At 39.9% G+C, this 70,251-nt stretch overlaps 6 protein-coding genes across 8 annotated transcripts in view; 2 read left to right on the top strand and 4 right to left on the bottom strand.

The window, feature by feature from the left end:
* Positions 1-18,374: 18,374 nt before the first annotated feature.
* Positions 18,375-22,105, bottom strand: LOC309715948 (E3 SUMO-protein ligase ZBED1-like). Its single transcript, XM_082549467.1, has 3 exons — positions 20,083-22,105; positions 19,275-19,894; positions 18,375-19,187 (listed from the first exon to the last, which is right to left on the bottom strand). Exons 1-3 carry the CDS (start codon positions 20,552-20,554, stop codon positions 18,792-18,794), a joined length of 1,488 nt encoding a protein of 495 aa, XP_082405593.1. The 5' UTR covers positions 20,555-22,105; the 3' UTR covers positions 18,375-18,791.
* Positions 22,106-27,994: 5,889 nt separating this feature from the next.
* asl (argininosuccinate lyase) lies at positions 27,995-34,529 on the top strand. Its single transcript, XM_082547939.1, has 16 exons — positions 27,995-28,196; positions 28,422-28,616; positions 29,028-29,111; positions 29,865-29,921; positions 30,014-30,111; positions 30,210-30,287; positions 30,381-30,458; positions 30,536-30,588; positions 30,709-30,771; positions 30,886-31,000; positions 31,713-31,797; positions 32,541-32,600; positions 32,693-32,776; positions 33,282-33,362; positions 33,890-33,996; positions 34,160-34,529. Exons 1-16 carry the CDS (start codon positions 28,182-28,184, stop codon positions 34,302-34,304), a joined length of 1,398 nt encoding a protein of 465 aa, XP_082404065.1. The 5' UTR covers positions 27,995-28,181; the 3' UTR covers positions 34,305-34,529.
* Positions 34,530-34,631: 102 nt separating this feature from the next.
* On the bottom strand, positions 34,632-45,150 carry ca4c (carbonic anhydrase IV c). The gene is made up of 8 exons (XM_082547940.1): positions 44,970-45,150; positions 42,219-42,266; positions 38,858-39,022; positions 38,568-38,713; positions 38,140-38,232; positions 37,988-38,058; positions 37,483-37,642; positions 34,632-37,145 (listed from the first exon to the last, which is right to left on the bottom strand). Exons 1-8 carry the CDS (start codon positions 45,022-45,024, stop codon positions 36,957-36,959), a joined length of 927 nt encoding a protein of 308 aa, XP_082404066.1. The 5' UTR covers positions 45,025-45,150; the 3' UTR covers positions 34,632-36,956.
* An 817-nt stretch (positions 45,151-45,967) lies between these two features.
* aldh3a2b (aldehyde dehydrogenase 3 family, member A2b) lies at positions 45,968-57,648 on the bottom strand. 2 transcript variants are annotated; one of them, XM_082549469.1, is made up of 11 exons: positions 57,511-57,648; positions 56,029-56,190; positions 55,308-55,539; positions 52,743-52,828; positions 52,140-52,348; positions 50,650-50,767; positions 50,289-50,430; positions 49,860-50,026; positions 49,658-49,757; positions 49,285-49,523; positions 45,968-46,795 (listed from the first exon to the last, which is right to left on the bottom strand). In XM_082549469.1, exons 2-11 carry the CDS (start codon positions 56,188-56,190, stop codon positions 46,781-46,783), a joined length of 1,470 nt encoding a protein of 489 aa, XP_082405595.1. In that variant the 5' UTR covers positions 57,511-57,648; the 3' UTR covers positions 45,968-46,780. The 2 variants fall into 2 exon arrangements, with proteins under 2 accessions (XP_082405595.1, XP_082405594.1); XM_082549468.1 differs by having other exon boundaries at positions 56,029-56,224.
* Positions 57,649-63,388: 5,740 nt separating this feature from the next.
* Positions 63,389-64,894, top strand: LOC309715091 (uncharacterized protein). Its single transcript, XM_082547920.1, has 4 exons — positions 63,389-63,483; positions 63,565-63,706; positions 63,864-64,039; positions 64,128-64,894. The coding sequence occupies exons 1-4, from the start codon at positions 63,433-63,435 to the stop codon at positions 64,659-64,661; spliced, it is 903 nt and encodes a 300-aa protein (XP_082404046.1). The 5' UTR covers positions 63,389-63,432; the 3' UTR covers positions 64,662-64,894.
* A 1,672-nt stretch (positions 64,895-66,566) lies between these two features.
* vtnb (vitronectin b) overlaps positions 66,567-70,251 on the bottom strand; it is a 6,364-nt gene continuing 2,679 nt past the window's right edge. The window contains exons 4-8 of one of the 2 annotated variants that reach the window (XM_082549633.1): positions 70,085-70,224; positions 68,673-68,829; positions 67,352-67,510; positions 66,955-67,266; positions 66,567-66,848 (exon numbers count right to left, since the gene is read on the bottom strand). In XM_082549633.1, the coding sequence (XP_082405759.1) occupies positions 66,709-66,848; positions 66,955-67,266; positions 67,352-67,510; positions 68,673-68,829; positions 70,085-70,224 (908 nt within the window). In that variant the 3' untranslated portion in view covers positions 66,567-66,708. Of the gene's footprint in view, positions 66,849-66,954; positions 67,270-67,351; positions 67,511-68,672; positions 68,830-70,084; positions 70,225-70,251 lie in introns of both variants that reach the window. The other variant, XM_082549632.1, reaches the window with a different exon arrangement.

Consider the following 70,251-nt stretch of genomic DNA (forward strand, 5'->3'; position numbering starts at 1 on the left):
TTTTCTCAGGAACAAAAGTTGCATCTGCTTATGCATACCTGAAAATAACCAATTATTGACCATGGGCCCGACGCCAGGCCCATTTTACAAGCGCTCTTTAAATGACTTTAACTCCGTCATCATTTACGCTAGAGAGAAAATGCAAATGGTTTTGAAAAGAAGAGAAACTGTGCTTTACGAGAATATTTGCTGTATTAATAACTCCCACAAAGATGTGTGTTAGCTCTCCTGCATGCAGTAATTAAAAGCTTGGCCACAGCTGATTGCGTTGGAGACTTTATTAACAGAAAATTCCACCACAGTTGATACCCTTCTTGATAGGTGGATACAAGCACTAACCCCACGGTGTAAAGGTGCTCTGGATGCCTGTTTTTGTCATGTACTTGGATTGCACTTTGTAAGGCCTCTACCCTAAGACCTGTCCAACTTGGGTGTCCCACCTGAAGGCTAAGCTTCTGCTGATCTAGCTCTTAGGGTCACTGAGGCACCCAACCCCCTGACCATGTCAAGGTGGCAGTCTCTCATGAGGAAAAAAGAAAAATGAGTTGCTGTTTGCCTTTCAAAAAACTCTTAACAAATTCATCCATACCCAAGTTATTTGTTATGGACTTCTCATGGGCCAAGATCGCCAAATTTCTCTTTCTTTTTTGTAACATGGTGCGACGACAAGATGTTAGGACCTATCACACATCATTAACTTTCCCTTTGTGAGCTGCTGGAAGCTGGGGTGGAAAGTGAACAAGCTTTACTAAAATCACTGTGATTACATGAGTAAATTGAAACGGCAAAACTTTTGACTGCAGAGTTGAGATGGATGGATGGATTTAACTAATTCAGGAAAATCCATTGCACATGTCAAACTGGTATGGCTGAATGCCTTATTACTCCCATAAACTAGAGGTGTTTGCAAATGTGAAGTTTATATTAACTCAAAGATTCTGTTTTTCTGGCAGCGCAGAGGCAGTGGCAAAGCCAGGAGTTAAACAGAATATGGAACCAGACCACCACAGAACCACACTAATTTCATCTTTTAACACAGATTTACAGGCTATTCAGAGCCAAGCTACCCCAGAGGAGAAGACCTGATGCATTGACTCATGGGAGGACCTTGTGTCAAAAGGAGGGATGGTACAACAAATACAGCTTACACAAAAAAAGGGATTCCAGATTTACTTGAAAAGTTTTTGCATTTTTTCTATGATTTGTGTAACTAACAATGAAAAGCATACATGGTTGCAGTCTGCACAAGTGTGCAGTTTTAGATGTTTCTTAAGCCCTATGTGTTTTGTGTGTGCCTGTGTTTTGTTCAATTTTGTATGTATTTGTAGTAAAACTAATTATTTAAAAATATCCTTTTCATATCATGAAGGATGCAAGCTGTGCGTGTGAAGTGCAGAGAACAACAAAAGTACATCAGTTTTGAGGGCCAGCTGACCTACAGATCATTTTTGGAATGCGGTGAGTAAAAAACGTCAACATTTCCTGCGTGTTTCATAATGTGAATCAGTCAAGCTTTGGGGATGATGTTATAATAGCTGCTATACCAACTGTTTAGGTTTATTTTGCTCAATTTATTTAATTTCACTTTCTTTGCCTTGTTCTGGTGTTTATTTCAAATGTATAATGCAATTTTATTATGTTCACAGTTGCCAAGTTCAACATCCCGAACATATGGCTTCTCTAAGATACTTGATCCAATTGTGAAAGATATGAAAATCCTGGAGGGGATGGAATCAGGGGCGATTCTAGGATCAGAGCTTTGGGGGTGCTGAGCACCCAGAGAGCTGCCCAGCCAGGCAAGATACACTTTACTCGTCACAATGAGACTTCTTCCCTGTCTCTTTCGGTCCCTGCATCCTCCCTGTCCTCATCGTCTGTTGTCTTCTTCTCTGTTATCAGTCATGATAATTTTACCATCTCTGTGCAAGTCTGCAAATTTCTTTATTAAATCATAAGATTCTTAAATTCATCAAGTCTCTCTGTTCCTGGGTCCTCGTCACAAAACATGACATCACTGTTTTGTACATTTTAACAATTTAATCCCACATTTGTGAAAGAAAAGCAAAACACGTTTTTGAAAAGTCTGTAACAAAACCATCAAATCTGATAAAGGTTATTTAAATGCTGCTAAAGAAGAATGGATTGGAAAAAAAAATACATATCCTAACCTTAATTACTGGGGGAGAATAATGAATGATGCTCATAGTGAGTAAGAAGTAAACTGAGTGCATGTTTTGGACAGAGATTCACTTTTAATGTGTATGTATAATATAATACAGATACATAAAAAACACTCCCAAAACAGAATAAATTATTACAAATAAATTATTACATAATATTAAAAAAAAAGAATATAAAAATGGAGGCAACTTTGCTTGTGGTAGAATGTATACAATGCATGAAAAAATCTTTACTGCAGATACTAATTTTGTGTTGTAAGATTTATGAGTTTCATGCTTTCATAGTGGTACTTGGGAGAGCTTGACATTTTTATCAGGTGGTCCACACTGTAAAAAGTTTGAGAAACACTGATGAGTTAAGTGTATGTGTGCTTTTGGAAAACATTTAAAGCTGCAGTACAGAATCTTTGAAACAAACTTAAAACATTTTTAGAATATAAACAGCACTCTGCTTCTCTTTACAGCTCCTCACTCCACCAGGGCTGTTTTGCACTTTCTGATAGTGTGCAAATGTGATGTATGTACTGCGGCAGTCATACAGACAACTGGACGGTCCAAAAGTTGGCCTACCTATTACTGGCTGAGGTTTTGGTGGCTAAACAACATAAAAATATATAATTAATTTTCATCTCCCCAATCCATTATAATGTTATATGAGTAAAATCAGTTTTTTTTTCTCTGTCAGTTTAACAGTTTCTGTTGTGAAACATAAACATATGAACATAAACATATGAACATAAAGTGTGAATTAGTTTTTTCCTTCTGACTGTAGGAAGGATACACATTGTGAGATCCTTTGAGTGTGCAATTGTGTTGATGTTATGTTCAGTAGTTAGAAAAGAAATCTCCACGTGTTTTTATGTGATTCTTAATTCTTCATTGATGAATCAAAGGATGGAATTGTAATGGCACATTTCTTTATTCTTTGTATTGATCACATATTTTAACCATATCACTTTATTATAGCAAGATCCCTCCTGTAACCAGTTGTATACATGCATGTAGAATATTATCACAAGTGGGCCCCATGTTAATTGCACCTTCACAGAGAGCCCATTGTAAAGTTGAAGACATCCAGGCACCCTGCTCAAGGGAGGTGACTGGTGGTCATGAGAGGGGGTCAAGGATGAGCTGGACAGAATGTATAGGGACATAATGTGCTGTCGAATGGTCTTTGTTTGAGAGTGTCTGTGTGAGTATATAAGATGAGCAACCCCACCCAAATTTCAGAGATCACCCTAGCGTTTGGCTGGGATGTTTCTCTCCACATTGCAATGTGTTTATTAAACCGAATTCAAAAGCTGCTCACGGGGGTGTTTGCAGGTTATTTAAAATGTCCACAACAGCAGACAGAACACACAGCTTGGTGAGGGTACAATGCAACACTGTGATGTAGCATAACTTAAGGAGCAAGGAAGGTGATAAGTAAATAGCATTAGCAGACGATTGCCGTTCTTTTAAGCATACTTTATTGCTGGCATCTCCATTTTACCATAAAACAATCAATCAGGCATGCAAAAATCCCACTTGCTTTATACAGGACTTTGCCCACACCTGACCTCGTTAGTCCCTACCATTGAAACAAATAGGTCAGACCAAACAATACAATTCTAAACAAAGAACAGGAATAAAGTCATGCATGAAACTGACAAACTTATTTACTCAACTAAATGGTTTGTAAAGTAAAACACTGCATACAAAATAACTCAAAAGGCTACTTTAAAGAAAACAAACAATACTATACAAAATGAAAACCCCCCCATTTGGTTACACCCAGTAATGCAATAATTGACCTCATGACCCTATATAAACAGGAAGTTGTGGGCGGCCCGTCCCATGCACCTGTCTCACATATAGGACCTGAATACACAACATGGACACCATGGTAAGTATAACCAAAGAAACATAATTTACCAGACATGTGCCTGTAAACAGAAGAAAATTGACCTGATGGTTAGTAGTGTTTGCTTTAAAACACATGCATGGATGTAAAGGATGTAACTACTACTACCACAAACAAAACCCGGGATAGTGTGTGTTAAGAGAAGTTACACCAGCAATGTCTAAATCAAAGCATTATGGCTGACTGTAAAATAACAGAACACAAAATAACAATATATGCAAGTGACAAATGGCAAATGAATTCTGTCCTAGCCACTTTGTCACAAACACTGACAGAGAGAAACACAGGGCTTAAATACACTGAGGGAAACTGAGGGCATGAGACATAGGAGGGAAACATTAGACCTAACGAAACAAGGGAAGCAAAACTATGAAAGTCTGTCTCATGTCAGTGTCTAAAGTAAAACAGGAAACACGCGACAGGCACAGAAACTATGACATCACAGACATGGGAACAGCAGGAAAACAGAGACATGGAACCAGGCCAGACACACAGACTAAACACAGAACAGAGAGGGCTCAAAATACAGAAACCAAAACAATAATAATCAACACAACAAAACAAGAGAATCAGAATATAACCCACAATACAGAATCAAACCAAAACATAAGAAACTCAAAAACCGTGACAGTATGTTTTTCCCCAGCAACGTGAGTTTAATTCGACACCTCAATGCTATTGAATTTCGCTCCATGCCAAAAGCACAGCGCCAAACATGTGGAGTCAGTTTTCCTCTTCATATTTTTGCCATACAGATCCAGATCGTTTCAGTCCCCTCTGTGCAGTCTAACATGGAAATTTCTCTTGGAGAGGTTGAGTTTTTTTATATTATACTGCTTTTTGAAATGCATACATTAACTTCATGCATGTGAGAAACTTAATAATCAAATGGTTTAATCGACATCAGAAGGTTCCTTGCCCTGTTTTTTTTTTAAATTCAATCCAGAGTTCCTAGAGAGCCATGCGACCACGTGTGGAGAAAGGTAACTGACATTTTGGATGTTTATGTAATTTAGATGTATATGTTACTTCCAGGGCAGCATGGTGGCTAGCACTGTTGCCGCACAGCAAGAAGGTCCCGAGTTCAATTCCACCATCAGGCCGGGGTCTTTCTGTGTGGAGTTTGCATGTTCTCCCCGTGTTTGCGTGGGTTCTCTCCGGGTACTCCGGCTTCCTCCCACCGTCCAAAGACATGCAGCTTGTGGGGATAGGTTAATTGGATAATCCAAATTGCCACTAGGTGTGAATGTGCGAGTGAATGTGAGTGTGAATGGTTGTCTGTCCCTATGTGTTAGCCCTGTGACAGACTGGCGACCTGTCCAGGGTGTACCCCGCCTTTCACCCTATGACAGCTGGGATAGGCTCCAGCGCCCCCTGCGACCCTGAAAAGGAGAAGCGGAAGCGAATGGATGGATGGATGTTACTTCCAATGCTTTTTATGATTTCTATTAGTATTAACGTATGCCTTTTGGTGAAGAATAGAAGATTGTGGCATAGCTGTGTCATGAGCCAAGACCGTGAAAATGAGCTGATCAAAGGGTAAATACTGTACCATTTAAATGCATCAGCTTCATCATACAAACATATTGTTGCCTCGAGGCCACTGTAACCACTTTTGTATGGGCTCAAATTGTGGTCATAAATATTTTGTACTTGTAAATCAAATGTGAAGTAGTGAACTGAGGTTTATAACCTTGTAAACCAAAATATGTGAAAATTGTATGTTTGTGCCAGGGGCGATTCTAGGATTAGAGCTTTGGGGGTGCTGAGCACCCAGAGAGCTGCCCAGTCAGGCAAGAAACTTTACACATCACGATGAGACCTCTTCCCTGTCTCTGTCAGACATTTAAGGATGCAGGCATCTCTGTTATCAGTCATCATAATTTTACCATCTCTGTGCAAGTCTGCAAATTTCTTTATTAAATCATAAGATTCCTAAATTCATCAAGTCTCTCTGTGCCTCGTCTCAAAACATGACATCACTGTTTTGCACATTTTAACACAATTTAATCCCCACATTTGCGAAAGAAAAACAAAACACTGAAAAGTCTGTAACAAAACCATCAAATCTGATAAAGTTTATTTAAATGCTGCAAAAGAAGAATGGATTGGAATAAAAAAAATTTAAATACATATCCTAACCTTAATTACTGGGGAGGAATAATGAATGATGCTCATAGTGAGTAAAAAGTAAACTGAGTGCATGTTTTGGACAGAGATTCACTTTTAATGTGTATGTATAATGTATAATATAATACAGATACATAAAAAACACTCCCAAAACAGAATAAATTATTACAAAATTATAATAAAATACAAAATATTAAAAAATTAAACTAAAAATGGAGGCAGCTTTGCCTGTGGTAGAATGTATAAAATGTATGAAAAAATCTTTACTGCAGACACTAATTTTACTAATTTAATAATTCTAATTTTGTGTTGTAAGATTTATCAGTTTCATGCTTTCATAGTGGTACTTAGGAGAGCTTAACATTTTTTAATCAGGTGGTACACACTGTAAAAAGTTTGAGAAACTCTGATAAGTGTATGTGTGCTTTTGGAAAACATTTAAAGCTGCAGTACAGAATCTTTTGAAACAAGCTTAAAACAGGGAACCAGGGGCCTGTTCTTCGTACCTCGCTAAGTAGGTTAGCTGGATTTGATTGTTGACGATTTCGCGTGATCTTGGATCGTTCGATTCCCCGAAGCTCATCCGGGACTTGCTGCCATAGCAACAGAGCCGTAAGCGTAAACCTGCTCGGGAGCAGGTTTACTTTATGTAAACAGGATTAGATCGCGGCCTCTCAGGTATGTCCGCTTCATTTATACGAAAGCAACAGCGATATTCCACCACTGTTTCACCATAAATAAAAAACATCAATGTAACTAAAGATAATGCAGCACTTGATCCTTTTATTGATGTCACACAGATACATACAGGTCATTTCCTAAAAAAGGGAAATGTACTATTAACATTCTATTACATGTATGTGATTATTACAGATGTAATTCATATTTCAGAGTAGTAATTGCAAATTACTTTGTGTAATCAAGATGAGAGACCACGGCTATAAAAGCGAAGGTGGATTTGGGAAGCCTGTCGCAGCCATGTCCTGTCCGTATACGCGACCAACCCATTGCGGAAGGTGCAAGATTGATAAGGAGAGTCCTCCGAATTCAGCGTATATTGCGGGATAGACAGGATCCTTTAGCTCAGCGCGACAGTGTGCTCATTGAGAGATATCGATATTCCCGTGAGGGTATTATTCACTTAACCAACTTGTTGATGAGGGGGTGCAGGACCACCACCTGTCTTTTTTTTTGCTCTGCCCTTTTCTTGGTTGCTGTTATAAACAAACAAACAGATTATTTCAGGGTCTCTTTCCAAGAGACGAAAAGCAATATAAGTGATAAATATTACCATTCTGTAGAATATTCTTATATTTCACTTTTACTTGTTCCCATGTTCTAGTGGGTCCTGTTGTGGCTCTAATGTGTAAGGGGATATAATATAACATATTATAATATAATATAATGTACTATAATACTGGATAATATAGTGTAATATAATAAATCTACCCTACCACCTACTGGTGTTGGCCAGAGGGGCCGATGGCGCGATATGGCAGCCTCGCTTCTGTCAGTCTGTCCCAGGGCAGCTGTGGCTACAACCGTAGCTGCCTCCACCAGTGTGTGAATGTGAGAGTGACTGAATAGTGGCATTGTAAAGCGCTTTGGGTGCCTTGAAAAGCGCTATATAAATCCACTCCATTATTGTTGTTATTATTAAATTGCTTACGAGTTTAATTTGTCAGCAACTTTCTGCCAGCCCTCTCTCCTTGCTTTTGCAGCCTTTGCAGTATGGAACGCCAGGACTGCCATAATGAATTAATTAAATACACCATTAAATAATTAATTAAATGTGGCAATAATTAATTAAAATTGGAATTAATTAATTAAATAAATAGTTATGACACATGTAATTAATTAATTATTGACACATTTAATTAATTATTTATGTATTTCACATTTTAATTAATTATTGACACATTTAATTAATTAATTATTGACACATTTAATTAATTATTTATGTATTTCACATTTTAATTAATTATTGACACATTTAATTAATTATTGACACATTTAATTAATTATTTAATGATATATTTATTTATTTCATTTTGGCAGTCCTGACGCCTGGCTCTCGTCATGAAATAATTTTATCTGTCAGCCTCACCCATCAAACTCAGGGGGCGGGGTTAACGCTGCCCATGCAGCTTCTCTAACATTTGATTGGTTGCCGTGCAAAGTAAGTCAAAACAGGTCGATCCTAGATAATCGATTGCTTGTGTAGACTTGGGGCAGCCAGTTATCCCAGAATGCAGATCAAATCACAGGCCGTTTTTCTGTCACCAGCTACACTTTTAACAGTGTTTTAGCCGCGAATGTCGCGCCGTATGTCTGGTCAGGTTGTCAACATAGAACATGTTTGCAAAAGTGCTCAGATGTTTTCAGAGATTTCACTAGCTCTGCTAACAGTTAGCATGCAGAGCGCACCGAGGGGGTACATTAACCGGTTTGTTTACATATTCCACTCTCCGTGTTCCACATGTTGCATTCGCAGATTCTCATTTTCACCGAACGATCGTCTCTTTCCGCCTGGTCTTGTGTCTCTGTGCTTCTGTAACATAAAGAACGAGCTGACATTTTTCTCACGAAACCAGCGATCAGCTCAACAGACCCTCAGTTTACCTGCATGCATCCTCCTCCTCATCTGTCAGCTGTTTAACACCTGCTGCTAATTCAAGAAACACGCCTAGTTACCTGGTGATAGTCACAGTTTAACTGCACAAGATAAGTAAATATAGTATTTTCCCCGAGCGCAGAGCTGCTGGAGCTTGTTTCCTTACAGAGCACTTTATAGGCGAACAGCTTCATCAGCGGCTGATGTCCAATCACCAGCACACAGCTTTCAAACCTCAGCTGAGTTTTAGCTCTCAGTGGTTAAATGCTGGACTTCATTCACTCAGGTTCTGTCTGTCGGGTCACGTTTACTTCGCTGTTTTATTTACAACTGAGCAAATCGGTTTGGCTGAGGTTAAAGTTACGTTTCATAACTGCATAGTTTCACAGACGTTTAATGAACCACTGGCACATGTGTTAGACTGAACTATCATCTAAATATCATCTGTTTTTTAATAGTTATTCAACTGTATTCTAAGCACCAGCTGTCTGTTAGAATGTGATTTTTTTTCTCTCTCTGTTGGCAGAGGTATAAAAATGCGCAGGAAAATCTGACGTGCATGGCGAACTTCACCGACGATATTTAGGGAGGAATAAACACACATCAAACATAAATGAACCATTTGCCTGTCTCCATAATTGAGAGCATTTTCTCTTCTTATGTCAACACTCTCTCTCTCTCTCTCTCTCTCTTTTTTTTTTTTTTTTTTTTTTTTTTTTGCTTTTTCGGTCAGGTTATGTTTACCTGTCAAAGGCTTGTTACAAACTATGAAACACATTGTGCAGACTTCTGGATGTTAGAAGAAAACGAATACTGCTCATGAATGAGACTAAAGGCAGGAAGGTGTCCTTTAAAACTAAACATGTTAATAGGACCTCCCTGTTTATATCATAGTTTATGATATAGCACGTGTATTTCAGTAATAGCCTGCTGAGGCCACTATACGTGCTGGCCTCATATCAAATGTGAAGGCAGACTGAGTCTATGTTTGACGTTTGTTTATATCTAATCTTCCTTTTCAAACATTTAAACAGCAGCGAGTCTGCAGCTGAGGGAATACAAATTCAAATTGTCGGAACAGGTTTGCTCGTTTCTTGGATTCATTTGGTGATTTATTAAATGTATAACTGTGTGGTGGGGCGTGGTCTGCGGTGCCGTGCAGGGAGGGCGGACGCACCTGCACGGCATCCTTAATCACGCCCGCCTAGTTAAAAACACGGGGACTGAGGGGTTTGGGGGTGTTGTGGTGTGGTGAGATGTAAATAAAGATGACTCTGAACGTTGCTCCGTGGTCCCGCCGTGTCTTATTCACGCCACATTGGTGTCGAAACCCAGGAGGCAGCACGGCGGGTCCATATCGGAGCCAGGGAATGGAGGAGCTGGCCCAGAGGGTGGCCGAAATGGCGGCCGCCCAGCGGGAGCAGGCGGCGGAGGTGCGTCGCCAGCAGGAAGAGCTGCAGGACCAGTCCGAGCGGCACCTGGAAAGGATTGGGGAGCTGGCGGCGCTGCTCTGGGCCTGGGCGCCACCCCCACAGGTGTGTCCCGAGGACAGTGAAGCGGTGGAGGAGCCGCGTGAGGCACCTCAGCAGCCGGAGGTGGCAGACGAGGCGCGCGGGGATCTGCGCCTGCCGGAGGAGGGGGAACAGCCAGGTGAAGGGCTGCTCCTGCCGGGAGTGGTGGATGAGCCGCTCCAACCGGAGGCGGCAGACGAGGTGCGCGAGGGTCTGCGCCGGTTGGAGAAAGAGGAGCTGCACGAGGGGCTGCTCGAGCCGGGAGTGGCGGCGGAGGGAGCAGTAGTGACGGAGGAGTCGCGCTATGGGCTGCTCCAGCAGGGAGCGACAGCGGTGACGGAGGGGCCGCGCAAGGAGCTGGAGGTCCCAGTGCCAGGGGAGCTTGCTCGAGTGGAACTGGCGAGCGAGGCGGGCGCCACGCTTGAGATCGCCGTGCTCGCCAGACCGGCCTCACCACCACCAGAGGCCTGTACACGCCACACCTCTGCCCAGCCACCTGTGAGCTGGGGCTCACGCTTGTGCCGGCCGCGCCGGGTGCACCTGTCACGTGTCCGACTTCCGAACCAGCTTTGCCTGCGCCGCTGGATTCGCGGGCGGCCGCCTGAACTCGCACCTCCCCGTCGCTTGGCCGGGGCCTGGGGGTGCCAGCTGTCCGGGCTGATTCCCTCTCCCACTGGCGGTGGGGGAGTAGGTTCGGCCGGATGGCTCCCCGGCCTCAATCGGGCGATGGGGGTATGTGGTCTGCGGTGCCGTGCAGGGAGGGCGGACGCACCTGCACGGCATCCTTAATCACGCCCGCCTAGTTAAAAACACGGGGACTGAGGGGTTTGGGGGTGTTGTGGTGTGGTGAGTGTAAATAAAGATGACTCTGAACGTTGCTCCGTGGTCCCGCCGTGTCTTATTCACGCCACAAACTGTTATTCTAATCTGCTGCTGAGTCTCTTACACTTTTCTTTATGCTGTATATTTTCACGTCTCTGGAATAGTTGGCAGTTAGATAGTCAGCTGGGAAACTTTGTGTTAACTCATGGAGCTGAGGATATCGTGGATATGCTGACCTCGCTGCGTGGTGTACAGAGCGAGGTCAGCATGATTAATATTCACAATAAAAATATTAGCCGAACATCATGAAGTCCGTATGTGTTTCATAGTGTCGAACAACCTTTGTACAGTTAAAGCCAGCAGTTACTACATGACGGAAACACCAACGTTATCTCTTTTATGTGTTTATACACAGGTCACGCTGATTACTGAACAAAAACCCAAAGATCAGATGTTAAACAGATTTATTTGCTCTCTCTCCTCCTTAAACATGTTTTTAATGTTAGTTATAATTCAGAATTGGCGACTGAAACACGTAGGACACATAAGAACATCAGGAAATAAAACACCGATAAATATAACCTCAGTAAAAGAAGTCAGCGGGGGTTACTACAGCTGTGTACCGGGGCCTGCGCTTTGTCGGTGGGATTGCTTGCGAGGCGAGCGGGTCTATCCCACGCTTTGCCGTGAGACTGGGACGACATCTCCGAAATCATCGAAACACTTTTGCAAAGAGGCTGTATCTTGACAAACCGACCAGACACATGAAGATTAAACCACTACAATCTCGGCTAAAAAAATATTAAAACGGTATTTAGTAACACACAAACAGGGTTTTTCAAAGCTCAGTTCTGTTAGCTTCCACATGCCGGTTGTTGTGTGCTAGAAACAATGGCCACCAGGCCAAAGCAATGGTTTTGACTCGATCAGCGTTAACCCCGCCCCCTGAGTTTGATGGGTGAGGCTGACAGATAAAATTATTTCATGATGAGAGCCAGGCGTCAGGACTGCCAAAATGAAATAAATAAATATATCATTAAATAATTAATTAAATGTGTCAATAATTAATTAAATGTGTCAATAATTAATTAAAATGTGAAATACATAAATAATTAATTAAATATGTCAATAATTAATTAATTAAATGTGTCAATAATTAATTAAAACGTGAAATACATAAATAATTAATTAAATGTGTCAATAATTAATTAATTACATATATATAACTATTTATTTAATTAATTAATTCCAATTTTAATTAATTATTGCCACATTTAATTAATTATTTAATGGTGTATTTAATTAATTCATTATGGCAGTCCTGGCATTCCATATTGCAGTGTTCCCTTGCGTTTTAATTAAACTCTGAAACTCCTGAAATCCCTCACTCAAGAGTTCTTGCTCTGCTGCCGAAAAATACCGAGCCGAGCGCGCTCCTTCGACATTTTCGCCGACCAATCAGAGGGTTGCCGATCAATGTTTCTACTATCGATGCGTAGCCCCTTTTACGACACCCAGTGATCTCACATTACTTCATCCAGCTGTACTAATCGTCAACAGCAGGTGTGTTCGGAGAACCGGATTAGCGAGCTCACGGTTAGCGCGATGATTTGGTCTTGGATGTGTCATTTGATCTTGGATGTAGTAAGCGACGTACGAAGAACGGGCCCCAGCGCTCTGTTTGGCACTTTCTGCAAATGTGATGTATGTACTGCGGCAGTCATACAGACAACTGGATGGTCCAAAAGTTGCCCTACCTACTACTGGCTGAGGTTTTAGAAGAGTTGTGGCTGAACTACATAAAAATATCATTAATTTTAATCTCCCCAATCAATGATAATGTCATGTTGGAATGTTGTTAAAGAGGGTCAAAAATGTTTCAACCCAGTTTGTTTAGCAGATTCTGTATAGCAGCTTTAATATAGGGAGAACACAACTTCCTGATTGTGTGAGTAAAATCAGGTTTTTTCTCTTTGTCAGTTTAACAGTTTCTGTTTTGCCTGTCACTGTTCCCTGTTTTCTTACCTGGTTCTTACTTTCTCCTCACGTTCCCCTCTTTCCTCTCTCCCTCTTTGGACTGATAATCATACACAAATAGATTGTATTCAATTAAATGAAAAATTACATTAATATAAAAAAAATACTATTAAGATCACTAACAAAAAGTCCTCTCTCAGTGTACTTTCAACCAAAAGGCAAATAACCAAACCACATGTATATCTAATAAAAGATAAATATTGAAACACTGATCCAACATTATTCCTGATTCACGGCTCATTTGATTTTACACTTTTACCTGAATGTGGCTCCTTTTTTTTTTTTGAAAAAACAAACAAAAAAAACAACCCCCCCCCCCCCCCCCAAAAAAAAAAAAAACCCACACACACACAACACGTCCTTATATCCATTATGTACCTGGCTGTCTCTCTCTACACAAACACACACCAGGAGTTATAAGGTTAATGGGCATTCAGTCAGTTAGCTAGTTAGTATCCATTTATAACAGGACAGTGGTAACAACAGTAGGCTACGGACAATTTTCAGTTTTAGATTTTAAATAGGCTGTATAAATTTCAATGGGAGCAACAGGACGGTCATATGTCGCTGATTTTACTACAGAGCAGGACGGATTGTAAGGTAGCAAACATTGTCGGAAAACAAGTTTTCAACACTGCAGGTTACCTGGTGTAATGTTTTTCAGCTAAAAAGAAACATGGTCTGACTCCTAACTATATAAAGAGTAACTGAAGGTTAAATGCAGCTAATATGTCCTGTTTTAAGCCAGGCACTTACACCTGCTTTACTGAACTAAAGGTCCTGGAAAGGTAATATAGGTTGAAGCTGGATGATCTCTATGTAAATATCCCATAGGGGTCATACAAGCTAGGTCCCTTAACCTGCGGTAGCTGTTGAAAGGATAAAGTTGTGGTATACCAGTGGACAGAAATACCATTATTACTTTAGGATTAGTTTAACACAAAGTCAGGGCTGACCAGGGACCATTGCTGTGAGTCACAGTGCGCAGCATAAAGGTCCTTTCACATCAGACACAGCATGTGCTGCTAATGCTAACTAAAAGCCAAGGATCCAGAACTTGTTGCGCTGGCTGCTGACTATGGGCTCAAAATGTGGTCATAAATATTTTGTACTTGTAAATCAGTTTTGTATTTGTAAAAAGAATTTGTGTGTGGACTTAGCCAAAAAATACGTGTGAAACTCTGCACTCAAGTTACAAGCACGAATTTTGACCCTATTTTTCTTTCTTTCATCTAATTGGTCAATGTCATTTCAATCACAAATTTAACAAGAACAGATGGGTTTGGCTATTGGAAGGGTGCTTTATGGAGCTTCAGGTCCTGAGGGAATAAATGGCTTTTTACATGCCAGCCCAGCGTTTTCCTTCATCACCACGAAGGAAAACAGTGTGTGGTGGTCCGAGTTTGGTGATTTTTGTGTCACAGGGTTATGTGCTTAATACAGGGACTTCCAGAGCCTTTTCAACAATGCTGTGGCATTGTTGTGGAAATGACACAGTCTTCACTAGTGGGGATAGTTACAAAGCTTTCTTCGTTATGAATTAGCAATACATGTTTTTATTGAACATTTGAAGATAAAAACCCAGAAACTCTTGTAGAGGACATAAAGATAGAAACGACAAGGAGCAGGTGCATCTAGTACAGGTAGAGCTGCCGCAAAAACCCGCAGAGCTCAGCAGCCAGCGCAACAAATTCTGGATCCTTGGCTTTTAGTTAGCATTAGCAGCACATCCTGCGTCCGATGTGAAAGGACTCTTATGCTGCGCACTGTGACTCACAGCAATGGTCTCGGGTCAGCCATGACTTTGTGTTAAACTAATCCTAAAGTAATAATGGTATTTCTAACCACTGATATACCACAACTTTACCCTTTCAAAAGCTACTTAAAGTTAGGGGACCTAGCTGCTATCAGATATTTATATAGAGATCCTCCAGCTTCAAACTGTATTATCCTTCAAGGACCTGGGCCCTATTTCAGGAAGCCGGTTTAGTGCAAACTCTGAGTAAGTATACCCTGAGTTAACGAAAACTCTGGGTTTTCGGTTTCACAAAGCGAGTTTAGATTAATCCTGAGTGAGTTACTATGACGACACACTCCGTAAAGCTAACCTGCCCCCTAGCAGGTTTACTTCAACTAACCCTGACGTTCTCCGCCTCTGTGTCGGAAACCTGACTGTAGGAAGTGTCAGACATGGCGTGCCCCTTCCTTGAAGAGCCAGTAGATGTTGAAGCCCAAATTCTCCGCAGAGCTCTCCGCCGGGAGAGAGTGATCAGAGCGCGTTTGGACATTTTATCATTTCCTGATGATTTTCTGTGTGAACGTCACCGTTTGTCAGCACAATCTATAATTTATTTGAATAACATCCTCAGGCCTAATATTGCTCATGTGACACATCGCGGACATTCTCTCAGTTCTGTACATATTATTTGTATTGCACTTTGTTTTTTTGCAAACGGGAGCTTTCTGTATAATATTGGTGACGCTGAGCACGTTTCCAAGGCTACCGTCTGTCGGGCAGTCAGGAATGTTACAGTTGCACTGAAACATCTCCTGTACTCGTTTGTGGTGTTCCCATTATCACAAATGTGGAAGCCAACTGCTCAGCCTCTGTGAGTGGTGGTGGTGGAGGACCCCCACCTGTTTTTCGGGCCTCCGCTTTTTTTCTGTTGGCTATAACGGGTCACATTTGAGCATACAGAGTAAGCAAATATGTACTTGTAATGTGCTCAGATAATTTTAATAAGTGCTTACAGAAAGAAAATTAATGTAGCCTCTAACTGCAATTGATTTACATAGGACAAACAGACCAAGCACTATGGCTCATAATACAATTACACCTTACCTGTTTGGACTATATTTTTATATTTCATTTTTACTTGCTGCCAGGAACGTTTGGGGCCTGTTGGGTTGCACCTGCGCTCACATCATGTCACAAAATAAAATGTATAAAATAAAAAATAATAAAATAACGTGTTAAATGGGTGGAAATCCCTAGATCAATGTTTAAATTAACACTCACGCATTGACTCTGTCGGCTATGTTTTGCCATGCATGCTCCCTTTCTTTTGCAGCTGAGGCTGTGTTACTTTTTTTCTGCAAAATTTGCATGTTATCGGCATATGCTGCCATCAGAATTTCGGCCTCAAGCGCTGTAAGATACATTGACCGCGCCTTCTTTCCCTCCGTCTCCATGGTGACTCGCTTAATCTGTGCTCCACTAATCAGGGCTTTATGTATCCTCGTGCGCGCGCTTAACTTGGGGTTAAAGCAACTCCGCGTTGATTGAACTAATTGTTATCAGCCTTTCTGAAACCGAATATTCCGAGTTGGACAGTTCGGGGTTACTCAACCCTGAGTATCGTTTTTCACTCTGAGTTTTCTAGAGTTTTCATCTAGGCCGCGATCTAATCTAATCAAGTTTACATAAAGTAAACCTGCTCCCGAGCAGGTTTACGCTTACGGCTCTGTTGCTATGACAGCAAGTCCCGGATGAGCTTCGGGGAACCGAACGATCCAAGATCACGCGAAATCGTCAACAATCTAATCCAGCTAACTTACTTAGCGAGGTACGAAGAACAGGCCCCTGGTCTCATTTCGACTGTGTTAGTCTGTTGTGAAAACGTCTCACTCCCACCAGTCTGAGATTCACTCTGCAGCACATAAACGTCATCAAGACTGCCAAGGTGACTTGCTGGTGGATCGGACTTGTCGAGGAATGTGATCTTGAAAGTTTCACCATCGTGATCGTCGACTAAAATGCACACCTGTTTCTACTTCAGTGCTTATGTTATAGAGCACACAGTTCTTAGTGAATACTGTACTGACCTTTAATTACAGTTAAAAACAAATTAAAACAATAATGTGGACTTGCATGATTGCCAAGCAAAAAACAAGGAAACACCAAAAGCTAGCAGCTAAATTGTTAAAACAACAAGTAGGAGTAACAAGTGCACACCAAACACACTCGATGGGAGACGAGGCACTCTGCCTAGGACCCTTCTCTCCAGGACCCTTCTCTCCATCTGGCATAAAGGATTGTACCTAAAACAGGAAAAGAAAACAAACCCAAACAAAACCCAAAACGCACTCAGGCAAAAATCACAGTAGCCCCAATGAGGGCGATTATCGCAATAACAAACAGAAAATCACGCACACCAACGTACGTACGCACGCGTGTACACGCACGAGCCGGCCAAGGATAAGCAGCAGAAAATCGAACAAACGTAAAGCACTGCTGTTAATTTCGACATAAATGAAGACAAAACTAAACACCAGTGACGTTTGTAGGGTTAATGAAGTTGGACAAGCTGGTAAATAATGTGCTACGTGGTGGCTAGAAACAGAGCTGCAATCGCATGGCAGGAAAAAGATGCTGTAAACGGACCAAACCATAGTCAGGAGAGCAGATGGGAGAGCATCAATCCATAAAACGAGTTTAGTCAGTTTAACATACTGCTACATGGGATGGGCTATAGTTGCTTTAAAACGTGCTGCCGATGAATTGTGCTTTAAAAAAAAAAAAAAAAAAAAGAAAAACAGCAACAATATTAAAAAAAACAAACAAAAATGAGAGGCCGACAGTGATCACCGTTCTTTAAGAAGAAAAAGCCTCAAGAAAAAGGCACTTGGGGCACCCATCAGGAAAAGGGCGGGTGCTCAATTTTTATTCGAGGTTAGTAGAATCTATAGTTTTTCACTGGTAGTTAATGCTTAGATGCTCACACTGATTAGAAACCTGCTGACATATCAGTATATGTGTAGGGACAGCTGTATACACGATCACGGGCGCCTGATATTAGTCACAAATTTGACAAGCTGAACGCATTGTGTACTGTACAGGAGACACGGCACAAGACTGATTGACTATGGGCTCAAAATGTGGTCATAAGTATTTTGTACTTGTAAATCATTTTTGTATGTGTAAAATTTGTGCGTGCGCAAAAAAGATTTGTATGTGTAAAAAAAGATTTGTGTGTGGACTTAGCCAAAAAAGACCCTGCAAGTTACAAGTACGAATTTTGACTAGGGCTGCACGATATTAGGAAAACCTGCGATGTGCGATAACTGTGATCAATACTGCGATAACGATATGACTTGCGATAAAATAAATAGCAAAAAAAAAACAAATACATAATTTCCGTTTTACTGCACAGTTTTATTTAATGAAAGCTGCTGTATTAGCAGTGTAACAACAAAGTGCAGTCAAACATTGAACCATTGCCCCCATAAAAAAATTTCTGAGGCTTGAATTCTGAAAGACATCCTTCCCGGTCTCTATAATTAGTTTTAAATAAACATAACTTAAATTATACTGCAAATTATCTCTATTCAGTTGTTCATCATTTTACCACTCACCAAGTAGTTATGATGCAAGTCAAAACTGGAGTGGAAACTTTACTAGATTAAACTATAGGTAAGAACTTGTCTGCTGTGGGAACACACCAAAGAACAATTGTCTACCTTTGTGGTCGTACTGGCCAAGACTAATATTATCAACAATTAAGAACAATGTAGGTAGTGTATTTTTGTAATTTTTTGAAAAAAAAAAAAAAGGTTTCTCTATCTTGCATTCATCCTTCCTGAGTGAATGTTTTTTATGGCAAGTTCTTGTTAAGGAAAACCAACATGTTTACTCTCCAAGGTTTTAAACATGTGCGCTGACATGTTACTATGTTTCCTGATGTACTAAAAAGTCTCTCTGAAGGTGAGCTACTTGCAGGTATGCAGAGATACTTCCTTGCAAGCTTGCTTAGCTGTGGGAATGTCATTTTGTGGAGTTTCCACCATGCCAAGGGGTCTTCCTCACTGTCTATGGCCGTGGATAGCAAGTAGCTGTTAAGCTCAGCTTCAACAGCTTGTGAGAGATGCATAAAAGAGGAGGTAGGGATTGGAGCTGCCTTGAAGAAACTGCCCAGGGACTTTTTTGCCTTCTTCAGGGGACGACTGGGTGGATCATCTGTCTGGGCCTCTGGTTCAGCGGAGCTTCTCTCCTGGAACAGAAAGCAGATTATAAGAAAAGTAAACATTTTGGACTAAATATGAATTGAAAGGTTTTATATATAAGCATGCATGAATACCTTCTGTGCCACTGCTTCCATTTCTGACATCACTCTGGTCTTGATGTCTGAGACTCGATCAGTGCTGGTGTAGCTGACTTTAAATCTGGGATCCATGAAGCACGCCATGTCCATAAGTTCCTGGGTAGCTGGATTTTCATATTTAGTAATCAGGTACTCGAGGATTTTCTTCTTAATTGATTTTGTCAAATCACTGTCTTCTTCCTTCTCTGCAAGCACCGACGTCTTCATCAGATGAAGGACTGGTTTTACATATGAAACACTAACGTAGCTCTCACCAGACAGGGCATCTGTAAAGTCTTGCAGGGGGTGTAATGCCTGGTTGACAGACTCCAGTACCTCAAGATCCTGCCAAGTAGGAATCAAGTGTCTTGATTTCTTGTCTGCTGAGATGACATCAGAAATGGCCCGCTGCTGCTCCAGGACTCTCTCAATCATCTTCTGCCTGGAACCCCACCTGGTTGGGCATTCTGTGATCAGTGTGTGCTCTGGGAGGTTGAGCTTCTGCTGTGCTTTTTTCAGAGCCATCTTTGCTTTCCAGCTGTGGCAAAAATGTCCAACTAACTTTTTGCAAAGTCCAATGGCTCGGGCAATGCGGGCATCATCTTTGATAGAATTTTCTGGAGAAATAAGAGGAAACAAAAAAACTGTCATGTTTAAAACCTTTTTTTTAAAAAAAAAAAAAAACTAATTGAAATTTATAACTAAAGTTGTCTAAAAAGGTAACATTATCCTTATCAATATCAATTTGATAATAATGTATAGCACATTTTCATTGCTAAAAAGATCTGCCTTGAATAAAACTTACCGATTGCAAGGTGCAGCCTGTGTCCAAAACACTGAAGTCTGACCCAGTTGTTTAGCTCCGTGGCTCTCACAACATTGGCACCGTTGTCTGTGGTGATGCACACTTGTCGATCTTCTTTAAGATCCCAGCTGGCTAACACCTCACGTAATACATGGGCTATATTTTCACTAGTGTGGGAGTCTGGAAAATACACAGTCTCTAGACACCGTGTTTTCAGTTCAAAGTCTTCGGTGAGGAAGTGCACTGTGAAACTCATATATGGTTCCGTTGTACGACTTGACCATAGGTCTGTAGTGCTTGCGTAGTTTTCAGCTTGGCTCAGTTCAAACATGACGGTCTTGCGGCATGTTTCATACATTTGTGGAATGGCGACATGTGAAAAGTAGTTTCGTGAGGGGATGCGGTATCTCTGGTCCACTTTATGTATCAGACTGGTGAAGCCCTCTCTGCTAACTGTATTTATAGGCATCATGTCTTTAGCCAAAAAATGTGTAATGGCCTCTGTTATTTCTTTGTACCGCTTCGACGTTTTCTCATAAGGAATTCCACTTGAAAAACTCTGATACAGAGACGGCTGTTGGACTGCTGCGCTCTTTGTCTTAACATTAGCAACCTTTGTTTGGCTAGCCCTATCTTTCTGGAACTCTTCAAACAGTTCTCTGTGGTTGTATTGAAGATGATGGTGGAGATTAGTCGTGTTTCCTCTGGTGGTTGCCACGAGTGTTCGGCAAGTTTTGCAGAGTACCTGTGTTTGGAGAACGTCGTCTTTATCAAATCCAAAGTACCTCCAAATAAGTGAGGTACTATTTTTTTTTTAGCCACGAGTTCAGTAGCATTCTCGTCACGCGTCTCGCTCTCAGCCATTACAACTCTGACTCGTTGCTGCAGCGTTGTTCGCGCCCGACCTGCGTAGGAGGCGGGCCTCTAATCCATTTGATTGGTTAATGCCGTGAAGGGCTCTATTCGACTGGTCAAATGTGTAAATGGATTTCTTTGATTGGTAAATTCTTTACAGCACGTGTGTAAACATTTTAAGGTACCCAATTATCGCAGTTTACGCCGTCTTTTGCGATGGGCCCATCGCGCAGGCTGATATCGCGATGACAATAAATTTTCGATTTATCGTGCAGCCCTAATTTTGACCCTATTTTTCTTCCTTTCATCTGATTGGTCAATGTCATGTCAATCACAAATGTAACAATCCAATCAGAGAACAGATGGGTTTGGCTGTCGGAGGGGCACTTTTTTGAACTGCAGGTCCTTGAAGGATAATACAGTTTGAAGCTGGAGGATCTCTATATAAATATCTGATAGCAGCTAGGTCCCCTAACTTTCAGTAGCTGTTGAAAGGATAAAGTTGTGGTATATCAGTGGTTAGAAATACCATTATTACTTTAGGATTAGTTTAACACAAAGTCATGGCTGACCCGGGACCATTGCTGTGAGTCACAGTGCGCAGCATAAGAGTCCTTTCACATCGGACGCAGGATGTGCTGCTAATGCTAACTGCTAACTAAAAGCAAAGGATCCAGAATTTGTTACGCTGGCTACTGGGCTCTGTGGGTTTTTGCAGCAGCTCTACCTGTACTAGATGCACCTGCTCCTTGTCATTTCTATCTCTGACTTTATGTCCTCTACAAGAATTTTTTTTTTTTTTGCTAGTTCTTCAAATGTTCAATAAAAACATGTATGCTAATTCATAACTAAGAAAGCTTTGTAATGAAGACTGTCACTTCCAAAACACTGCCCTGCCCCCGTGGAAGTCCCTGTATTAAACACGTAGACCTGTGACACAAAAATCTCCAAACTCGGACGACCACAGACTGTTTTCCTTCGTGGTGATGAAGGAAAATGCTGGGTTGGCATGTAAAAGGGCATTTATTCCCTTCAAAGACCTGCAGTTCAAAAAAAGCGCCCCTCCGACAGCCAAACCCATCTGTTCTCTGATTGGATTGTTACATTTGTGATTGACATGACATTGACCAATCAGATGAAAGGAAGAAAAAAATAGGGTCAAAATTCGTACTTGTAACTTGCAGGGTCTTTTTTGGCTCAGTCCACACACAAATCTCCCCCCCCCCCCCCCCCACACAAATTCTTTTTACACATACAAATCCTGATTTACAACTACAAGACTGATTTACAAGTACAAAATATTTATGACCACATTTAGAGCCCACAATTGACAATCAAGACGCAGAACGCGCACACAATGCGCTGTAAAACAAACAGAAAAATATATACAAAATTGCACAAAAAAAATAAATCCGCGAAACAGCGTGGCCCCGAAAGGTGAACCGCGTTATAGCGAGGAACCACTGCACACCAAATTAATGTTTTTTAGGCTAATGCTTTCTCAAGGTGGAAAACGATCACGCTAACAATATCAACTGGTGTCAAGTAGGGCTGCCACAAACGATTATTTTGATAGTCGACTAGTCACCGATTATTTTTGCGATTAGTCGACTAATCAGATCATCATCCATTGGACGCAAAACTACAGCTTATTGCACCAGCAGCATCTGCTCTTATATAACTATCATCAGCTTACAGCTTTAAGTGTTTAAGGTCTGTGCTAACTAAAAATAAAGACAAGATGATAGTTTATTAAATTTTAATGAAATTTGCAGATTGTTTCGGTGAAGTTTAATAAACTCCTTGCTATCTAAAATATAACAGGACACTGGAGTATATTCTGGAGCATCTCACACTTCTGATAATCAGTTGTCTGCTTGACGTTTATTCAGCTGTGTAAAAACTATAACTTTAATCTCAGACAAACTGATTTACTCAGGAACAAATAAAATACTAAAAAAAAAAAAAAGCCAAACAATAACATTTTAAGTTATCTAAGTGACTCATATATATTTAACCTGAGTAGCAAAAGACGGCGGTGGGTTTGAAAATGATTTGCGGGGAGTCCGGTGTTCTCACGGCGCTAGTGAGCCTAGCCCCCGGCTCGCTAACGAGCTAGTGGGTAACAGATGTCTCCGAAAACGTCGGAGCGCTTTTGAAAATATGTGGTGTCCTGATAAACTGAGCAGATATTTGAGGTTTACACAGCTACATTCTCGCCTGAAAATATGTTAAACGTTTATTTTGTGACCCAGAAAGAATAATAAGAGTAACATTAAAACTAACCAGCTGCCGCCATTGTTGGAAATTGCGCTGGGCCGCGCTATGAATTCTGGGACACAGCTGCTTCTTCTTCTTCTTCGGGGTTTAACGGTAGCTGACATCCTTGTACATGCAATGCTGCCATCTTCTGTTTCAGTCCGTTATTACACTCTTAAATCCTGCCACTTATTCCTGCGTCTTTTGTGATCTTACAAAGCTTCAAACGACGCGTCGACTATTAAATCAGTCGTCGACGATTTTGATAGTCGACGTAATCGTGACTAGTCGACAAATCGTGGCAGCCCTAGTGTCAAGCCAGCCTTCAATTCGAGACTTGCAGTCAAGCCAGCCTCCAGTTTGTTTTACGTTCCCTGTGTATTCAAAGTATTACGGGAATGGATGTGGAAACCGGATTTCAAAATAAAAGCCAACTTCGAGTGAATTAACAGATATGTTAAGAAAATAATAACATATAATTTAGGCTTCTTTTTTTTTTTTTTTTTTTACAAACTCTAATGTTAGATCTATATGACACAGCCTTGTACCCTAATTGTGCCCTGTCACTATCAAGGCCATCTTATTTTGGATTTCAAAGTAAAAGCCCTGTGAATCTTCATTTTTGAACTACTCTTTCAATGACTTCATAATGCTCTTAAAAGCAAAAGTCGTATTTCCAAATACTATTTGAACTTTGTATCAACACTTTCCAACCGCAGTCTTTTTCACAGTAATACCATATCAATATCAAGTCAGTCTGATTTTGCCTTCCAAAATAAAGGCCTGTTGAAAATGCCCATAACTTACCTAACTTTCAGTGATTTCACAATGCTCTAAAAATGAAAATTGCTCTTTCCACAGGATAATTTCACTTTAGATCAACAGTATACATGACATGGTAACATCGTGAGGTTGTATGCTGTTGATCTAAAGTGAAATTATTCTGTGGAAACAGAAAATTTCCTTTTTAGAGCATTGTGAAATCACTGAAAGTTAGGTAAGTTATGGGCATTTTCAAAAGGCCTTTATTTTGGAAGGCAAAATCAGAATAACTTGAAATTGACATAGTACCATGGTGTGGTTTTACACTTTTGATCTAACATGGATTCATCCTGTGGAAACAGCAATTTTCATTTTTAAAGCGTTTTGAAATCGTTAAAAGAGTAGGTCGTATATGGGCAATTTGAAAAGGCTTTTATTTTGGAAGGCAACATCAGAATGACTTGAAATTGACATAGTACCATGGTGTGGTTTTACACTTTTGATCTAACATGGATTCATCCTGTGGAAACAGCAATTTTCATTTTTAAAGCGTTTTGAAATCGTTCAAAGAGTAGGTCGTATATGGGCAATTTGAAAAGGCTTTTATTTTGGAAAGCAAAATCAGAATGACTTGAAATTGACATGGTAACATCGTGAGGTTGTATACTGTTGATCTAAGGTGAAATTATCCTGTGGAAAGAGCAATTTTCATTTTTAGAGCATTGTGAAATCACTGAAAGTTAGGTAAGTTATGGGCATTTTCAACAGGCCTTTATTTTGGAAGGCAAAATCAGAATGACTTGAAATTGACATGGTAACATCGTGAGGTTGTATACTGTTGATCTAAAGTGGAATTATGCTGTGGAAACAGCAATTTTCCATTTTAGAGCATTTTGAATTCGCTACAAGAGTATGTCATATATGGGCAATTTGAAAAGGCTTTTTTTTATTTTGAAAAGCAAAATCAGAATGTCTTGCTATTGATATGGTATCACTGTGGGGCTGTATACTGTTGATCTAAAGTGGAATTACCCTGTGGAAACAGGAATTTTACTTTTTAGAGCATTTTGAAATCACTGAAAGGTAGGTCAATTATGGACAATTTGAAAAGTATTTTATTTTGGAAGGCATAATCAGAATGACTTGATATTGATATGGTATCGCTGTGGGTCTGTATACTGTTGATCTAAAGTGGAATTACCCTGTGGAAACAAGAATTTTTCATTTTAGAGCATTTTGAATCGTTAGAAGATTAAGTCAAATATCGGCAATTTCAAAGGGCCATTACTATGAAAGGCAAAATCAGACTGACTTGATATTGATATGGTATTACTGTGAAAAAGACTGTGGTTGGAAAGTGTTGATACAAAGTTCAAATAGTATTTGGAAATACGACTTTTGCTTTTAAGAGCATTATGAAGTCATTGAAAGAGTAGTTCAAAAATGAAGATTCACAGGGCTTTTACTTTGAAATCCAAAATAAGATGGCCTTGATAGTGACAGGGCACAATTAGGGTACAAGGCTGTGTCATATAGATCTAACATTAGAGTTTGTAAAAAAAAAAAAAAAAAAAAAAAGAAGCCTAAATTATATGTTATTATTTTCTTAACATATCTGTTAATTCACTCGAAGTTGGCTTTTATTTTGAAATCCGGTTTCCACATCCATTCCCGTAATACTTTGAATACACAGGGAACGTAAAACAAACTGGAGGCTTATGGGCTCAAAATGTGGTCATAAATATTTTGTACTTGTAAAAAAGATTTGTGTGTGCGTAAAAAAGATTTGTGTGTGCTGTAAAAAAGATTTGTATGTGGACTTAGAAAAAAAACCCTGCAAGTTACAAGTACGGATTTTTGACCCTATTTTTCTTCCCTTCATCTGATTGGTCAATGTCATGTCAATCACAAATGTAACAATCCAATCAGAGAACAGATGGGTTTGGCTGTCGGAGGGGCGCTGTTTTGAACTGCAGGTCCTTGAAGGGTGATACAGTTTGAAGCTGGAGGATCGCTATATAAATATCCGATAGCAGCTAGGTCCCCTAACTTTCAGTAGCTGTTGAAAGGATAAAGTTGTGGTATATCAGTGGCTAGAAATACCATTATTACTTTAGAATTAGTTTAACACAAAGTCAGGGCTGACCCAGGACCATTGCTGTGAGTCACAGTGCGCAGCATAAAAGTCCTTTCACATCGGATGCAGGATACGCTGCTAATGCTAACTGCTAACTAAAAGCAAAGGATCCAGAATTTGTTACGCTGGCTGCTGGGCTCTGTGGGTTTTTGCAGCAGCTCTACCTGTACTAGATGCACCTGCTCCTTGTCTTTTCTATCTCTGACTTGATGTCCTCTAGAAGAGTTTGTTTTTTTTGCTAGTTCTTCAAATGTTCAATAAAAACATGTATGCTAATTCATAACGAAGAAAGCTTTGTAATGAAGACTGTCATTTCCAAAACACTGCCCACCCCCACCCCGCGGTCCGCAGCGCTGTTGAAAAGGCTGTGGAAGTCCCTGTATTAAACACGTAGACCTGTGACACAAAAATCACCAAACTCGGACGACCACAGACTGTTTTCCTTCGTGGTGATGAAGGAAAACGCTGGGTTGGCATGTAAAAGGGCATTTACTCCCTTCAAAGACCTGCAGTTCAAAAAAAAGCTCCCCTCGACAGCCAAACCCATCTGTTCTCTGATTGGATTGTTACATTTGTGATTGACATGACATTGACCAATCAGATGAAGGGAAGAAAAATAGGGTCAAAAATCCGTACTTGTAACTTGCAGGGTTTTTTTTTTCTAAGTCCACACACAAATCTTTTTTACGCACACACAAATCTTTTTTACGCACACACAAATCTTTTTTACGCACACACAAATTCTTTTTACACATACAAATCTTTTTTACACACACACAAAATCTTTTTTACGCACACACAAAATCTTTTTTACGCACACACAAATCTTTTTTACACATACAAATCTTTTTTACAAGTACAGAATATTTATGACCACATTTTGAGCCCATAGAGGCTGGCTTGACTGCAAGTCTCGAATTGGGGGCTGGCTTGACACCAGTCAATATCAGCGGTAGATCGGCACTAAATGCCCAAAAGTTATAAAAACCTAATCCCGGCGACCCGAGCACCTATTATGAAGCCAAAGCTTTTGTCGAGAAAAGGGAGTTTAACTTTTAACTTACCTCTAAAGCGCGGCGTCCAACTGTACACTCCGGTGTATTAAATTGAACTGCTCTCTGCTGTCACAAACACGCCTAGTCATGTTGAAACTTGGCGCCTTTTCGCCTGTCTCCTGTTCCACAGGCAAGAAAAACACAGAATGCCATCTAGTGTACTGGAGTGTCCAACACATAACAAACAGAAGGACAGGACAACTGAACGGAATCCCTTTGTTGTCATTGTACACAGCACAATACACAATACAAACACATTTAAATAAACAAAATAACACACAGATAAAAAAAAAAAATCCCTATGAAAGATCTGAAAACAACACAAAGGAATCAAAGTCGCAAAAGCAATGCAGATAAATGTTAAATATATGGTTGTGTTTGCTATCAGCAGTCAGTGCAACTTAAATAGTTTCCAGTAGACATGTTCAAAATATGTGTACTTGTCTCCTTAAGAAGTATTCGTCTTCATTAAAAAGTTTTTGGTTTTAATTTTCTTACAAATCCAACATGCATCTTTGTTCAGTGCTGATAGAATGATAATTAATCCATCATCACTGTAAACATTTCTGTGTTAATTGTTGGTTTAGTTTAGCAAAATATATAACTTTGGAGGTCTTTCCAAAGAGTTAAATGTTCAACCATGAAAAACATAAGATATACTCCCTCGCAAAAGTGTTGTAAAAAGTAAAAAAAATGTCATCAACATTTAGGATTTAATTAATATATCTTACAGACAATTTCCAAGATACCATGTTTGAAATCAAGAGTACAACATTTTAATAATAATAATAAAAAAAGACGTTTCCTGACGGAACGACGTCAACTCTGCTGACTGCACACCTGTTACGTTGCAACGGAGCCCTAAACGTAGCAAGACGCCGGGACGTCTCCTCTGACGTTTTTTAAAGCGACACCAACCGCTTCAGTGGCAGCAGCCTCGTTCTCGCCGCACGTCTGAGTGCTTCAGCGTTAATTCAGCTAAACTACAAAACCAACATTACATCGCTACAGACGCCTACCGTCAGTTAAACATGGCCAGTACAGAGGTAAGCGTGCAAACGACGTACGGCCATTGGCGCGTTTGTTGTTTTAACACCCAGCTGGACACTTAACAACAAAAGCAAGCTGTCAAACTGGGGTCTCTTCTCCATTGAGGGCACATTAGCTAACAATAAACTAACCAAAGCCATGGAGTTTTACCTTGTAAAGTTCATGTTTTGACCTATTTGAATTTTTCTTTACTTTTTTCATGTTACCCTTTTCCTTCTCAGGGAAGTAAACTCTGGGGAGGTCGATTTGTTGGAGACACCGATCCTATTATGGAGAAGTTCAATGCCTCAATCGCTTATGACCAGAGGATGTGGGATGCAGACATCCGTGGGAGCAAGGCTTATGTTAAAGCTCTGGAGAGGGCAAAGCTTGTCAGCACGGACGAAATGGAGCAGATCTTACACGGGATGGCTCAGGTGAAGTCACAACATAAACCGCAACTAAGAAAGATAGTTCAGGGGCAACCACAGGCTGGCAGTAGCAGAAAATCACTTGCATGGTTATGTGAATCACTGCCTTCCCTTTGGCTGGTTAATAGATGACAGCTGAAAATGTGCCATGGTGCAGGATTCCTCTGAGTGTGAGCTGCACAATGGTGTCATCATGTGACATCTGTCAGCTGCTAAACAGCCTTAGTTCTTCTTTCATGCAGCTCATTTTTTAGGGTGCCCTCTCTGTCCTGAGGTTCTGCTTTATTGGTGCGATTGTCAATATGTAACCAGGACTGACATTTGCTATACTCATGCACAGTTACTGAAAACTTCCTATGTATTAATATATTTTATTTACGGATTATATTTTAAAACAGTCCCTATTTGTTTCTGCAGATTTCTGATGAGTGGTCTAGAGGTGTTTTTGTCATCAAACCCGGAGATGAAGATATTCATACCGCCAATGAGCGCAGACTAAAGGTGAGTTATGGCTTGTAGAATTTCTTTTTCCTTTCGTTTTCATGGCAACACTCAGCTCAATATGCTTTATATCATAAGGCAAAGACCCTACAACATTAAAAAGAAAAGTGCAGTGAACAGAGTTCGACTTATGAGGTAGTGCTTGGTGACAGTGGCAGAGACCTCCAACAGGACCAGACTCGGGGAGGCACAGCCATATGAGGTGACTGGTTGGGGTTAGAGGAGAAAGAAGAAAGGGAAATGGAGCATAGTGGAAGTAGAGAAGTATTTTTAAAAATATACAGGTTATGTTTTGCACAGTGTTCTAATTGTTGAATTGATCCTACCAAGAAGTGCTGCATGGTGCAGCAGAAGCTTGATAGAGCTTATTCCACATCAGTATTTTCCAGAAAACAATGAAAATTACATTTATAAACTCTACTGTTGATTTTAGTAGAACACTAAATGCGTGTGCTATCACTGCTGAAAACAATTAAAAAAATGTATACACATATATTGGGTTCAGATACTATTTATCGCTCCTGATGGCTGTTGCGATTTCTATTTGATGAGCGTAAGATTCTGTAAAATCGCTTTGGTCTTACCCTGATGTGTGGAGGATATAGAAGAAAAAAACTGCCAACGATAAAATGTAATTTGAGTGTTTTATTGTTTCAGTTTTGGGCTATAAAACACTGATCTCCTCCTCCGTTGAGGGCTTGGTGATCGCTGTGGTGACAGATGTCATAGTCGTGTGGCTACATGTTTTCTCAGGAGCTGATTGGTGCACCTGCAGGGAAGCTGCACACAGGCAGGAGCAGGAATGACCAGGTCTGTGTTTGTGATATTAAAACTGTAATGATTTAACTGTTATAGAATAGAAAAGATTAAAATATTACCCTCTGTGTGTTTTGATTGATCAGGTGGTGACTGACATGAGGTTGTGGCTGCGAAGCGCAATCTCAACCCTTACGGACAACGCGCTTCAGTTGATAACTACCATGGTGGAGCGGGCGGCAGCGTGAGACAAACACACGCTGGCATACGTAAACATGTGCTCTGCTGTAACCTTGCAGTTTTTAAAAAATGATATTTTCCATCACTTTTTCTGAAACTCAGAGAAATTGAAGTCCTTTTTCCTGGTTACACCCACATGCAGAGGGCACAGCCAATCAGATGGAGCCACTGGATTCTGAGGTGATCTTCCTGTACTGACATATTTGCAATTTTCCCGCCTTTCATATAAGACAGTGTGATGTTCACGTCAGTCTCGTGCATCTCTGTCTCCAGCCACGCTGTTGCCCTCAGCAGAGATGTGGAGCGGCTTCAGGAGCTCAAGAAAAGAGTTAACGTTTTACCTCTCGGCAGGTACGCCCTGAACGCGCTCGTGTGTGACTTTCATTTTGGTCTCACAGATATGATAAAATGAATCCTGTTGTTTTCAGTGGCGCCATCGCTGGGACTCCATTCGACATCGACAGAGAGCTCCTGCAGAGAGGTCAGGCCAATTGGCTTTTTGTTACCAATGTCTTCTTGTCATTTAACTGTTGTTTTTTTATAAAATATGAATTCAAAAATGAGCAGAAATTACAACATTTGCTGTCCTCTGGATCTGCAGAGCTGGGGTTTGATAGCATCAGTCTAAACAGCATGGATGCCACAGGCCAAAGAGACTTTGTTGGTATGTACTGTAAACTGTACACACCAGGAAGCTTTCAGACTAAAATGGATCCAAGCAGTGAAAAACATGAACTCTACTCTGAGTCCTTTCATGTTCACTTGTCTGTTTATTTAGCTGAGTTCTTGTTCTGGGCTTCGTTGTGTTTGACCCATCTCAGTAAGATGGCCGAGGACCTGATACTGTACAGCACAAAAGAGTTCTCCTTCATCACGCTCTCTGATGCCTACAGGTCGGTTCATGCTTTTATTTTGCAGTTCTTTAGCAGTATGTAAAGATCTGTGATTTACATATTGGAAAAAAATTACTGGCACATAAGAGGAGAGCTGTTCAGCAGTTTATTTACTTCATGAAAGTTTCTTATTACCTATTTTACAGGTAGTTTCAAGGCAAATTAAATCAATAATCAGTGTAAAACTAATAATTCAATTAAACAATCTAAATCAACAACAAATAAAGAAACTGCAATAATGCTAATCTATACATCCAATCACAGTTAGACAGAGATCGGAATGCTGCAGCAAGCAAAGGAAAAGGAACTTCAAGACATGTTGAGGAGGTCATTTAGCCATTTGAATCAGCTGTGTTGGATCAAGGGCACATATAAAACCTCCAGGACACCGGTCCTCGAGGCCTGGAGTTCGACACCTGTGCTGTAGAGGTTTGACAGTTCACTGGATTTCTGTGAGCATAATCTTGGTATTTAATCTATAATAAAACGGAGCCTAAAAGTCTACATCTCATCATTCAACATTTACAGCAACCAAAGTGCAAAGGCTGCAGTCACGAAGCTGTGTTATAAGTTAATAAAGTGAAATGTTATGTTTGAATCATTATTTTCTCTGTAGTTGTGTCCATTTAGCACTGATCTCTCTGCTATGACCTACTCTATTTTATGCTGCATTTTCATTGCCCTTCATGTATATTTGTGTGTCTGTGTGTAGCACCGGCAGCAGTCTGATGCCCCAGAAAAAAAATGCTGACAGTTTGGAGCTGATCAGGAGTAAAGCAGGTCGTGCCTTTGGCAGGGTAAGCCTGAAGGGTTGGCTTTAATGCTGTCTTTCTACGCATGTCAGTAGCTCACACTTGCAATTTTATTTTGCCAGATAACTTAAAAAAAAAAAGAAGTATAATATAGAAACACCAATGATGCTACAATAACTCTTTTCAATATCTTGGTATAGCTGTAATGTGCTGTGTGAGATCACTTCCATTAGTTCAAGTGTAGACCCTAAATCCTGTTTCTTCCTGTTGTAAATAGTTGATTCTTTGCTTTCATATTTTAACTTTTTAAAAAAGGGTCAATATGTTTAAAAGTGGAACTAACTGTAGATTTTCCTCTCTGGAGAACAGCTTGTTTTTCCTCTGCAGTACCAGCGCCCTCGTGTGTCCTAAAGCAGTCACTAGTTTTCCGTCACTAGAATCACAGTTGGCTGGTTTCAGTATGACAGTACAGTGCCAAACTGGAGAAAAACACATGTTAATAAATAGTCTATTTTCTAATAATTTAATATTTTATTATAGTGATACAATAGATCCTTCATAATTCATCATCAACACAGCTCTGTATGATGAAACCTGGGAACAGAAGGCAGAGGCGCATCAGTGTGGAGGGTGATAATAGTTTTATTGTAGTTGTCTGCCTTGCAGCTACAACAGTATCACCTTTCATGAGCATTCAGATGTGCTGTGCTCTCATAGTCTTTACTGCTTTCATTCTTTACTCGCTGCAGTTTTCTCACAAAACTCTTCCTGTGATTTTTGTATTTCAGTGTGCGGGCTTCATGATGACGCTGAAGAGCCTACCGAGCACGTACAACAAGGACCTACAGGTATGAAAGTCTGTCTTCACGTGGTTTCACTTGGAAGGAAGTCAAATTTCTCCTAATATCCAGCTCTCTTTATCACCATGCTCACCCTTCAGGAGGATAAGGAGGCCATGTTTGACTGCTATGATAACGTTCAGGCTGTGCTGCAGGTGACCACCGGAGTCATGTCAACTCTGAAGGTCAGACAATCAGTTCACTGCTGTTTCCTTTGAAAAATAAACCGAATACATTTCTTGGTTTGTAGATGGTAATTGATTTCCATAAAGACTATGTTAAAAAGTTAATATGGAAACAGTAACTCCTGTGTGGTTAATGAGATGCTTCATTTAAAGCTGAATCATTTCCACACTTCAGTGACATCGTGGCAGTTTGAGCCGCAGTGTTTGTATGCAGAGGTGGATTATGAGAATTGCATCACTGTCAGTCATCTTGCAGCATTAAACATTTTATTACAAGCACTGCTGAGGATTTGACAGAGCTGATTCTCTGTGGAGACTAGCAAACGACATTAACGTAGAAAGATTTTGTAGGGTTTTAAGTTCTGGCTCCATAAACTCAAGGCTGGAAGTTGAGACAGTTTTCCAAACAAGAAGAGGAATTTCAGTTTTTCTTCAGTTTTTTTTCAGTGTACAAATAATCTTGCAAAGGTTCAGGGTGTCCTTTAATTTTTGCTTATTTTTTTAGATCAATCAGACTGTGATGGAAGCTGCTCTCAGTCCTGACATGCTGGCTACTGATCTGGCCTACTACCTTGTGAGGAAGGGGGTGAGTAGATCATATATCCTTAAAATATTATATTATGTAGATGTTAACTATTATGTTATAGATATTCAGGATATGAAATTAATCTATATTATTATTTTTTTTTGAAATTACAATTTTGTCTTGCAGATATTTTTAGAACATAACAAATTACTGAGTATCAGTTTTGTAGTTTAGTTGTGTACAATATTCGAGGAAGTAATTACAAAGAAATGATTTCAAATGATGTCTACAGTTTGTACAGGAATTCAAACACTCTTCATAGCCTTTATTAGGATACAAGTTTATTAGTCCTAGTAACTAGTCCTAGGTAAACTAGTGTCTCTGGGTAGTGGTTTATCTAACAAGTGAAAGCTACCCTGTTTGATCCTGGAAGGAGACATAAATTTGTCAGCAAGGGTCTGTTTTGTCATTCTTTTTCTTTTTTTTTTATATGAGTTTATTCACATTAATTTTTCACTGCAAAATACTTTCCTGCATTTCTGCATGTTGTGTGTTACAGTGTAGCTGTGTGTTATTGTGTGTTGCAGGTACCATTCAGAGAGGCCCATGGTCTCTCTGGCAAAGCTGTGTTTACAGCTGAATCCAAAAACATTGCCCTGAATCAGCTCACTGTGGAAGATCTCACTGCTATAAGGTGGCTGTCTTCTTCTCACACACACAGACTTTTAAACTAAAAGCCTAAAACCTTCCAAATGAATCATTTTCTCTTCTTTTGATTTCTATCATGTTTTTCATACCATAATTTTAAACTCCTCTTTCTTATCTTTGTCTTTTCATTGTCTGCTCTGTACCTTCAGCCCTCTGTTTGGAAGTGACGTGTCCTCAGTGTGGGACTACAGGAGCAGTGTGGAGCAGTACAGCGCCCCTGGAGGCACAGCTAAGAGTAGCGTCGCTGCACAGGTGGAGCATCTGAGGAACTGGCTGAAGAAACACGCACAGTGACCTCTCGGTGTCACTCGGTGTAACCTTTAGAATCAGATTTGCAGAGCGAGGTTGAAGTGAAATCTTTGAGAACCACATTGCCTCCCAAACATTTCACTCTTCTCTCTTTAATATGGAGTGCCATTTCCATCCTGTGCAAACATGTGATGTTTGTCATTGATTGTGTACAAACTGGAAACTGACCAGTTTTAAATACCTGAAAAGAAAATAAATAGTGCCATGGCAGGTTGATTAATAAGTCTGATTTCCACCACAAAAACATCTGATGTGATTTACTTTACTCTCTAGCCATCCTAAAGACACACACAGCCTATTTTACTGCACAGACAAGAACGTGTATTTATTTATGTCACATAAGTGGATCCAACATTACTTTATGGCAGGTTTATGCAGGATTCACACCTGCGCTGACAATTGAGAGAAACTCTGAGGTGCCTGTTTATTTAAATGCTCCAGTGTGGCCGTTTACCAGTGAAGTCATGTAATGCAAGCATGGTTTCCTGTTGTATATGAACAAAGTTACCAACAGTCGGCTATGATAAACACAACTGACCGGGGCAGAATGAACTGCAAGGCAGATTTATTTCCATGGTGCTTAAAACAGTCAGTTTCATTCATTTTAAACTGATCTAATTGAATCTGTAGAAATCCAAATTGGTGAATACTCAATATAAAATCAGTCTCACTCACAGTAAGGGTTCAGATAAATCCACTGACGTCAGCTGTTAGTTTACTGATTGAAGTTTTGGGTTTGGATTTTGCACATCATAAGAAGTCAAGAACAAGTTATTACTCTGGCAGAGGATTAATATTAATGTATACTTCATTGATCCCCGTGGGGAAATTACTGTCTCTGCATTTGACCCATTCACTCAGGGAAGCAGAGGGCAGGCGCACCGGGGATCAGTGTGTAGGGAGAGTGCCTCGCTAAGTGGTACCTCAGGGTAGCTGTTCAGTGTATTCGAACCCCCGACCTTCCTATCATGGGGCGACCACTCTACATACTGCTCATTGGATTGCTGGAGGATTACTGGAGTTTAGATCTTAATTAAAACATGCACAGGTACATTTATGAGATGCCTTAATTACCAAATGCTTTGTTAAACTCTCTAAACAACAAAGATACAAATATATACATGAAAAGCAACGACAAAAATAGTAGAATAAAGGTTATTATTTAAAGAATCTCTCATGTTTTGAAAAAGGAAGAAAAATATGTTAAACCTCTAATTCTATATATCGGTTTATTACTTTTGTCCACAAAAACATCTAGGAGAAAATAAGCGTTAATATAAAGCAGTAAAACATGAATATTAAAAACTGACCTCCCCCCTAAAGCCCCAAGTGCTGCAGGGTACTAAAGCTCACACACATACTATGTTGGTTTTCGGTTTCCTAGGTCAGAAATACTGACATAATTGAAGTCAGTAATACTTTCAAATTCAAATCTACTGCCATGTTAGCGGCTTCAGCTGAAGTCGGCATGTGCTAATTAAATTTGATCATCATACAAATTTCTGTTTGAGATGAAGATGGTGCTGCTTTATGGTTTCAACGTTTTAAATTGGTCTGGTCTGAATCAGTTGATCGGTTTGTTTTTCTTTCTTTCAGCTTCTTTCCACAAAGAGAAAAATCCCAAAGAATCATCATGCATCCCTTCAAATCACCAGAAAACGTTCATGTAGCTCAGATATGTCTATGGTGGGGAGGAAGAAAGTAAATATAGGAAGGTCTTCTTAAATAGCACATATATGTTTGCATTTATGAAACACGCCCAGTTAGCTGTTTTAACTAGTATTACTGTGGAAGCTGCCATTCTTTGCATGCTCCACCATAGCTGCGACATCAGGCTACAGGAGCCGAGTGCACTCACATTTTAGTCAAAACTTGCCTGGATCATTTTCACACCACTACCGAATTAGTTTGGTGACTGAGACCAGTTCCTCTAAAGGCTGTTGTTATCATTCTGCTCAGTACAATATGTGAATCTGTACAGATTTAAGGACAAACAATCCAGTATCTTCAGAATCAGAACACTTTAATAATCTCTAAGGAAATAAGTTTGACACTGCTGATGGTGGTGCTAGGAGAAAACTATCTAATAGGGTTGTACGAGACACTGCCTGGCAGTCATGTACCTAAATGTGGGCATTGCTGCTGATGTGATCAACTTTAATTGATGGTAATTTGTCAGGAAAAATGGATCATCTTAAAAAATGATTAAGTATGAATACATTACCAATAGTTAATGCAAAACAACTGCCCCTTTTAAGGGTAGCAGTGGCATTTTTAATAAAAACATTTCTTTGCATCTCTAATTTTTGCATACCCTCTGATCTGCAGAGGAAGGCTGAGCTGTATGTATCTAGCTCTATGTACTTATCTTCTGCTTAACTCAAAAAGGGACCATTACTTACTAACGATACATCATGCTTTATCATGTGACTAAGATTCATCAAGAAAATGTTTACTGAAGTTATAACCCAAGGAAGGGGTTATAAAGGGCAAATACTTTTTCACAGAACTGTATATATACAATCAGACTTTGAGAAGTCACTCCCTGCTGGCCATAAGAAAAAATGCAGATTTAAGACTTTGTGCGTTGGCTTCGCTGTTCAGACTTGAAGACTATGCCCATTTCTTGCTGCGCATTCAGTGTGCCAGACCCAGCGTAACAGTCACAAATGATAAAAACAGACACCAAAAATGTGTCGCAGTTGTCTGAGCTGTACCCGACTTTGAGGAGTACACAATCCTGCCATCCAGCGGCTGCGTAGGTCGGAAAATGTCAGTCATGGGATGCCCTGTCCAAAAGCGACACTGCTTAACTATCGCATCCAGCTGTGAAGTGGAGAGGGAAAAAATGTGTTTGAGGAGATGAAGAGTTGTTTAAAGAAGGAAAGTTGTTGTAGGTCTTGACCTCTTAAATGCAAAGTGTTTCTGAAAAGTTTTTTTCTTCCCCCAGGAGTTTTCTACTTTTGTAGTTTTACTAGTTTTATTTTGCAATTTAATATCACATCTCCATAACTTCTTCAAATATGCTGTTTTTGTTTACATTGTGAAAGAGTAAAGAAATGTCCGTTTGGAGGTTCACAGGTTTATGGATGAAATGCAACCAAAAGCACTAGTTTCTCTACTGTGAGCCTTTTATCTCTTTCACTTATTTATTCTTGCTTACCTGTCGACTACTGATGGCCAGCTTCCTGTGAAACACTGTCCAGGCAACTGCCTGCTCACATCCCGGCGTTGTCATGGAGCCCACGTAGCGGTAGTAACCTTGTAGGTCCTTTGCAGCTGGGATAATGTCACCGAGTCTAAAGTTTGGGATCACTGTGGTGCTGCCTTCATGTGACAAAGAAAGAAGCAAAGTCAGGACTGAATAAAGCTTATTGTGCCCTGATGTGGGAAACAATTATTTGATCCCAATCCGGATCAACTCCTCACTTTATTTTAATGGAGAGAAACAGATTATCCACCAAAAATCCTGAAAAAAATTATTACATGAAAGCAATAACCTGACTTATTGAATTTAAGTATTTGATCTCCTGCAAATCACAGATGGGAAGATAGATTACAATCAATCGATTAATTGCAGATACTCCTCAACTGGTTATATGTATAAAGCACACCTATCCACAGAAATCAGTTTCTTCCAACCAAAGAGCTGCAAATTAACAGCATACATACCGTTGTTTTGTACGCGGCCCAGCGCATCTATTACTGTGTCCAAATGAGGATGATCATCCGCTGTTTCCTAGAAAGATACCATCAATACTATGCCGCAAGTCACGTCTTAACATTTTATGAAGAAGGTGAAAACATCACAGTGTATTACCTCAAACAGGAAGGCGAGCAGAGCTATACCTGCTGTGTCATGTTCGGCCTCCGCCAGAGAGCTGTACGGCTCCTTAATGTGGACTATGTGCATCTGTATAAAGAAAAGAGTACTTACTGTACTGCATCAAGGGCCCTTTCTGCTTTCAGAGATCAGATCAGTCACATAATTTTTTCAACAATGGATATAACAATATTAATAAAATGTTATTAATGACCCTCCTGTGTCATTGTGGTGTATCTGTTAGCCTTACTGAGCAGATTTAAGGTAAATAAAAGGGAATAATAAGGGAATAAAACATGAAATTTTTCACACTAACATAACTGCCATGCTTGAACATTTTTAATGTCAGAAAACCAAATCCATGTGCCAACAAAATTATTGACCTCTACTCAAATCTTTTATAACTTTAATGATGACTCCTTTACCTCCATGGGGAATCTCTCTCCGTCAATGGTGTGCTCTGATCCTGGTCTCCCATTCCCTCCCCAGTGGAGGTGAAATTGGGCGGCTCTGTAGTGACCTGGCAGAGCTCCCCCAATGAATCGAACAGACGCCGGCAAAGCAAAGTGGGCTGCAGGGGCGAGAGATTGTCACTGAGCAAAGGTATTATGTTACTTTAACAGTTATTTTTATGTAAACATGTTGAAAGTATTTGGTCGTTAAGGGAAAAAACACGCTCTGTGTGCCAGACTGGATAAGATCGGCTCTTCATTACCAGAGTGCCCTTTGTTTTCCACTGTCATGTTGATTGTGTCGGTGTGGCCAATGAAGTTGAAAGGTGACAGGGCGATGTCGATGTGGACTTTGCTGGTCACGATGTTAATCGGTGACTGGCGTAACCCTCCACATTTTGGGAATTGAGTAGCCCAGTGGTTGGGGTCTAAGCGACACAAACAGGAAAAGCAACAGCATCATCAGATTTTAGGCTTCACTGACCATACAGAGTGCTGCCTCTCAGAGAGTCCATGAAGATTGCCTCCCCCACCCATGCTGGCTGAAAAGACAGGATGCCTGCCTATTTACGTAAACGCTTACATATTGTATTTTTTAAAGACTTATTTTGGGGCTTTTTTGCCTTTGTTCATCAGCTGAACAGCCAAGAGTAGACAGGAAGGGGGCAGGAGAGGACACACAGCAAAGGCCTGCAGGTCAGACTCAATTTATAAAGCAACAACAAAATGAATAGTGCTCAGCCAATTCACCTCATGAATGACGAATATTTGCTGGTGCTGTAGATCTCAATGAGAATGAACATCACTTTCTTCTGCTTTCATTTTGCTACTTTGGGTTTGCTTCTCACAAACACAAGAAACTGCACCTGTGTCCTGTGGCACTTACTAACAGCTGAATCTTGTTTTTTTTATTATCTTGGTTTAGATCTCTCATTACATTAAGAAACTTTAAGATGAAATTGACTGTTTGAATTACCATCAAACTGATGCATTAAGATTCTCATGGGCACCTTCATGTTTTTAGTCTTCAACTATATTACTTAATATATTACTATATTAATTTGGTTTTTGATAGTGATCTGATAGTGTATTATTTTTTTTGACACTTTCAGGACACTGGTAGCAATTTTATTATAATTTTGTATTTTTATTTAATTTTTTACTTTTTATTTTGCAGTTTAGTTTTAGCTGGTCTCCAATGTGGGTATCCTTGTTTCAGTTTGTCTGAAGATGTTTAGTTTTAGTTTAGTTTGTTAATAGTTTCAGTTTTTAGTTTTAGTCTTTTTTTAAAATGTTATTATATTTAAGGAAAAGTGTTTTAAAAAAGTGTTTGCCCCCTTTATTATTTCCTAGTGTTTTGGATATTTGTCATACTTACATGTTTCAGATGATCAAAGAAATTTTAATATTAGACAAAGATAACGCGAGTAAATACAAAATGCACTTTTTAGATTATGATTTTATTGATTGAGGGAGAAAGGGTGAACTAACCTAAACCTACCTGGTCCTGTGTGAAAAAGTAATTGCCCCTCTTGTTAAATCACAAATTAAATGTGATAAACCACATGTAAAAGATCTTAAAAAGCAACACATCATGTCACGATCTAAAGAAACACCTGAGAAACAAAGTCACTGACATCTATCAAGGGTTAAAAGGCCATTTCTAAGATTTTGGGACTCTGATGAAGAGTCATTATACACAAGAGGAGAAGACTTGGAACAATGGTGAACCTTCCCACGAATGGCCAGCTGACCAAAATTACTCCAAGAGGGCACAAAAGAGCCCAGAAAACTTTAAAGGACTGCAGGCTTCACTGCCTCAGTTAAGGTCAGAGTTCATGATTCAACACTAAGAAAGAGACTGGGCAGAAATGGAATCCACGGGAGAGTTCGAGAAGACCACTGCTGACCATGAAGAACACAAAACCTCGTCTCACATTGGGTAAACAACATTTTTTCGATCCCCTTGACATTTGGGAAAATGTGGACTGACGAGACAAAAGTTGAACTTTTTGGAACGTGTGTATCCCAGTACTTTTGACGTAGAAGTAACACAGCATTTCAGAAAAGGAACATCATACCAACAGTAAAATATGATGGTAGTGTAATGGTCTGGGGCTGTTTTGCTGCCATGAACCATGAATTCTGCTGTCTATCAAATCATGAAGGAGAATGTCCGGCCATCTGTCCATGACCTCAAGCTGAAGCACACTTGGGTTCTGCAGCAGGACAATGATCCAAAACACAAAAGCAAGTCCACCTCTGAATGGCTTAAGAAAAACAAATGGAAGACTTTAGAGTGGCCTAGTCAAAGTTCTGACCTGAATCCAACTGAGATGCTGTGGTACGACCTTAAAAAGGTGGTTTATGTCCGAAAACCCTCCAATGTGGCTGAATTACAGCAATTCTGCAAAGATGAGTGGGTCAAAATTCCTCCACAGTGCTGTAAAAGACTCATTGCCAGTTATTGCAAACTCTTGACTGCAGCTGCTGCTGCTCAGGTTCTTCCAACCACTTATTAGGCTTAGGGGGCAATCGATTTTTCACATAGGTTTGGATTTTTTCCCCTTAATAATAAACACCTTCAATGATTTGTTGGTGGAAAACTAACAAAATAACTCCTAACTTAGAAACTATGACAATAACTTTTTGGCATGGGATACGCTTTGAGTGTAGTTTGTGATTTTGTGTATAGTACACTAACAGGTTATTACAGTTAAAACAATTTTAATACATGTGCAATGTTTCTGAATAAGTAATATTTTATTTGGAAGATAACATAAATTTGTGTTTCAAAACTTGAATGAATGCCACATGTGTATTATAGCCACATAAATAAACAAATTAACTATACTCAGAATTATGTCAAATATATTAAAATGGGTTTCAACAGGACAAATAACAGGACCTCCACCTGTTTTTGCAATACAAATGTCTTAAAGTACAAAGAAAATAAAATGTTTATATATAAAATAAATGACTATTCCTTTAAAAGTAAATACTGCTCAGAAAGTGAGCTGCATTGGTGAAGGTTTGATCTCTGAGTCATTCTTGATTCATTTAACTATTGTTTTCCAAGTTCAGAAAATCTTTTTCATTTTTCAAAAGTCCAGTGTTTCACCTGGTGGCTGTAGCTCAGGAGGTAGAGCAGGTAGATCACCTACTGATCAGAAGGTTGGTGGTTCAATCCCTGGCTCCTCCATGCCAAATATCCTTGGGCAAGATACTAACTCCAAGTTGCTCTCCGATGTATCCATCGGAATATGAATGTGGTTAGACAGCACTATGTTTAGAGAAAGTGTATGTGGCATGTTGTATAGAGCGCTTGGAGTACTCTGAGAGAGTAGAAAAGTGCTCTATATGAATCAGTCCATTTAGTTTTTATATTTTCCACATCTAGTTTTAGTTTAAGTTAAATGCAATAACTTTATTCTGAAACTGATGACGTTTAACCAAACAGATTTTTGGAGGCCAGTGAGAACCTCTGTGGTTAAGCCCAATAATAAAATAAATGGTTAAAGAATTGTTCATATTGCAGTGGTTTACATCCTTGACTTGCAGGATCTTTGACACTTTTTGGATTTTCCTCTAAAATTTTGTAGGTTCCTTTCTTTCTAGTCTTACCTCTGCATGGGTCATCACAGGCATTCTGGTTTTGATAACACCAGTTAGCTGGAGAAAAAGTAAAACACTGAGATTAGACCCAGGAACACACACAAACAGACACACATAACCTGCAGTGTACACAGCGCTTATATTTATGTTCGGGATGGTGCTGCGCTGTGCCAGGCCAACAGTCTCCCTGCAGTTAATAAATGAATATTAATTAAGTTCACGCTCTATTAGACACAGCGTTTATTTTTTTCTTAGTCAGCAACTAGCTGATCTGCTCATGTGTTTGTCCTCTGCACCTGAACTTTGCAGCTGACATATTATTAGTCTTCACATGACACATGTGCTCAGTGTGTTAAAAATATGCTGTGTCCATTAATATGTTATCTGATAAAGCACAGACAGAATGATGTGTGATTACAAATGACTGATCCTTACGATTTATTGATTTATTACAATGAATCACCCTGCCTCCCTGCAAATTTAGTCTGACTGCTGAGCTCAGTGCACTTTGAAAAAGTTGCACAAAACCCACCTCTGCAAAAAGTGAAAAAGACATCCAAAAATGTGTTCAGTCAAATTCACAGACCCCCACACTTACTTCCTTTGTTTACAAGAACAACAAAAGCTGTGCCAGAACAAGAGAGTAGTATAAAAATATATTGACCGAAGGTCTTACAATAAAATAAATTAGCAGCTTACATTTAGTTTTCAAACATGTTTTACTCAGTTTAAATGTTGGAAAATGTGTCTGTGTGTGACAGTGAGTGGAAGAGATGCAGGCGGATTTTAATCACCCAGGTCAGCTGGTTGTTATTACACTGATTGCTTTCAGTGCAAAGTGGCTTTATCCGACTCCTTAACTGCCTCTGCACCGCTGCATTAAGCGTGTTCATTCAGCAGGTGCTGATGACGTTATTAGAGTTGTGCCGTGGTTGTGTATTGTGTTTCTGATGTGAATGAAAGTCCGGTGTTTGACTCTGCAGTGGGAATGAAAGCCGCTATAGAGAACCATTTAGCTAATATAGGAACACAGATTAGCCCTGCTGACTCCCACAATGCCGTCCTTTGAAAAGGGGACAGTGGTTCTCACCAACTGAGAACAATACACAGCTGGAGGCTGGCTTTACACCACCTGGTTCATTCACCTGTGTGAGACTGAGCAGCGGGGAAAAGTCAGAGTGAAGTCTGTGCAGTGATTACCTCGCTAAATTCCCAGTTTTACTTTCCTTACACTGACAATATCTTCTACAGTTCACCATCTGAGCTTTCAGAGTGGCTCCATGCAGCCTAAACTTGGAGCTTACACATGACAACGTGAATCCCTGTGAGAAAATAATTAAACTCTTACTGCATTGACAGAAATTAAGAAGGTAAGTAACAGCAGGTGCTGCTGATCAGTTGCACTTAATATAGAGTGAGCGCCTGTGTAAAAGCAGATGTTTTGGCAGTTTGCTGATCTGGAGCACTCGGGTGTTTGTTAACACGATGTCACAATCTTTCCAGGAGTGGAAGTCCCGGCAAATTTTATATGTCAGACTGTGCAGCGCTCAGAAACTGCAAAAACATCCAAGCACTACATCTCAGACTCCAGGCCTCGGCTAAATGTTAAAGTTCATTACAGTAACCAGAAACCACAAGACATCTGGAGCAATGTCCTTTAGACAGAGGAGCCCACAGTGGAGATATTTGGCCATGTTTGGCAGAAACAGAAACACCTAATACCAGCTTCAGGCGAGGTGGTGATGATAAGTGATTGATTTGGAGCCACAGAAATTTGGCACCTTGTAGTGAATTCGTCGACAGGAACTGATTGAAAAGATGCAGCAGGACCACAAACCTGAAGCTATGTTCAGTTCAAGCTATAAGAACGGCCCAAAGTTCCTCCACAGTGATGTGAGAGACTGATAAAATTATAAAGAAAACGGTTGCTTTAAATTAAAATGTTGTTCTTAGGACCTGTGGAAATGTTCTTTTCATGGGATTGTAGCTCAGGACACTTAGAGGCTCTTCTGCAACTTGTTCTGGTTGGTAGCGATGAGTTTTTTGTGGCAGGTGTTCTTAAACTGGAGAAAGATATTGCTGCAAAGCAGACACTGGTTTGTTGACTTTTATGGCTCCATTCTTGTGACTCTTGTGAACTGCAAGCCAAAACACCTGCTCCCCGGCAAACTTTCAAAATCAATTAATTTTTTACGTAAACTTTAGGAAAATGAAAAACTCACAGATGTGAGATTTGCACATCCCCAAATGGGAGAATTGGTTGCTTTTCCACTGCTTTCATGATCTAGACGAACTGTTTTTGAGTCTTGGACTTTGTTTCAACAGAAAAAGACATCTGATGTTGCCTCTAATCCACTTTTTTCCACTATGATTTGCAGGGCTTTGTCATTTAATCATATAGAAAAACTAATGAGCCTATTAATTAGTAATAAAAATCATTGCTGTTTGCAGTTCAGCTCGTGATCTTTCCAGTTAATATTTAAACATTCATGAAGAAGTAGCAAGAAAATTCAAAATATGTTGTAGATAGTTGTGTTGCTGCTTTGATTCTTAATAATCTCATGGCACTTGTCTTCCCACAAATTACAGCATGTTTAATCAAGTGTGGCTGCAGATGTTTTATCGTCATATCCACCCTTTTGACTTAAACAAGAACAAGTTCAAACTAAAAAAATAGGCGCAGAAAACTGAAGCCCATCATAGTTCCTGCATTTAGCTTAAATGCAGTTATACTGTGTATATTATGTGTGAGTCTCCTACCTGTGCAGCGGGAAAGGAGAAGATGCAGAGTCAGGAGGTAGAGAGAAAAACCCATGATGAAGTCAGGCGAAGCTCCTCATAGACTAAATTTCAGCTGTCTTCACACACCAACTCAGCCACCTTTGAAGGTGGGAGGGAGGTGATTATTGTGTGTTTGTGTGTGTGTGTGTAAGTTATTCTAAACAGGAGGGGGGGTCTTGGTGCAAACGTTCCTAATTTTAAGTTGTGTAAAACGAGAGAGGAAGACACCTGGTGGCAAAATGTACAAAATGATTTCAGCTGTTCCTTGTTTTTTATTTTTGACTTGATACAGCAGAAAAACCAGGAGGAACAAGAAAGTATTTTAACTCACCGGACAAAATGTCATTATTTACATCTGATTTCCATTTTCTATAATACATTAGTGCACATAATAAAGTGGATGTGTTTATTTGAAAAAACTTTAAAATTAAGCCTGGAGCTTTTGCTTTGCTATTTTATTTTATTTAAAATTGGCAGCATTTTTCCTAAATTGCGTGCTTGTCTTCCATCTTCCACATAGTAGAGTGTACTTAATAAAGTGTTAGTGTTAGTGTCTATGGTATGGAAGTTAGCAGTGCAGCATCATTAACATCAGAAGAGGTTTCCAGTTTTCTGTGTCAGAACAAGCTTTTGTGCACCAGCGAAGGTTGGGTGTGGTTTCTGGTCCCAAAGATCACGAGAACTGAACTCTGAATTTTCTGAATCTTTTAAATGTTACCATTCATGGAGATTTTATCACTGCAGATGATAAAATCCAAAGTCATTGAAATTTGACTTTAAGCAACACTCTTCATAAGTTCTTGACCCACTTATGTAAAAATGTTTTTCATGACCTTTAACAGTTAATTTAACAACGTATGAGACTGAACTGTGAATCTATTTCTAACTCACAGAGGAGAGCTGATGAATATCAACTCTGTATTATGCAACATACGCTTGTAAAATACAGAATAAAAATAACTTAAATTTCAAACTGATACATGTAGCAATTTATTTAGTTGAATATTAAAATAGAAATGCATATATATTTCTTTAATTGTTGTTTATAAATTTAAATGGTGCGATATAGGCAAATATTTAGAAACAACTACACTTGGTCACTTAAATGTTTTACATTTGGTCATAAAAAAAATCATTAAAAACTTCCTTCACATGAACCTGCGTGATTCGGATGAGCTGAAAACAAACACTGAAATCTCACTGGACAGATTGTCTTCATGCCTGCCAAACACAGCCTGAAACTACTCTGGGCTGAAATCAAGTGCATTCGGGCTGATTGTCAGATTAATGGCGGATCCATTACTGAAACAACAAGCTAAAAATACCCTGTAGGTAGCTCCTACATAATAATAATAATAATGATGAAAAAAATCATTTTTCATTATTAACATGAACTTCATCTTATGGCCCTTCATGTAAACATGTTTTGTTTTTTAAATGCAAGGTAGAATAAATGGACAACATACTTTGAATCATGCAATACCTCTACACTTACACTATTACTTCATTAAAAAAAAACAACTAAATCATTCATATTTTTAAAAAAAAAGTATTAAAAATGTGGTGATGAATTAATGGAACGTAGTGATTCTTGCATAGATGAGAATAAATAATTATCTTCATTAAAATAAACGGCTCTCAGTGAGCTCCATGAAACTTCACTGAAATGTGAAATGGAAAACGGCAATCCTGAAACAACACAACATTGCTATCTTGTTCATGCATAAACAAATGAATCCTCCTTGTTCCTCTTCTGCGGCCCAGACGATAAAGGAAACAGCAGAACGGCTTCAGAGGAGGTACTTCTGTAAAACCAAAGACACAAACAGAAGACTCAGCTGGAGGTTTTTCTAAACATTTGCTCTGCATTCATAATGCTTTTAAAATGACTGATGGGTGTCTCAGAGGTAAGCTGTGACGCAGCTGTAAGCAAGTGTTTTAACAATATTTCTATTTGAAATAGTGCTTCTATTTCTATTTGAATCCTTTGTTGTTACTCAGTAGGAAGGTTGGGTAAAAACTAGTCTGCAGACTGTAGAGGGCAAAAGGTACGGTGGCCCTGAGAGGCCAAACGGACTGCAACTTAAGAAAACACTAGCAATAAGAAAAACGCTGCAAAAGCACACAAAACACAATGAAGGAAAAACAGAAACAGAAATAGGAAAAAACAGATTTTCTAAAGCACAAGGGAAGTGTTTCTGGGGAGACAATAACCCAACGGACCAGTTGCAGGAACCCAAAACATGGTAGGCGTGTTTTATCATGATTCATATAATACTCATGACGGATTTTTAGGCCAATAGTTAGGCTAACACACTTACCTCTCATCTTTTCTTTCCTCACAAAACTGATAGATCCTCCACTTATTTTAAGTGTCTCCCAGCGCAATTCTTAGCATAATTTGGTTCCTGCAACTGGTCCGTCGGGTTATTGTCTCCCCACAAACACTTCCTTTGTGCTTGTGGAAATTAGTTTTTTCCTATTTGTGTTTTGTTTGCTCCTATTTCCGTTGTTGTTTTTCTTATTTCCGTTGTCGTTTTTCCTATTTCCGTTGTGTTTTGTGTGCTTTTGCAGCGTTTTTCTTATTGCTGGTGTTTTCTTAAGTTGCAGTCCATTTGGCCTCTCAGGGCCACCGTAAAAAGGAGTATACAGAGCAGAACAGAAAAATGCCACAGTGCAAAAAAAGTAAATGTCACACATTTAAAATTTATATATGTGAATACTGAATAAAAAAAATACAGAAATACTGTGAAGTATTTGCATTGTGAACCAAAAAAAGAAGAAGAAGAAGAAAGAAAAACATTCTGCATCTTTGTTGCCATTTGACCCTTTCCACATCCAGATCTGTGTGTGTGCCAGGCTGTATCTGCCACATTCACTGGATAGCATTGTTTACTGAACCAAAGAGCCCCGGGTTGTTTACTTACAACTGTGTAGCTGTTAATGAGTGAGTTGGGAATGTTTTTTTTTTCAGATACAAGAAAGTTTTGTCATTGTTGCGTTGTTCTGTTTATTGGCATGTGTAGTTTTGGATAATTCAACTCTGTTTTCATGTGCGTCGTGGATTCGCTGCCTGTATATGGACAGCTTGCCAATCGATCGCAGACGACCATTTATCATCAAATCTGCCTCAGAATCACTGATTAATCTTTGAACTTTTGGAGGAAAAAAAGGCTGAACCGCCACCACTTCCACAGGACCGAGCACTAAACAGCTCAAAACCTGAATAAATTAAATCTGCTTGAAAGCACTGAAACAAAACTGGGCATGCCTATAGTATGACAAGCCAGCTGGTGGTTATGTAACCCTTAACCCTAAATCTGTCTTCACCCAGAAGGAGCTTTTCATTAGGCCTTTGAATGTAGATGGAAAGACCAAAGTTGAGCTTAAAAAAATACTTGTGGACGGGGGACTTGGTGGCACTTGGATGGTTCAGCTCCCATTGTGCAGCATGACTGGAAATGCTTTATATTTCTATACTGTAGCATGTTTAGAAAAGTGATTTACAATAAGAAACAAAAATAAAAGATACAAATTCACGCATTTACATTAATTACATAAAATTACAAAAAGCATGATGTCTTTAGCTAAGAGTTAAAGACAGAGGTAGGTGACGCATTTGTGAAGTCACTTGGATGATCATTCCAGCGTCTTGGTGCAAGCAAATTAGCTTTGACTCTGCGATGGTCTGGACTCTAGAGTGATTAGGAAGTAGACCTTAACCCTGTAAGGCTGAAAAATCTGATGTATGCAATCAGACACATGGAGTGCTACTGCGAGACAAATATTACAAATTAAAACTCATATATGGAAATTAATGTTTGCTTTTTTTTTAATTGTCAGAAGGTTCAATAAACACTTTTTTTCCAAAAACTTTTTTTGAAACTGTGAAAAAAAAAAAACAGTTTCAAAAAAATTACAATCGTCCGGCAGTCATTGCATAGTTCAGGATTTACAGGGTTAATGATGTTGAGAGAGAGTATGGATACAGCATAAGTCTCTACCGCAAACGCAGGTGCAAGGCCATTTAAAGCTTTAAATACAATAGCGCACTTCATGCTGGATTCTGTGATGCGCAGAGAGCAGGTGCAAGTCTGCCAACACTGGAGTAATGCGATCGCTCTTTTTTGTCCCACTCAGTAATGCACATGTGCACTGTGTGACACTCAAAGGATGTGTTCAACTACAGAAAGGTTTAGGTTTCTCTGCTCCTCTTAGAACATTGCAGCTAGCTGGGAAGCTCGTCCACTGATACTGCCCGTGTCAGTTATTCCTTTCTTTCTTTTCAACTCACCTGAATCACAACAGCAGCCACCATAACCAGAGCAGCTAGGAGCGCCATCCGTCCCACCCAGCCCACATCTACGGTATTGAGGATGAAGAAGCGCGCCCAGCCCAGTTTCTTCAATGTGTGCGGCGGGTAGCGCATGTCGTTCACCCCCTCCATTTTCAGCTTTTTGACCAGACAACCACGCAGGTGGCTCAGTCGGTCAAAGCTGAACTTGCCGTGGTAGCAGCCTATTCCACTGTTTCCTGCACATGGAACATACACAGATGTTGGCATTAGGTTTGACCACTTTTAATCAACACAATAAACCAGTAATACAGACAGTAAAGTCACTAAGGGGTTAAAAAAAAGGCTCCATTTGCACAGTTTCTCTACTTACCCACTCCTCCAAATGGCAACGCGCTGACAGAATAGTGCACGAGGCAGTCGTTGGCCAGGAATCCTCCACTCGAAGTCTCATCTCTCATTCTCTCTATCACCTTTACAGAGAAGAGAAAACAAAAAACCCTGACAATAAGTCTCGACCTAAACACTGGTTTCCACGTGTTAACTGCTTTGCTGTGTTGGCTGCTGGTAGATACCTTGTTATCTGGTGAGAACACATAGAGAGCCAGAGGTTTCTCTCCCTTATTGATCAGCTTGATGGCTTCGTCCAGGCTGCTGACTGGTAAGATAGGAAGTAGAGGTCCAAAAATCTCCTCCTGCATTACCTTTGCCTCTGGCTTCACGTCCCGTAGAACTGTTGGAGCTAAGCACATCACAGAAACACTGCATGACTTTGTCTTGTTCCTGAAGGTTCTCCTTTCAGATATTCTGGTTTATCTGTCTGAGTTTCAGTTTGATTATTTTAGTTTAAAAGCTATCAACATTTGTCTTCATTGTAACTTCTATTGTTATTTTCCCCTTATCCTCCTGCTATTGAGTATTGACTCTGTATATGGTCCCTGAAGGTGCATCTGTCAAGGCCTGAGAAAATAAACACAATATTTTAAAAATGAATTAATTGTTACCTATGTAGCAGTCTGACTCATCATTTTCCCCGCCTACAGCGATGTTGCTGTCTTCTAACATGGCCATGACCCTCTTGAAATGGCGCTGGTTGATGATGCGACCATAGTCCGGGCACGTCTTTGGGTTGTCTGTGTAGAACTCCTACAGAAATTATTTTAAAAACCAGTAAATTAATGGACAAACACATTAAATTACCCCCCCCCCCCCCCCTCTGGTGCACTGTGTTGCTACCTTGATAATGAATCTTTTAGGCATAAACATTTCTTTGAGGTTTGTATTGAAATAAAGGCTAAAGACTATATTTTTTCCTTAGTTTTAAAATTCTCAACTCAAAGTTATGTTTTTTTCAATCTTCAGTACCTTAATACACTTCTTGACCTCTTCAATGACCCGGTTCTGGATGCTGGGCTCACAAAGGATGTAGTCTGGGGCGATGCAGGTCTGACCACAGTTACTGTACTTCCCCCACGTGACACGCCTACAGAGCAGAGGAAGTGTTACCGGTGACTGGATTTATGTCATATACAGTTGTGGTCTGAAGTTAAACATACACTCATCATGAGCATGAATATCAAGACAATTTGAGAATTCAATTTCTTTGAATTCTTTGTCCTTCAGGGTGGAATGATGTGCCATCACGTTATCAGGGTGTTAAAGAAAACCCCAAGGCTCAGGCCTGCCATGAACTGGAAGCGTTATAACACCAGCGTCCACAGTCGAGCCAGTTTTACATTGACTCGGACTGAGAGTGTGTCGATCAAGAAAGAAGGCCCCGCTCTAAAATCGATGCCTTCAAAGTTTTATGGTCGGACGAGACAAAGATTGAAGCCGTTTTGTCACAATGACAAGTGGTAAGTTTGGAGGAATAAAGGTGAGGCTTTCAAACCTAAGAAAACTGTAACAACTGTCAAGCATGGTTGTGGTAGCATCATGTTCTGGAGCTGTGGTACCAGTGCATTGCACAAAGTGGATGAAATAATGAAGGACTATCTCATATTCTTCAACTTTACATTAAATCAACTGCTTTTATTTGGTGTTCCACCTGGACAATGATCCCAAACACACATCGACCCTGTTGCAAATTTGTGGATTACGCTTAAAACCCATGTGTTGGCAAGGAAACCAAGTTATCTGATTTAACTCTACCAATTCTGCTACAAAAGGTGGTCAAATGCCAGAAACTTACTTATGACCACCAGAAGTGTATCTTAGCAAGGTGCGACTTGCTTGGACACTGAATATTACTGATGGTGTGTAAGTATACTTTTGACCTTATGTGGATTAGAGAAAATTAAAAATCATTCAAATCATTAAAAGCCCCAAATTACTATGACATTCATGTCCACGACTAGTGTATATAAACATCTGACCACAGCTGCATATGCTTTGACAGCACTCGCTGGATGGACCAACACTCAGAACAAAGGTGGATGCTCATATTAAATATGGCCTAAAGCTGCAAGTATTCTAAAGCCCATGCTTTAGATTCCTCTTAACATCAGAGAGAGTAAATATATTTATTATGCTCATTTAGGGTACACAGTTCTGAATTTGAGCACAACAGCTCCTCCCACCTGCTGTTTGTTTATGAGGTGTAGCCAACCACAAAAAAGCTGACTTTAAGGCAGGGTGGTTGAAAGAAGAGAAGCTTAAACTGATAACGACAGATGATGAACCAACGGCCACAAGGCTAAAATAAAAGCTGTCTTAAACTGTGATCATGCAAAGCTACCCAGCATATTCAGACACCCTTAATGGAAATATTAAGATTCTGAGTGACTGTATGTAAGAAAGAAAAAAGAAATTAAAATTGTAACATGAAGACAAATAACACTGAGCACTGCTTTCACCTGCAGGCTATGCTTATGTCACAGTTCTTGTCGATGTAGCAGGGGCTCTTCCCGCCAAGCTCCAGGGTGACTGGTGTCAGGTGTTTGGCGGCAGCTTCCATGATCACTTTTCCCACCGTGCTGTTGCCGGTGTAGAAGATATGATCAAATTTCTGGCGTAGCAGCTCCTGGGTCTCCGGCACTCCTCCAGTTACAACAGGGTAAAGCTCCTGACACACAAAAGAAAACATACACGGAGGTATCACAAAAGCTCCGGAAACAACACGTCTCTGTAATTTAAACAACTTGAGATGCAAGGCAGTTTTCTTCTTTAGATCATTTGCAGAATAAATAGAGATGAATAAATAAATAAAACTGATTATAAAAAGCAAATACAGCACAAGTCAAAAGCTTTTCTCTGCTTGACTTCCCCCATCGTGTGTATAGTAAACACAGTTTCCTTGACATCTTGTGTTTTCATGGGAAACATTTCACAGTTTGTTTTTATATGACACAGGATAAAACTATAAGTGTAAGCACAGATGCAGTTTGTAAAGAATAAGCAGCTTATAACAGAGCCTTGTTTGGCTGGACATAGGCTGCTGTCATGTGACCTGTCCTTACTTTGTCAATGTAAATCGGCAGAAGGTCCTCCATGACTTTGGAAGTGTGCACACAGACCTCGGAGGGCTTCACCACAGCTGCATTACCTGCACAGGTAGAAGAGAATAGCAGCTCAATATTGTCTTTATCTAACAATTATTTTCAATCATTTTCTTTGATGATGTTTGTCCATTTTTTCCTGACACATTTAATATGAAATGTACTAATGTTGTTATTGCTTTGTGATCTAAAAACACAGCCTGTGGATGGATAGCTATTCAGCAGAATGCAGATCATGGCTTAAAGTCCAAAAAAATATCCAGTTCTCTTTGTGTGCAGGCATTTGGCATCATTATCTTACATTTATTGATCATTATCTCCACTAAGACAGCTGAGATCACACGCCTACCCCCAGACATTCACCTTTGTCTGTGCTGGCAGCCTCAGCTACACCTTTGTGCTTTTTTATTGGTGATCAACAGAGTTCTTATAATTTCGTTTTTATTTTCATTTCACTTTTTGTTTTTAATTCTGTTTAGTTTCAGTTAGTTTCTATAGTACTGCTGCTTGTTCCACTTTAATATTTACTGCTTGAAAACATTTTCAGTAGTTTCACTTTAGTTTTTATTGGTTTCAGTGTCAGTTTTAGTCTTTTATTGTGTGGAGGACACACGACAGAGGCAAGATTATGGACAATTAGAACAGGCATTCCCAAAAATACAACTTTTTTAAAGCTATTGACTCTCACTCTTTTAAACATCCATGTCTCAAATTAACATGTCCATCAAAACCTCCACAGCTAAGTTATGATAGCAAATTTTAACAGATAACAATGTCTAAAGCTAAGGATATTAACTTATTATCTATATTTTTATTTTACTTTAATTCATTTTTCACATTAGCCACAATTGTTTTGGTTGTTTTTAACCTTTCTCCAAGTCTACTTTTTATTTTTATTTTTAGTTAACTACAATAACCTTGAGGATCACTGACACGTGAAATGCAAATCTAATTGATTCAGTTGAACAAGTATCATTATATATATCAGAGTTTTTACATGATGGTATATATCATGAATTATCAGCCTATTACATATAGTACATACGTTGTTCATGGGTCTCTGTTTTACTGAGATTAATTGAATTATTTTTACTCCCTGGAAATAAATGACACTTATATCCTGCTTTTCTACTCTTTTCTAGCACTCAAAGCACTTTTATACAACTAGCCTCATTCACCCATTCAAACACACACATTCAGGCTGTGGCTGCCCAGACAGAAAATGCTAACTTACTATTTTAACCTGAAATTGTGACTGTAAATATTAACCAATCACAATGAAAAAATATTACGCACATCAGTGTGCATTATATTTTAAATGCATAATTCTTCAACAGTTTTGTTGAACTGACAGTTGCCTTTGGCCTGAAAATAATCAGAAGAAAAGACTTCTGACCCACTGGGCTGATACGAGCTTCTGTGTAATATCTGATATTGCCGGTGCAAAGAGCAAAGTCCATGTTGTGCCAGCAATCACAGAATATTAAATGGTGGCACAAAGTGCTGCACAACTGCACTGACGAGTGCTACACTTTTTCAGTATTTGACACTAAACTAGATTTATCCAAATGAAATACAAATGAGCCGCCCACTTGCAAGCACTGATATGCAAAGCTATCACTGGACAACCACAAATACTGCAGTGTCATGCTGTGTAGTCACAAGAAACCTCTTCATGACATCGTGATTAAAGCTGAGTCGCACAGTTTGACCACTCAGGCTGAGCTTTATGAAGATAATGTATGAGAAAGTGCACACACATCACCCCAGAATAGGAAAAAAACATGATCCCAGCATCTGATGAGTAAATACCAACGTACAAGGACACACACAATGAATCTTTTGCCGTTCCTAAAACTTCTGCTCTCATTATTGCAGTATAGAGTTCACAGAGTGGCCTTTGACCTACTTATCACAAGCTGAAAGAGAACACTTGGCAGTGGCTGGATAGAAAGGGGAACTTGAGCGGTTGTGATCACGGGACAAAAGAAAAGAACTGGCCTGAAAAACAGACGAATAGAAAAGAACTGAATACACGCCTTGATTTCCAAATCTTAGGCAGAAATGTTGTGGTCTTTGCTGTCTGTTGCTAACGTATCCAAAGACATTTACATAGGTTCTGATTTTACTCTGAACTGAAAAAATGCTACAATATCAGAGTTAATAAGGCTGTGTGCTTAAAGGGCCAGGCACTACAAACTGTGAGTAAATTGTATATTTTAAATTGAGAATTTGGTGACATATAAGTTTACTCCAGTACTTAATTATATAGGTAACTTTGTTTTCAGTTATTATTTAATATGCACACAATAATAATTATTATTATATATAAATGCTAATGCTTTATATAATTTGACTTTTATGCTATTTTATGCAATTCTGCACTTGAGTAAGTGGCCACAAGGACACAAATTGCCTGTGGTATTCTTATCATAAAAGATGTTACAGATGTAAGCGCTACTCAGGCACATTACATCACACTCTGCCCTTTCATCCACCCCAAACACTCTCAGCATGGTACAGTACCGGCAGCAATGGCTCCAATGAGCGGCCGGATGGTCACAGCCCAGGGGTAGTTCCAGGCCCCGATGACCAGCACCACCCCCAGCGGCTCTGGATGGATGTAGACGGTGTCAGACATGGTCAGCAGGTTCTTCTTCACATGCCGAGGGGCTGCCCACTCCTTCAGATTCTTAATGAAGAGGCTGATCTCACCCTCCAGACCCAGAGTCTCATAAAACTGTGCCCCAACCTCGGTCTGAGGAAGAAGAAGATGAACGTAGGATCTCCTTATGGTGGATACTCTTCAGCTTCTGTATGCTTCCATGAAAGGAAACTATTTTGGCTATTTTTGATTCATGAACATTTCATAGGTTTTATGATCTGACCACTTTAAAACTTCTATTTATATTTCTTAACAAGGCAGTCCTATACATATATATTTATTTATAGCAATCAGATTTCCAGAGGAAAGAAGGGATCCCATCCAGCTCTTTCTATGTCAGACTGTTTGTGTGCCAGCACAAGTATGCACAACTACCAAGACATTAATGACACAGACAAAAAAATTCAGGATTTAATTGGGTCCAGATGACTTTGTTTAGAATTACGAAATGTGCCTTGGCCTTGGCAGTGGATGTGCTTTCCGGGAGCTTTTGTGCTTACCTAAGAAATAAAATGGGAAACATCGGAAGCCAGTCTGTAAAAACACAGACAGGAGTCTATGTGTTTTGTACTCACTACTCACCTTATTGAGGTCTTTCTTAATGGCAGCTGCAATCTCTTTCTGTCTCTCGCTGAATAACCGCTGCAGATTCTTGAGCTGGTTGATTCGGTACTCTACAGATTTGGACCTGCCTGTTTCAAAGGCTTTCCTGGCACGAGCCACCGCTTGCTGCTCCCGGGACATCTTTTGAGACCAAATGAAAAAGATTTCCTCAAAGCTGCAGAAAGCAGAAATCAAGAAAAGGTGGATAACTTTAAAAATACACAACTCTCCTACTGCAGCTCTCTTCTCACCGGTCCAAGCACGAGCAAGTGCATCAAACACTTTAAAAAAATCTGTTATAACCATAACTATCCTAGTTTTATTGATCTCTCATCTATAAAGTAAGAACTGTTAAATTATATAATGTAATTTGAGGTTTTGGTGGTAGTTTAGTAACTTAAGCTATAAAGGTTAGGATAGTTTAGTATTTTCTGTTATATTTAATTGTGATTGTTAAGGCCCGGGAGCCAAAATCAGCCTGCTTAAGACTCCAGTCCAGCCCACTGAACATCTTTGGAAAATTTAGGAACGTTTCAAATGTAATTTCAAATATTTTACAGTTTGTGTTACTGATACACTGATATAGACCTGCCCCACAGCCACTCATACTGCAAAGTAGTTAAGTAATATATAAACAGTTAAATGACAGAAAAGGTTTTTTCACTATCTACTATAGATATTTTTTATTTATTTACATTTACAGTAAAACAAACAAATGAATGAATGAATAAATAAATAAATAAAGTAAGACATTTTCAGTGTAATAACAAAAACCTTTTACTTAATTACAGGACAGTGTGGGCAATGAGCAGAAGTTTTGCTGTAATTTGTTTCTTATAGTTGTGCTGAGAGATTTCGTTCATTGACTACAGCAGCACTGCTTTTTCTTTTATTGAGACAAACCCACTATATTATAAAAATCACAGAAGTGATAAAATACATCATCGTTTTGCATATTAGCAATTAAGTATTATATAAGTACGTTTTTCTGTTGTTGTGTTGGCTCTCTGTACTTTTAATTATATGCATACGTTATTATATGCTCCTGATAACTTGGATCAAGCGGAATATTTGTCCATTATCGCTTTTTAGGGAGGGAGCCTGATGCTTTCTATGCTTGTATGCTGTGATAATGACAGCAAAGGGAAACCATCACAAACACCAGGCTACAGCGGCTGGCTCACACTTAAAGGTACAGTAATTAGAAACTACACATACAACATCCGGTATCCTGTTTCACGTTAAATGCTTCACGGCTGACGTTGGTTATTCTGCACAAACTTTATTGGATACATTATCGTCTTAATGTGTCCGTCTGGCTGATTAAATTTCGTGTTTTTATTGTTAGTCTTATTTGTTTTTTTGTCTCTTCACAAATCGCTCCCGCGGGTCGCTCTCTGTCTGTTAGGTCAGGAACTTAAAACGCGAAAACACCTGTGATCTGGTTTTGTTCAGTCCTACCTTTATAATATCAGGGGCGGTTAAATTCTGGAGATCCTGAAGCGTCTCGATGGTGAGATAACCTGCTGCGGAGGAGCCGGACGGGTCACACTGGCGGAGAAACAGAGCTCTCCTTCCCCGTTAGATCCCACCCCCCCGCTGGGGGGAGGGCCCCACACTCCCTCCGCTGGGCTTAGCTTTCAGCCTCAGCGTGTTGCTGGTCCACACCTACAGTTCATAGTCCACACCGAAATATGTCAACATGGACGTGGTTATTTGTCATAAAAAAGACTTCAAAACGTTAAATCTGACTTGTTATGTTAGTTGATATGCTATTTCTGTATTTTGTCTGCAAATTTAACAAGTGGAACTAAGTAAAGGTGCATGTAGTGCACCGCTGGACCTGCAGTCGACTTTCAAACTGAGCCAGGAGCACACAATGCCATAATAAGCAAAAATAAATGAAAAACTAAAATAAACAAATAAACAGATAAAATTACAAATTTCCCTTATGCACACGAAACAAATCCCCTTCTCTCTGTATTTATATAGAAATATCTTAATGGACTTTTTCCACTGTGGAAAATAACGGTTTTCTACTTTTAATAAAATATTAATGTTTCAGAGATTTAGAAATTCTGTAAATAAGATGGTTTGGAAATATTACCTTTGGGAGTCATTTATGACAAATAACCAAGTCCTTATTTTTGCACAGGTTCAACAAGGTGCTGGAAACATCCCTCAGACATTTTGGTCCATGTTGACATGTCAGATTCTCACACTAGTTGCAGATTTTTCGTCTGCATGTCCACAATGAGAATCCTTCCCACCACATCCGATATGTGCTCTATTTGACATCTGAGGACTGTGGAGGACATTTGAGTACAGGGAACTTATATTAAGTTGTGATCAAGACAGTCATTTGAGATGATGTTTGTATCATGCTGTGTTATCCTGCTAGAAGCAGGTCAAAAGGGGATGGAAAACAGCAACAGTACTCTGGGAGACTCTGGTGTTTAAATGAGCCCCAGTGTGCTCACTCATACAAGGGAGGATGGATCCATGCCTTCATGTTGTTTGGCAGCACATTTTGAACTTAAGAACTAATGCTCTTCTGCATACCCTGCTGGTCAGGTGGCTGAGTGAGTGTGAGTGTGCACTAGGATGCAGAATAAAATGTGTGAGCGAGACATGTTGAATAAAGAGCTTTGTGTGCTCAGGTAGAAAAATCACTAAATAAGAGTAATTCCATTTACCATGTTTTGGTTGTAACATGAGGTTATTTTAAGTTACCTTTACGTTATTATCAGTTTGAAGCAGTCTGACCATACTCCTCTGACATCTGACATCAATAAAGCATTTTCTCCACTCACTGGATATTTTCTCTTTTTCAGATCATTCTCTATAAATCCTAGAGATGGTTGTGCACCTAATAAAGTGGCCAGTAATTGCCTACTGCAGTTAGGATATCATTTTTTAGCTTCCGACTTGGCATATTGACGATTTAAAATTATGTACTGGTAACATCTAACAAATTATGCTATTGTTAGTAACAATGCACTAAAACCTAGTGTGAATATTGCATATATTCATATCCAAATCAATTCCCTGCTGAGGCTGAATCCATCTTTTATCAGATGCCAGCAGTCACACATCTGCTTTAAATCTCAGTACCCTGTGATTCCTGGAAATAGGGGAATAATATTCTTGTCTATGTATGATATCCAGTTTCCCATTCAGGCTTCTGCAGACCCCAAAAAACACTGCAACAATCCAGCACATAGCCTGAGTCAAGTAAGACTGCTTCATTCATTCATTCATTCATTGAATGTACTGTCATGTCAAATTTATTTATCAGTACATATAAAGCAATAGCTGTGGACCAAAGTGCTGCACATCTAAAAAAACAAAAACAAAAACAGTGATATAAAACAACAGACTTAAAGAACATAGAATTAAAGCAAAAAGAGTAAAACAACATAGATAAATAACAGTCAGAATTCAGTCTGATCTAAAAGCCAAAGAATAAACATGGGAGATGCTGATGTGAAGACGCAGTTTGTTCCACAATTTCACCTCCTGTGTTTAATTAGGAGCTCGAGACAGGCAGACATTTGCTAAGCAGATCTCAGTGATTCAGTTGAAGTGCGCAGGGTTAAAAGATAAGCACTAACCCATACAGTGACAAAATATAAAATCTTAAACAACATTAAACTAAAAAGCAGCCATCATATTACAAAGGAAGCTATTATGGATAATGTGCGGTTTACAATGTCCATCAGACACCTGTGCTTGAGAAACTGTAGCCCAGGTTGGAGGAGCAAACTAGTTACATCTGAACATCTGTTAATCAGCAGCAATAATTAATCACCACCTGATTGCATGTACAGGTTGTGCCTTTGGTCAGGATTTTGACAGAAAGAGGGGAGAAATTAATTTCTTTAATTTCACTGGGAAAAAAACATCAGTAGTTTCAGTAGCTAAGTGCACAAAAATGCCCAAAAACCCATGTTATGTGTTACTTTGTTGGATTTAATTCAGTTTATGAAGTTCACTGAATAACATGTGATCTACAGCCACAGTTTTCTCCTTCACTGACTTCATGCTTTGCTTACTTATCCAAAGCCAAGTTGAAGTCACACCGACCTGTTGGATCGCAATGCTGACAGAATATTTCAGCTTCCTTTCCATCTGAGCTGTAATACCCATTTATTTTGTATCTCCAGCTGCACTAAATCGTGTGTGATGCTTTTGCTGCTTGGCCTGTTGTCCTTTTATCCATAGCCAAGCTGGAATCACACTTTGCTCCTACTTCTCAGATCCAGAGGGGCCTTTACAAGCACGGGACAAGAGGCGAGGAGTAACCCCCTCGCCTCTGCTATGCAGAATTCAAGATTGGGCCCCCAAAATCTCTCAGGTTGACAGGAAATGTGGAATGAGTTTCCACATCAAATAGAGGACTGAGGAGCGGCGTTTGTGTATTGTGAAGGAAGGAGCGAGGACTGAGGTGACGGAGAGGAGGTCAGAGCGTCATTCACGCCTGAGTGTCAATCCTGATTTCTTAGAGGGGAGTGTGGACACAGAAGTGCAGCGTTTCTCTGTGTGCACACCTGAGTTTGTGAGGTATAAACTGAGGCATTCACACACAGAGAAAAAGACAGTTTGTGTATTGTGTTTTTTCCACGGTGAGGTCGGGAACACAGTCTGGGCAGAGGAGTGGGCAGGAGAGTGGAAAAGTGAAGAGAGCGACTACTGAGTTAGAAGAAAAGATGAATTCTAGATCGCCCTGTCAGTTTATGATTAGTAACAATTGAAGTACAAATGAAATGAGAAGAAATCTCCATTAATGTATTAATGTTCTTTGTAGATGGACAGATGATAAGAAAAAACACACACAAAGTCTCAAACAGCATTCACTAGATAACTGGACTCTACAGGAGGGTTGAACATCATCTGACCAGAAATATCGTTTTTTAGGAGTCCACTTTGCATCTTTATTCCACCACGATCTTTTGCAGCTTTTGCCTTTAGTTTGTATTTGTGAGCTGTTGTGCACTGTCATGCATCCATTCAAGTTGTATTATTAACCCAGCAGTGTAGTTGACCTTGCTGTCATACTTTAGTCAGTTTGGATTGGTCCGGTGCAATTGACCCAGATTTATAAGCTGTTGTTTCTGGCAACCCACAATCAAACTCTATACTCTATTCGAAAATTAATTTAACATCTATTTGATAGATAGATAGATAGATAGATAGATAGATAGATAGATAGATAGATAGATAGATAGATAGATAGATAAAAGCGATTAAATGCTGCCATCTAGTGGATCCTTTCATCTCTGCAGCTGTAGCTTTAGAAAAAGCTTTACAATAAAGTAGGGCAAGTAAAACGGATATTTTTGTACCACAAAGTCATCACAAACTTTTCAGCTGTGCACTCACATTTGTTGTAAGCACATGTTTCAATCATCTGCAGAACCTGCTGATTGGTGGGACCATGCCTCCCACTTTTCATATTAAATGCATTTTCCTGCTTTTCCACATACAGAGACTGTGTCCCACATTTTGAATGGCTATAGCATTCAATAGTCAACACTGCAGGGCACTTTTCTTAAGTCTGAGAGCTGGGAAAGCTGCCACTGTGGGCGCCATACAAGTTAATGTGTGACAGAAGCCACAGGAAGGCAGTTTTCATATAGTTTCTTCTTCCTCTCATTATTCATAGTATTTTCATTTTTGGGGAGAATATTTATATGAAGCGTTGTTTAATAAGAGATATGCAAATCTATCTTCATTACAGTGAAACCTAAAGGTTATTATCTGAAATACAAATTAATCAGTTAATTAACAATTACTGATAACAATTTGAACAGACAACACTCGACTTAATTTTATGTCATTATTTACATACAGAAAGCATTTAAAAAGTTGCATTTTCATATCTTCCATACGCTGAAACTGTGTAGCTGCATATTTTTAGGCCATGATCTAAAACCAAAGTGTTCCTAACAGCAGTTTGTGTTTGCAGGAAGCTTTTAATCCTTTCTGTGCAGTTTTATTTTTATAGAAGACACTGTCGCGGTTACACTTGGACGTGGCAGATTTAAATGCATCAAGAGTTTCCTTTACTAAAAACAAACAAACAAACAAACAACAACAACAAACAGTCTGAGCTTTCCCGAAAATGGTTCCTTAAGGAAATTATTTCTGCTATAAGTCTGTAAGCACCTCTTAAAACCAACTCTTTCGGGGAGAAGTTCTTTGGTCGTTTATATTACCCATTCGTGGAACTGAAAATGTTTCTTCTACCACCTTTATTTTAGAGACCACTTGCTAGCATTACAAACTTGTCCCACACAAACACAGGCCACTCTTTGCACTCCACAGTTTGCTGGGACCTCTTCGACTGCATCTGTTATGTTATTGCATTTAATCAAATCACGTGAGCTTGGCTTATGATCTTTTTAAATGGCGCGTTGTTCTCTGGAGAGAGGGTGAACGTAGAGCAATTTGACCCACTCAACAAGGCCGCCGTCTCAGTTCAAGTAGGCTAATTTTTATTTCATGCAGCCTCTACAAAATATATTGTAGCATTCAAAAAATCTGCTTATAAGCAAAATCAGTGGACGTGTTGTAATTTAATACATGCAGCCCGTTTCTGTCTGTTTGTGAAGGAGCTGCGAGTCTGGCACTCGCCTGGGAACTGGCTGAAAAGGACTACGAGTGATCCGGTGTTTTGATGTCTCGTTCGGTGGAAACACAACCGACAACGAAGAAAGGGGTGGGAAAAGAAGTTGCCTGATTTGTCACCTTCACACATTGTAGCTGACAGAAGCGTCACTCCCACAACTTCTCCAATACGCTTCCACTGCGCGCTTTCATGCGCACCAGGAGGCGGCGCGCGGTAGAGGATGTGCCGCAGACTGGAACTTCAAATCAGTAAAACAGTGCCGGTGTCGCTTCGCTCCTCGTAGTGCGGATGCCTTACACTGTATACGTTCATGAATATCATTATTACGGGCACTATTAAAAACAAAATTAGACCCGGATCAGAGCAGCCGTTCTGGCGCTTCAAGGTGTTTCCAATCATTTTAATTTGCCCCCCTCCACGCTGTTGATTAGTAACACATGTGTTTATAATTTCAGGCCAAAACAGTTGCCATAAAATCAGAGTGTCTTGCTTCGAAAATGATCTTAAAATGAAAGAAAACGCGCCCACGATAAGTTTATTTCTTCACCTGCGGATGTCTTTGATTCATCTTTCCATTTTAAGGTTTCTGGAGCATCTCGTTGTCCGTAGCTGAAGACAAGCTGTCTCTCTGGTCTAAACGGGGCCCATTAACGGGCCATAGGGGATCAAACAGACACCTATTATCCAGACAGCCATTAACAGGTGAGCAGCACATCAAAGCCACGCGTTCGCAAAGCCCGATAGCGTCTGTGATGTGCAAGAGGATGCCACGCAGGGGGTCGTGTTGTGTCTGCAGAACTCGGGTATAAAATCCCTCTGACATCATGCCTGCTCACTGGAGAAGTGTCTGGGACTCACTCACGGAAACTTATTTCCCCTTTTAGCTGCGTGCTTCGGACACAGCGTGCGGGATGGATTTTACCAGCGGTAATGTTTCTGAGATCATCACGTTTTTCTCGGAGCAGTTATGGCCTGATGCACTGACTGACAGCAACAACAACGGGTCGGCAGAGCTCTCCAGCACGGGTAGGTGGACATGTATTTATATTTGCACATTTAAAATGTGATATAGTTTGAGGACAAACATCTGTATAAATCTGTGGGCTGTTGACTCTGCAAATTAATTTCTGCATTTACAATGTAATTGTCAGTTTTAACAAAACGTTTTGCCCTCCCTCTAAAGTGCACCATGTTCCATACACTATCAACTCGAAGACAAAGTGCCGCCGAAAGCGCACAATATTCAGCAAGGCGCAGCTGAGCCAGCTGGAGAGGGCCTTCTCTGCTACACCCTACCCGGATATCAATGGGAGGAAAACCCTGGCCACTCTAACTGGACTACCGGAGCCTAAAATTCAGGTAGGACACGTGCGACCTAAGGCTAATTTAGACAACGTACACTTGTTTTGTTGACTAAGAGTTTCATGTAATTCTCAATTTTCTTCAGGTTTGGTTTCAAAATCGGCGCGCACGCTTCTTCAAGACTAAGAAATCAACTCGAGGAGCCACCAAACCTTCACAGGTCAGGCACAAGACACCGTGCACTCCTCAGGTGGCTTCTCCTCCACCTCCTAGTCCCAGCCTTGCGTCTCCAACAGACTACCGGGTGCCCAGTCTACCTCAGTCCACCAGGCTCTCGTCAATCCTGGACATCCAGACCAAGTCACCAGACGTTCCCCAAACCTTTTGCCACCAATCCCAGGACTTCACCAGCTACTGCCAAGACGTGTTTCCATACGAAGGGCTGGATGAGTTGGATTTACCAGAGGACTTTGAAGCTTTTCTCAATGCACGGGGGGTACAGCCAGCAGAACGTGGCCATCCTGTCCACAAGGAAGACATCCAGAGTCGGCAAGGCCTCCAGGCTCTCTCCAGCTCTATAGAGACCCTGGCCGACCTGTCGGATCTGTGCTTCCAGGACCTGATGGTCCCCAGTCTGCCCAGCTTGGACAGCTCAATGATTGACTATCTTTTGGCATGACTGACAAAACTGAGAGCAACATATTGAAGACTACGACATGAATGGGTCCACGTCCAACAACACGTCCGTTTGTGTAACAGCTACGAGCCAGCCTGCAGCAGGATGTCTGCTACATCAGTGTATCCGTTCTCACACCCATACGTCTACGCTGTGTCGCCAGTTGCCGTGGTGGCCTCCACTAGTGCACCCATTCGGTGATGTCGCGTACTTTCAAAGTGTTGCGCTAATTTTTTTTTTTTGGACAAAGGTGCCGAGTCTACCTTGGGGAGGTGGTAACTGTGACTTATGCTATTCGTTATCTATTTAAGAAACACCAGTATGATGCACATCAGATGATTTCGCATGTCCTTTTTGCACATAGTTTGTTTATATTTTGGATGGGGTTGCAAAGATAACGTTTAGCACTTGACTCAAAGCTGTCCTTGCTGAGTGGGCTTCAGCGGAGTCCCGGGAAAAAAGTAAATGAGACGCACTTGTTTCCAACTGAAACTCGGTACCAGATATGTTACAAGGTATGCCAACTGCTGTGACGGGGAAATGGGACACGAATGACCAGATCGCCTTTTTTTTATTTTTATTTTTATTTTTTTTTTTGGGGGGGGGGGGGGGTATATTTCACGATTTTCATGGCAGGCCGTGGAGATCTGTAATGTAAATAAAATGCATATTACGTTATGTACATAACATTGTTAATAGTATTTTTTTTTTTTTTTTTTTTTAACTAATAAATGTGTCCTGAACAAGTCTCTCAGGCTGTGTGTTATCATTCATAAACTCTTCTTGAGGTCAGGAATCACGTGGCGCCGTGGCTTAGTTGGTTAAAGCGCCTGTCTAGTAAACAGGAGATCCTGGGTTCGAATCCCAGCGGTGCCTTTTTGTTTTCTGTTTTGATTAAAGTAAACTTTTAAACACTCCCGTAACATTAAATGTTGCGACACTGACGCAAATCAGATTTTTATTCATTTTTAAAAAACCTCAAAATAGTGTGTATTTGTTTTTTTTTTTTTTGTTTTTTTGGGGTTTTTTTTCCCACTGATGCAACAGTTCGATAATATCAGGTTATGTTAAAAACATCTGTAGTGGTTTATAAATTACTTAAACCTTAATACAAATTTCCTAATGCCTTTTCAAAGTTGTAACACAGCTTCTTATTTATTTTTGATATATTTTCCCTTGTACCGGCCTATTGCCCAACAGAGGGCGCTCTTTTTTTTTTTTTTTTTTTCTTTTTTTTTTCCCCACCTGAAGAGGTCAGCACAGGATTACGGCAGCCTCTTGTAGGGATACTCATGAATTCACTGAACAGAGGCCTGTATGTGTGCGCGCATATTCAGTTGTATGTTGCATTTGTAAAAACCAGGTCAGGCTACCCCAAAAGCTTGATTCAGTCCCACTAGATACAGCATTTTCAGGGGGAGGAAAGTGACCTCTTCAGTCTGCAGGTTTCCCTAAGCTTATAAACATTACATCTGCCCTAATTTATGTGTAAAAGGAACCGCAACTGAACTAAGTAAATCTTTCACCATCTTCTAATGCTGTGATAGCAGCCATTCCCTAACTCTGTAAATGAGTGGCTATTTGCATAACTTTATTAAAACTTGAAGTTATTTAAAAAAAAAAAAAAAAAAAAAAAAAAAATATATATATATATATATATATATATATATATATATATATATATATATGGTGTTATTTTAGGTCAGTATGAAACTGTAGTCTTTAAAAGATTGAGCAAATCTGCTGTAAGCTATGATGGATGAGTGGTGAAACATTTCTCCCACTGATAACGCTGATAAAGGCTCGGTGTTGAGTTTGGGCATGTAGGCATGATGCATGGCTACAGATCACATTAGATGTGTGTGTAATCTCTGCCATGTGGTCAAAAATATCAAAGCACTCAAGCACTGAAATGTAAAGTTTATTAATTTTGAATAATTTCAGTGTATCCACCTAAGAGGCCATTGGAGAGGTGTCTATCCTGAACTACATGCAAGGGTCAAAGGTTTTGTCATCATTAGCCCCATATTGTAATAGTCAAGACAAGTATTTATCTTTTTTCTGCCCTTGATGCATCAGGTGCAGCAGCTTCATGCTTGCAGCCCAGCCAGTACTTTGCGATAGATCGAGGATAGGGAGGGTAAGTGGCATCCACGCGTTTTGTCTGCAGATCCACTCTGTAGTACTTATCTGATATTAAAAACAAAAAGGAAACACACAAACCAAAAGGTGTTAAGGAAGAATAAAGAGCTGTTTTTGGAAGGATTTTGACTCATTTTTTTTCAGGCTGATTTACCCTTCTTGAAGAAGTACACATTTTGAACGGGGGTGCTTTGGTACTCCTGCATGATGCTCTCTTCAGAGCTGTCACTGTAATCACCGAGGTCGAACAAATCATAGAACCAAAAGTCATCGTGGCGACTCTGCCTTCTTCGCTGTCCACGCCTCTTACTGGGCCTCTTCCTCCGACTCTTCCACTTCTTTGCGGTCGGAGGTGAAGTTGGTTTGGGAGTGGTGTAGACTCGTCCCACTATGGCAGCATCTATAACGGGCCTAATACCCCGCCAATCCCTGCTGATGAACCAAGGGCCTGTTTGGGAACTGGTAACTGCTAAAATACAAAAGTCATGCAGATGGAGAATAAGAAAGAAAAAATCTGAAACAGACAAGCATAAAGAGACCAAGGTCCTTACAGGATCCTCCAAAGAGCTCAGTGAAGAGATCCTCCCATGCGTTATCGCAGAAGAGGTCTGTGTATTGTGTGAACAGCACAGAAGGGGAGGACCTGCTCATCTGGATGCACTCCTCGTGGGAAGGCTGGTGCTTGAACTCATATTGATAATACCGGTCCCCTGAAGAAAAGAGAAAAATCAGATTTCAGGATTTTACTCGATGAGAGAGAAACAATGAGGCTGTGGAGTTGCCGATACATTTTTAATGATATACAAATGCAGATAAAACCTTGCCATCTGCATTTGCTTCCATCAGATTCTGTAACTCTTTGCTTTGCCTCTAACTGCTTTTTCTGAAAACTTTAACCTCTGTGCTCCACTGGGTGTCATCAGACTGCTCTTTATAACTTGCTCATCTTTACAACTTGCCGTGAAATGATGATGCAAGGAAATTTTGCTTTAGAGGTGAAGTGTAGAAGGAAAAGCACCAAATGTTACAAGTGAAGACACTGCATTAAAATAATAAACGAATATAGCAGTGCTCTGTTTGAAGTCATCACTTTAAGGGTAAAGTTAAATCAAATCACTTTTATTGTCACATCACATGTGCAGGCACACTGGCACAGCACATGCGAATGAAATTCTTGTGTGCGAGCCCCACAAGCAACAGAGATGTGCAAACACAACAACACAAACGAGCAAAATACAAGAATGGCCAACCTGAAACTAATAAATATATGTACAATATATAATAGTGTATGCATTTCTGGATGTGTATACTAAATATTTTCCTACGTGTGTGTGTGTGTGTGGTGTGTGTGTGTATGCACATTTTTACAAATTAAATAGTTAAAAAAAAATTAAAAAAATAAATAAATAATAATAATAATAATAATAATAATAATAATAATAATAATAATAATAAAATATATAAAATATACAGAGTTGAATATGTGCAAAACAAGTGGCATAACTTTAAGGGTAACTTTATCAAGTAAAGACAAAATAACTTGACTTTCAGATAAATGTGGTGGGTTAAACATTTCCTAAAAATGTCAAATATTTACAATATAAGTAAGTACGTATTCAGCTCCTTAACTAATTATTAACAAAATGAAGCAAAAAACCCCCAAAAAACATGAAAACAACTTTGTTTATTAATTTGCTTGTTTTGTGTGATAGGGTGCTACTTCCCTATTCTTGTAAAAGCCATTATATATTCACATGCAAAGTCATCTTCCTTAGTTTTATCAGATCACGAGCAACACTTAGAAACCCCTGCTGTACACAAGTACAGTATATGTATATGATAAAAAACATTATCACCCATTAGTACAAATACCTTTGAAGAAGTAGGCCTTCTCCTTGCCACGGTGACTTGGTGCTGGTATGGCAAACGCAGCATCGATCTCATCTGGTATGCCATCAAAGCCGTTTGAAATAAGCCGTGGATAGTCCTCATCCAGGACGTCACCATCAAATCTCCAGTACTGGTTCCCCTGAGAGAAAATGGAGCCCAGAGCATTGAAGTTTGAGGATACCGCTGCGAGGGAGTGTTAATGAGGGCAACAGACTACTCTCCCTAAAGAAGGTTTGAAGTCTGAAACATTCCTAATCATCATCTTCTTCTTCTTTTTAGGGGTCGCTGCAAACATCTCAGTCAATCCTCTGTCCCACCAATCATCTGCACGTCCTCTATCACTACATCCAGTAATTTGGTGCCTTAAAGCTCCATCTTCACCATCTTCCACTTTCCCCCCGCCGCACATGTCCAAACCAACTCAGCCTTGCCTCTCCAACTGTCTCTGATATACTTATTTCACCATTGCCTCCAAACCATATATCACAGCAGGTCCATCTTGTAAACATTCCCTCTTTCTCATGCTGCTACACTTCAGTCACAAATCACCCCTGACACTCATCTCCACCCACTCCACCCTGTCTCTTCTTCACCTCTATTGTGCACCGTCTTTTACTTTTGATTGTTGACCCCAGGCGCTTAAATCTCCTCTCATTCACACACATATTTCATCTTGCTTCTACTGACTTTAATTCGTCTTCATACCGCCACCTGCTCTCTACTCTCACTATAGATCACAATCTCATCTGCATAGAGTCCATAGAGACGCCTGCCTGACCTCATCTGTCAGTGTGCATCCCCCTGCAAACAAGAAGAGGCCCAGAGCTCATCCCTAATATAAAATACTGCTAATACTTTGCATAATTAACAACTTTTGTTAGTTAGTTGAGAAGAACACCGCTTTCTCTCCACGTTTCTTATGTTTTTTTTTGTAAGGTTACTCCATTTTATCCAGCTGAAGACCACTGGCAGGGTATAGCAAGAAAAAAATGCACAATTCTTCTTCATATGCACTGTACAAATAACCGAATCAATAAGGAAACAGATCAATATTATGAGTAATGAAGCAACACCATTTTCTAGCAACACTCATGCCAGTGTGGGGCTGAAGAGCATTATTTCTGCCATAATGTTGGATAGTGTATTTGATCTGAATTATTGCACGCAACAGAGTCACTGCTTGAGTATTTCGGAGTTACAGAGAAATGGTTTAAAACAATGGCTTTTACAACTGTAGGCACTCATTTTGAATTTTCAGAGGCTTAAAAGAATAAACAATAAATGTAGCTCAATTAAACCTGAAAACACATGCACACCACCAAAAAAACCCCACACATTTGTGTGAGGTGGAGCCTTTTGTGGACCTCATCACAAAGAAATATGGTAGCTTATACCTTAAAGATGTAGGATTTCCCCTGGCAGTTGATGCGTGTGAATGCAGCACTGATGGGTCCACTGATTCCCCAAACGTCCTCAATGAGTTTGGGGTAACCAGGAAGGATGGACTTATCATCCAGCTCAAAGAAATATACACCTACGAGGAAGAGCAGGCTCTGGATCA

The sequence above is a fragment of the Aulonocara stuartgranti genome (genome assembly GCF_965226115.1).
Source record: "Aulonocara stuartgranti genome assembly, chromosome: 10".
In the NCBI taxonomy this organism is placed as follows: Eukaryota; Metazoa; Chordata; class Actinopteri; order Cichliformes; family Cichlidae; genus Aulonocara; species Aulonocara stuartgranti.

What these genes read in the sequence shown, in the direction of transcription:
- LOC309715091 (XM_082547920.1), top strand. Translation starts at nt 63,433, where the DNA reads ATGTGCAAGAGGATGCCACGCAGGGGGTCGTGTTGTGTCTGCAGAACT. An exon ending in GTTGTGTCTGCAGAACTCGG is followed by an intron (nt 63,484 to 63,564) that starts GTATAAAATCCC and finishes TTCCCCTTTTAG; the next exon opens with CTGCGTGCTTCGGACACAGC. An exon ending in TACCGGAGCCTAAAATTCAG is followed by an intron (nt 64,040 to 64,127) that starts GTAGGACACGTG and finishes AATTTTCTTCAG; the next exon opens with GTTTGGTTTCAAAATCGGCG.
- aldh3a2b (XM_082549469.1), bottom strand. Translation starts at nt 56,190, where the DNA reads ATGTCCCGGGAGCAGCAAGCGGTGGCTCGTGCCAGGAAAGCCTTTGAA. An exon ending in TGTTCTCACCAGATAACAAG is followed by an intron (nt 49,758 to 49,859) that starts GTATCTACCAGC and finishes TTCTCTGTAAAG; the next exon opens with GTGATAGAGAGAATGAGAGA. An exon ending in GTTGCCATTTGGAGGAGTGG is followed by an intron (nt 49,524 to 49,657) that starts GTAAGTAGAGAA and finishes TTCCATGTGCAG; the next exon opens with GAAACAGTGGAATAGGCTGC.
- ca4c (XM_082547940.1), bottom strand. Translation starts at nt 45,024, where the DNA reads ATGGGTTTTTCTCTCTACCTCCTGACTCTGCATCTTCTCCTTTCCCGC. An exon ending in TCTCCTTTCCCGCTGCACAG is followed by an intron (nt 42,267 to 44,969) that starts GTAGGAGACTCA and finishes CTTTTTCTCCAG; the next exon opens with CTAACTGGTGTTATCAAAAC. An exon ending in TGCTCGCCTTCCTGTTTGAG is followed by an intron (nt 38,059 to 38,139) that starts GTAATACACTGT and finishes GTATCTTTCTAG; the next exon opens with GAAACAGCGGATGATCATCC.
- LOC309715948 (XM_082549467.1), bottom strand. Translation starts at nt 20,554, where the DNA reads ATGATGCCTATAAATACAGTTAGCAGAGAGGGCTTCACCAGTCTGATA. An exon ending in CAGGCTGCACCTTGCAATCG is followed by an intron (nt 19,895 to 20,082) that starts GTAAGTTTTATT and finishes TTATTTCTCCAG; the next exon opens with AAAATTCTATCAAAGATGAT. An exon ending in TGGAAGCAGTGGCACAGAAG is followed by an intron (nt 19,188 to 19,274) that starts GTATTCATGCAT and finishes TTTCTGTTCCAG; the next exon opens with GAGAGAAGCTCCGCTGAACC.
- asl (XM_082547939.1), top strand. An exon ending in TCTTACACGGGATGGCTCAG is followed by an intron (nt 28,617 to 29,027) that starts GTGAAGTCACAA and finishes TTGTTTCTGCAG; the next exon opens with ATTTCTGATGAGTGGTCTAG. An exon ending in ACGCTCTCTGATGCCTACAG is followed by an intron (nt 31,001 to 31,712) that starts GTCGGTTCATGC and finishes GTCTGTGTGTAG; the next exon opens with CACCGGCAGCAGTCTGATGC.